The 72,089-nt window shown below is 51.8% G+C and overlaps 1 long non-coding RNA gene across 1 annotated transcript; it reads right to left on the reverse strand.

Annotated features, from left to right (window-relative positions):
• Nucleotides 1–16,913: 16,913 nt before the first annotated feature.
• On the reverse strand, nucleotides 16,914–55,890 carry LOC142257129 (uncharacterized). The gene is made up of 3 exons (XR_012727594.1): nucleotides 55,650–55,890; nucleotides 49,303–49,386; nucleotides 16,914–17,056 (listed from the first exon to the last, which is right to left on the reverse strand). It is a non-coding gene; the product is annotated as an uncharacterized LOC142257129 (long non-coding RNA).
• Nucleotides 55,891–72,089: the final 16,199 nt, after the last annotated feature.

Genomic DNA, 72,089 nt, shown 5'->3' on the forward strand with positions numbered 1-72,089 from the left:
GGGGTCACAGGAGCAGGGGCCACAGAGGAGCAGGAGGAGCAGAGACAACAGGAGCAGGGGCCACACAGGAGCGGGGGCCGCAGAGGAGCGGGGGCCGCAGAGGAGCAGGGGCCACACAGGAGCAGGGGCCACACAGGAGCAGGGGCCACACAGGAGCGGGGGTCACACAGGAGCAGGGGCCGCAGAGGAGCAGGGGCCGCAGAGGAGCGGGGGGCCACACAGGAGCGGGGGGCCACACAGGAGCGGGGGGCCACACAGGAGCGGGGGGCCACACAGGAGCAGGGGCCGCAGAGGAGCGGGGGCCGCAGAGGAGCGGGGGCCGCAGAGGAGCGGGGGCCACACAGGAGCGGGGGCCACACAGGAGCGGGGGTCACACAGGAGCGGGGGTCACACAGGAGCGTGGGTCACACAGGAGCAGGGGCCGCAGAGGAACAGGGGCCACACAGGAGCGGGGGGGCCACACAGGAGCGGGGGGCCACACAGGAGCGGGGGGCCACACAGGAGGAGGGGCCACACAGGAGCAGGGGTCACACAGGAGCAGGGGTCACACAGGAGGAGGGGTCACACAGGAGCAGGGGCCACACAGGAGGAGGGGTCACACAGGAGCGGGTGCCACACAGGAGGAGGGGTCACAGAGAAGCAGAGGCCACACAGGAGCGGGTGCCACACAGGAGGAGGGGCCACACAGGAGTGGGGGTCACAGAGAAGCAGGGGCCACACAGGAGCGGGGGCCACACAGGAGGAGGGGTCACACAGGAGCGGGTGCCACACAGGGGGAGGGGTCACACAGGAGTAGGGGTCACAGAGAAGCAGAGGCCACACAGGAGCAGGGGCCACACAGGAGCGGGTGCCACACAGGAGGAGGGGCAACACAGGAGTGGCGGTCACAGAGAAGCAGGGGCCACACAGGAGCGGGGGCCACACAGGAGCAGGGGCCACACAGGAGCGGGTGCCACACAGGAGGAGGGGCCACACAGGAGTGGCGGTCACAGAGAAGCAGGGGCCACACAGGAGCAGGGGTCACACAGGAGCAGGGGCCACACAGGAGGAGGGGTCACACAGGAGGAGGGGTCACAGAGAAGCAGAGGCCATACAGGAGGAGGGGCCACACAGGAGGAGGGGACACACAGGAGTAGGGGTCACAGAGAAGCAGAGGCCATACAGGAGGAGGGGCCACACAGGAGGAGGGGTCACACAGGAGGAGGGGACACACAGGAGCAGGGGTCACACAGGAGCAGGGGTCACACAGGAGGAGGGGTCACACAGGAGGAGGGGTCACACAGGAGGAGGGGTCACACAGGAGCAGGGGCCACACAGGAGGAGGGGACACACAGGAGCGGGGGCCACACAGGAGGAGGGGTCACACAAGAGCGGGGGCCACACAGGAGGAGGGGTCACACAGGAGCAGGGGTCACACAGGAGGAGGGGTCACACAGGAGGAGGGGTCACACAGGAGGAGGGGTCACACAGGAGGAGGGGTCACACAGGAGGAGGGGACACACAGGAGTAGGGGTCACAGAGAAGCAGAGGCCATACAGGAGGAGGGGCCACACAGGAGGAGGGGACACACAGGAGTAGGGGTCACAGAGAAGCAGAGGCCATACAGGAGGAGGGGTCACACAGGAGGAGGGGACACACAGGAGCGGGGGTCACAGAGAAGCAGAGGCCATACAGGAGGAGGGGCCACACAGGAGGAGGGGACACACAGGAGTAGGGGTCACAGAGAAGCAGAGGCCATACAGGAGGAGGGGTCACACAGGAGGAGGGGACACACAGGAGTAGGGGTCACAGAGAAGCAGAGGCCACACAGGAGCAGGGGCCACACAGGAGCGGGGGTCACAGAGAAGCAGAGGCCACACAGGAGCAGGGGCCACACAGGAGCGGGGGTCACAGAGAAGCAGAGGCCACACAGGAGCAGGGGCCACACAGGAGCGGGGGTCACACAGGAGCAGGGGCCACACAGGAGCGGGGGTCACACAGGAGCAGGGGCCACACAGGAGCGGGGGTCACAGAGAAGCAGAGGCCACACAGGAGCAGGGGCCACACAGGAGCGGGGGTCACACAGGAGTAGGGGTCACACAGGAGCAGGGGCCACACAGGAGCGGGGGTCACAGAGAAGCAGGGGCCACACAGGAGCAGGGGCCACACAGGAGCAGGGGCCACACAGGAGCAGGGGCCACACAGGAGCGGGGGTCACAGAGAAGCAGAGGCCACACAGGAGCAGGGGCCACACAGGAGCGGGGGTCACACAGGAGTAGGGGTCACACAGGAGCAGGGGCCACACAGGAGCGGGGGTCACAGAGAAGCAGGGGCCACACAGGAGCAGGGGCCACACAGGAGCAGGGGCCACACAGGAGCAGGGGCCACACAGGAGCAGGGGCCACACAGGAGCAGGGGCCACACAGGAGCAGGGGCCACACAGGAGGAGGGGTCACACAGGAGGAGGGGACACACAGGAGTAGGGGTCACAGAGAAGCAGAGGCCATACAGGAGGAGGGGCCACACAGGAGGAGGGGACACACAGGAGTAGGGGTCACAGAGAAGCAGAGGCCACACAGGAGCAGGGGCCACACAGGAGCGGGGGCCACACAGGAGCGGGGGCCACACAGGAGCGGGGGCCACACAGGAGCAGGGGTCACACAGGAGCAGGGGCCACACAGGAGCGGGGGCCACACAGGAGCGGGGGCCACACAGGAGCAGGGGTCACACAGGAGCGGGGGTCACACAGGAGCGGGGGTCACACAGGAGCGGGGGTCACACAGGAGCAGGGGTCACACAGGAGCAGGGGTCACACAGGAGCAGGGGCCACACAGGAGCGGGGGCCACACAGGAGCGGGGGTCACACAGGAGCGGGGGTCACACAGGAGCGGGGGTCACACAGGAGCGGGGGTCACACAGGAGCGGGGGTCACAGAAGGGCAGAAGTCAGCTACAGCTATGGTAAATGTGGTGCATTGCTGGCTTGTCCACCCTGGGTTCTCTGTCCCCGCCGCCGGCTGCACTCAGCTGTGAGTGGAGTCCTCATGTCTAGCAGTGATCTCAGTTTGTGACTACAATACCCAGCATGCCTCTGTGCTGACAGCCTCTCATTGTCCCCTAGAGGCTACCCCGGGTGCAGAGTCCGGGCAGGAGCGGCTGGATCAGGGCTTGGACGTTCTCTGGCCAGCAGCTAATATGACCCACAAGAAAGTGTCACTCATCTCTCCCTTTACTTTCTACCATTGTCTGTTTCTCTATTGTTCATCACCTTCGAGCGCCTTCTTCACTTTCCTTACTTTTTATTTCTTCTTTATTTTCGTTACTCGCTTCCTTTTATCTCTTTCCTTTATTTCACCTTCATTTCCTCTTTTCAATCTCTCGTCTGTTTCTTCCCTTACATCTTTTCTTCCTCGTTCCTCATATACATCCTCTTCCGGGGCAGACACCGACAGGTTGGGGCCCCTGTTCAAGAAATTGTGCCTGGGCCCCGCCTTGTAGCTGCAGATATATATGTATATACATATTGCCTGTGACGCAAAACCGACAGGGATGGGTACGCTCGCTAGCGAGATCGCAGCGTGTAAAGTACCCTTTACTCCCTGTCATGAGTCCTCCCCGTCATGAGTCCTCCCCCCACAATTTATTACAAGTCCCTGATTGCTTCATAATGAATTGTGAGGGGGGGATTACACACAACCAGGGACATATAATTTGTGGGGTGGTCGGACCCTATGAGGGCCTTGTACTGATGGAGTGGGGAGGAGGCTATGAGGCCATATAATGAATTGTGGGGTAGGGAGGAGGCTATGAGGCCATATAATGAATTGTGGGGTAGGGAGGAGGCTATGAGGAACTTATCCTCCCCCACCATCCAATTCATTTTAAAGGCAGCGTGTCCGGTCCCCTGTGCCCTCCAGCAGCATTCACATCTTTATGTCAGAATTCCCGGCCTGACCCGCCCTGTGTAATGTTATTCACTAAAATCAATGTTTAAATCAGAAAGCATTTATAAAGTGTGCTGTTTCTATGCTAATTAGGGCCTTGACTAGTCGATGGGGCGTTATTTGCCCAGACTAGTCTGCCCTATTTTCATGTTATCACACCCCTGCGGGCATAATAACATGATTTCCATGCTCCGATGTCATCGCTACCCCTGAAAATGTGCATGCGCGCGGCTGTGTTCACTCACATTGAGACGGGTGAGTTGAGTCGGCTGTGAGTGACTCATATTGAGTCGGCTGTGTTCACTCACATCTGAAGTCGGGTGTACACGTCCCGGCTTCAGAGAGGCACACTGAGCATGATTCGGAGCGCAGAAGCTGTTTCTCTGATCATGCGCAGTGCCCCTCTCTATAGCCGACTTCAGGTAAGATTCGCACAGCTGCGCGCATGCACAAGATTTCCAGGGGCAGCGGTGACGCCGGAGTGTGGAAATCATGTTATTATGCCTACAGGGGTGTGATAGCATGGAAAGATGGCCGACTAGGCTGTGAGAACAACGCCCCATCATATAGTCAAGGCTCTAAATAGCATAGAAACCGCACACTTTATCAATTATTTTTCTCTAATCATTAATTTTAGTGAATAACATTACACAGGGCGGGTGAGACCGCAAATTCTGACATACAGATGTGAATGCTGCTGGAGGGCAGAGGGGACCGGACAGGCTGTCTGTAAATTCACATTACCTCCCCTCCAACCTCCCCATTCCCCCCAGCATTCATCATAAGGCCCTGAAGCCCCTTTTCCATCCTCTTCTGATCTCAAACCTCGCCCTCCTTATTTTCACCGCCCCCTCATTATTGTCCTCACCTCCCCCTCCTTATTGTCCCATCCTCAGGCTTATAATCATCCCTCACCTTCTCCTCCTCAGGTTATTAATCCCCCCTCACCTCCATCTCCTTATTGTCCCCTCCTCAGGCTATTAGTCACCCCTCACCTCCCCCTTCTTATTGTCCCCTCCTCAGGCTATTAGTCACCCCTCACCTCCCCCTTTTTATTGTCCCCTCTTCAGGCTGCCACCCCTCACCTCCCCCCTCCTTATTGTCCCCTCTTCAGGTTATTAGTCATCCCTCACCTCCCCCTTCTGATTGGCCCATTTCAGGCTATTAAGCACCCCAAACCTCCCCCTCCTTATTGTCCTCTACTCAGACTATTAGTCACCCCCCACTTCCCCCCTTATTGTCCCCTCCTTAGGCTATTAGTCACCCCTCACCTCCCCCTTCTTATTGTCCCCTCCTCAGGCTATTAGTCACCCCTCACCTCCCCCTTTTTATTGTCCCCTCTTCAGGCTGTCACCCCTCATCTCCCCCTTCTTATTGTCCCCTCCCCAGGCTATTAGTCACCCCACGCCTCCCCCTTTTTATTGTCCCCTCTTCAGGCTGTCACCCCTCACCTCCCCCTCCTTATTGTCCCCTCTTCAGGTTATTAGTCATCCCTCACCTCCCCCTTCTTATTGGCCCATTTTAGGCTATTAGGCAGCCCAAACCTCCCCCTCCTTATTGTCCTCTACTCAGACTATTAGTCACCCCCCACTTCCCCCCTTATTGTCCTCACCTCCCCCTCCTTATTGTCCCCACCTTAGGCTATTAGTCATCCCTCACCTCCCCCTTTTTATTGTCCCCTCTGTAGGCTATCACCCCTCATCTACCCCTTCTTATTGTCCCCTCCTCAGGCTATTAGCCACCCCTCACCTCCCCCCTCCTTATTGTCCCCTCTTCAGGTTATTAGTCATCCCTCACCTCCCCCTTCTTATTGGCCCATTTCAGGCTATTAAGCACCCCAAACCTCCCCCTCCTTATTGTCCTCTACTCAGACTATTAGTCACCCCCCACTTCCCCCATTATTGTCCCCTCCTTAGGCTATTAGTCACCCCTCACCTCCCCCTTCTTATTGTCCCCTCCTCAGGCTATTAGTCACCCCTCACCTCCCCCTTTTTATTGTCCCCTCTTCAGGCTGTCACCCTTCACCTCCCCCTCCTTATTGTCCCCTCTTCAGGTTATTAGTCATCCCTCACCTCCCCCTTCTTATTGGCCCATTTTAGGCTATTAGGCAGCCCAAACCTCCCCCTCCTTATTGTCCTCTACTCAGACTATTAGTCACCCCCCACTTCCCCCATTATTGTCCCCTCCTTAGGCTATTAGTCACCCCTCATCTCCCCCTTCTTATTGTCCCCTCCCCAGGCTATTAGTCACCCCACGCCTCCCCCTTTTTATTGTCCCCTCTTCAGGCTGTCACCCCTCACCTCCCCCTCCTTATTGTCCCCTCTTCAGGTTATTAGTCATCCCTCACCTCCCCCTTCTTATTGGCCCATTTTAGGCTATTAGGCAGCCCAAACCTCCCCCTCCTTATTGTCCTCTACTCAGACTATTAGTCACCCCCCACTTCCCCCCTTATTGTCCTCACCTCCCCCTCCTTATTGTCCCCACCTTAGGCTATTAGTCACCCCTCACCTCCCCCTTCTTATTGTCCCCTCCTCAGGCTATTAGTCATCCCTCACCTCCCCCTTTTTATTGTCCCCTCTGTAGGCTATCACCCCTCATCTACCCCTTCTTATTGTCCCCTCCTCAGGCTATTAGCCACCCCTCACCTCCCCCCTCCTTATTGTCCCCTCTTCAGGTTATTAGTCATCCCTCACCTCCCCCTTCTTATTGGCCCATTTCAGGCTATTAAGCACCCCAAACCTCCCCCTCCTTATTGTCCTCTACTCAGACTATTAGTCACCCCCCACTTCCCCCATTATTGTCCCCTCCTTAGGCTATTAGTCACCCCTCACCTCCCCCTTCTTATTGTCCCCTCCTCAGGCTATTAGTCACCCCTCACCTCCCCCTTTTTATTGTCCCCTCTTCAGGCTGTCACCCTTCACCTCCCCCTCCTTATTGTCCCCTCTTCAGGTTATTAGTCATCCCTCACCTCCCCCTTCTTATTGGCCCATTTTAGGCTATTAGGCAGCCCAAACCTCCCCCTCCTTATTGTCCTCTACTCAGACTATTAGTCACCCCCCACTTCCCCCATTATTGTCCCCTCCTTAGGCTATTAGTCACCCCTCATCTCCCCCTTCTTATTGTCCCCTCCCCAGGCTATTAGTCACCCCACGCCTCCCCCTTTTTATTGTCCCCTCTTCAGGCTGTCACCCCTCACCTCCCCCTCCTTATTGTCCCCTCTTCAGGTTATTAGTCATCCCTCACCTCCCCCTTCTTATTGGCCCATTTTAGGCTATTAGGCAGCCCAAACCTCCCCCTCCTTATTGTCCTCTACTCAGACTATTAGTCACCCCCCACTTCCCCCCTTATTGTCCTCACCTCCCCCTCCTTATTGTCCCCACCTTAGGCTATTAGTCACCCCTCACCTCCCCCTTCTTATTGTCCCCTCCTCAGGCTATTAGTCATCCCTCACCTCCCCCTTTTTATTGTCCCCTCTGTAGGCTATCACCCCTCATCTACCCCTTCTTATTGTCCCCTCCTCAGGCTATTAGCCACCCCTCACCTCCCCCCTCCTTATTGTCCCCTCTTCAGGTTATTAGTCATCCCTCACCTCCCCCTTCTTATTGGCCCATTTCAGGCTATTAAGCACCCCAAACCTCCCCCTCCTTATTGTCCTCTACTCAGACTATTAGTCACCCCCCACTTCCCCCATTATTGTCCCCTCCTTAGGCTATTAGTCACCCCTCACCTCCCCCTTCTTATTGTCCCCTCCTCAGGCTATTAGTCACCCCTCACCTCCCCCTTCTTATTGTCCCCTCCCCAGGCTATTAGTCACCCCACGCCTCCCCCTTTTTATTGTCCCCTCTTCAGGCTGTCACCCCTCACCTCCCCCTCCTTATTGTCCCCTCTTCAGGTTATTAGTCATCTCTCACCTCCCCCTTCTTATTGGCCCATTTTAGGCTATTAGGCACCCCAAACCTCCCCCTCGTTATTGTCCTCTACTCAGACTATTAGTCACCCCCCACTTCCCCACTTATTGTCCTCACCTCCCCCTCCTTATTGTCCCCTCCTTAGGCTATTAGTCACCCCTCGCCTCCACTTAGTCCTGCTGTCTTTCCTTTCTCTACTTTCTTTCATTTTCTTTTCCTTCCTTCTCCCTTTCTTTTTTGCATCTTCTTTTATCCTCTAATTCCTTTCTTTATACTCCTCATTTCCTCCTTTTTGCTGCCTTCCCTGTTTAGTCCTGCCCTCATTCCTTTTTCATGGTTCTTTCCTACTTCTCTCCTACTTTTTCTTTCTCTACTTTCTTTTTCTTTATCTAACTTTGGTTTTTCTTTTTTCCCTCCTAAACTTTTTTCTTCTTTCCACCTCCGTTTCTCTTCCTTCGCAATGTCAGTCAGTAGGATTAGGCCAGGAGTTGGGAGGCAGAGGAGCAGTGCACTCCTGATCACCTACTATGATCTATTGTGTGCTACATACTGTGTGTCATCAGGGTTAAGGTAGGCTGGGAGAAAGAGGAGCAGAGTACACCTGATGACCTGTTATCTATTGTGTGCTCTTTTCTGTCAGTCATCAGGGTTAGGATTAGGCCTGGAGTTAGGAGGCAAAGGAGCAGTGTGCTCCTGATGATCTGCTAGAATCTATTGTGTGCTCTGCACTGTCAGTCATCAGGGTTAGGGTTAGGCCGGGAGGCAGAGGAGTAGTGCGCTCCTGATGATATGCTGGGATCTATTGTGTGCTCTGCACTGTCAGTCATCGGGGTTAAGGTTAGTCCGGGAGTCAGGAGGCAGAGGAGCAGTGTGCTCCTGATGATGTGCTGGGATCTATTGTGTGCTCTGCACTGTCAGTCATCGAGGTTAGGGTTAGTCTGGGAGTCAGAAGGCAGAGGAGCAGTGTGCTCCTGATGATATGCTGGGATCTATTGTGTGCTCTGCACTGTCAGTCATCGAGGTTAGGGTTAGTCTGGGAGTCAGAAGGCAGAGGAGCAGTGTGCTCCTGATGATATGCTGGGATCTATTGTGTGCTCTGCACTGTCAGTCATCGAGGTTAGGGTTAGTCTGGGAGTCAGGAGGCAGAGGAGCAGTGTGCTCCTGATGATGTGCTGGGATCTATTGTGTGCTCTGCACGGTCAGTCATCGGGGTTAAGGTTAGTCCGGGAGTCAGGAGGCAGAGGAGCAGTGTGCTCCTGATGATATGCTGGGATCTATTGTGTGCTCTGCACTGTCAGTCATCGAGGTTAGGGTTAGTCTGGGAGTCAGAAGGCAGAGGAGCAGTGTGCTCCTGATGATGTGCTGGGATCTATTGTGTGCTCTGCACTGTCAGTCATCGAGGTTAGGGTTAGTCTGGGAGTCAGAAGGCAGAGGAGCAGTGTGCTCCTGATGATATGCTGGGATCTATTGTGTGCTCTGCACTGTCAGTCATCGGGGTTAAGGTTAGTCTGGGAGTCAGGAGGCAGAGGAGCAGTGCGCTCCTGATGATGTGCTGGGATCTATTGTGTGCTCTGCACTGTCAGTGATCGAGGTTAGGGTTAGTCTGGGAGTCAGAAGGCAGAGGAGCAGTGTGCTCCTGATGATGTGCTGGGATCTATTGTGTGCTCTGCACTGTCAGTCATCGAGGTTAGGGTTAGTCTGGGAGTCAGAAGGCAGAGGAGCAGTGTGCTCCTGATGATGTGCTGGGATCTATTGTGTGCTCTGCACTGTCAGTCATCGAGGTTAGGGTTAGTCTGGGAGTCAGAAGGCAGAGGAGCAGTGTGCTCCTGATGATGTGCTGGGATCTATTGTGTGCTCTGCACTGTCAGTCATCGAGGTTAGGGTTAGTCTGGGAGTCAGAAGGCAGAGGAGCAGTGTGCTCCTGATGATATGCTGGGATCTATTGTGTGCTCTGCAATGTCAGTCATCGAGGTTAGGGTTAGTCTGGGAGTCAGAAGGCAGAGGAGCAGTGTGCTCCTGATGATGTGCTGGGATCTATTGTGTGCTCTGCACTGTCAGTCATCGGGGTTAAGGTTAGTCTGGGAGTCAGGAGGCAGAGGAGCAGTGCGCTCCTGATGATGTGCTGGGATCTATTGTGTGCTCTGCACTGTCAGTCATCGAGGTTAGGGTTAGTCTGGGAGTCAGGAGGCAGAAGAGCAGTGCGCTCCTGATGATATGCTGGGATCTATTGTGTGCTCTGCACTGTCAGCCATCAGGGTTAGGGTTAGGCCGGGAGGCAGAGGAGCAGTGCGCTCCTGATGATATGCTGGGATCTATTGTGTGCTCTGCACTGTCAGCCATCAGGGTTAGGGTTAGGCCGGGAGGCAGAGGAGCAGTGCGCTCCTGATGATATGCTGGGATCTATTGTGTGCTCTGCACTGTCAGTCATCAGGGTTAAGGTTAGTCCGGGAGGCAGAGGAGCAGTGCGCTCCTGATGATATGCTGGGATCTATTGTGTGCTCTGCACTGTCAGTCATCAGGGTTAGGGTTAGTCCGGGAGGCAGAGGAGCAGTGCGCTCCTGATGATATGCTGGGATCTATTGTGTGCTCTGCATGCAGCCTACATGTTCTTGGCAGCACGTCCTCGGCTTACAAGGGCAATATCCTACAGGCATAGAAGCATCCGATCACCAGAGTGTGGGCTCTTCTGACGGCAGATGGCGGCAGCTCTACAGGGTCACTGGTTGTTTGCTGATCCCGGTCTTCCTTCTGATCCCCGGGTCATCACTGCTGCTCGCGGGCTGTCATCCTGACTTGTTATGTTCTGCCTCCAGTTCTCTTTGGGGTATAAGTTGTGACTCTGGGGCAATTTTCCTTTAGCATCCACAACTCAGAAGACTGATCTGATTATGAACAATTCCAAAGAAAACATGGCGTCATTTCTACAAGAAGCAAATGCGGGAAGTGTTGATGTTCTCCATTAATGAACTGGAGCCAACATAATTAATATGTCCTTGAAGAAGATAATGTGGTGTCACTGCGTGTCTGGTCAGGTCCGAGCACTCAGTCCGTGGATGCGCTTCTCGGTGATATCATGGTGGGCTGGTCCCAGGAGCTTGCACTCTACACTCCCTGCCTGCAGATGGTGGCTCCTCTGCTGTCTGATGGTGTTGCTGCAGTAGTCTCTTTTGCTGTCCATGGTTCTGACAGTTTTTCCTACAGTCTGACTCGGGATAGTCGGAGTCATTGTTGGTTTGCTGGTGTCGGTGCTGTTGTGTCGTCCAGTGGTTGTCTCGTCAGCCTCTGACCACGACGATGGTCCCCGTATGGAGTGATCGTTTGTGATCTCCCCCTCTTTGTATATGAGGGCCGGTGGTGGCAGGGGCTCAGCCCTTGGACGTGTGCACGTTATTGGCTTTGCAGCTTGGGCACCATTGCTGTCGGCTCGGATGACGGATGACGGCCATGGACAAGAACACACGAGAAGAATCCGCACGTATCCGCCGCAGCTGCGCACAGCTCTGGCACACGAGCCTCTCTGACACTGGCATTTCTTCCAGGAGGGCATTCAGCAGCGGTCAGCAGCGGTCAGCAGCGGTCAGCTCTCGTGTTCTCAGCTCACCATCTCTGCGTCACTTCACCATGGCACTGCTAATGTCACCAGGGCTCCTCCAGATCCAGTGTCTGAGTGACCTTCAGCTATATACAGAGGGTGCCAACCTGTCTGCTGCCTGCCCTGACCTCCTACTCCTGCCTGCCCTGACCGCCTACTCCTGTCTGCTGCCTGCCCTGACCTCCTACTCCTGCCTGCCCTGACCTCCTACTCCTGCCTGCCCTCACCTCCTACTCCTGTCTGCCCTCACCTCCTCCTGTCTGCCCTCACCTCCTACTCCTGTCTGCCCTCACCTCCTACTCCTGTCTGCCCTCACCTCCTACTCCTGCCTGCCCTGACCGCCTACTCCTGTCTGCCCTGACCGCCTACTCCTGCCTGCCCTGACCTCCTACTCCTGTCTGCTGCCTGTCCTGACCTCCTACTCCTGCCTGCCCTCACCTCCTACTCCTGTCTGCCCTCACCTCCTACTCCTGCCTGCCCTGACCGCCTACTCCTGCCTGCCCTCACCTCCTACTCCTGCCTGCCCTCACCTCCTACTCCTGCCTGCCCTGACCTCCTACTCCTGCCTGCCCTCACCTCCTACTCCTGCCTGCCCTCACCTCCTACTCCTGCCTGCCCTCACCTCCTACTCCTGCCTGCCCTGACCGCCTACTCCTGTCTGCTGCCTGCCCTGACCTCCTACTCCTGTCTGCCCTCACCTCCTACTCCTGTCTGCCCTCACCTCCTACTCCTGCCTGCCCTCACCTCCTACTCCTGCCTGCTGCCTGCCCTGACCTCCTACTCCTGCCTGCCCTGACCGCCTACTCCTGTCTGCTGCCTGCCCTCACCTCCTACTCCTGCCTGCCCTGACCGCCTACTCCTGTCTGCTGCCTGCCCTGACCGCCTACTCCTGCCTGCCCTGACCTCCTACTCCTGTCTGCCCTCACCTCCTACTCCTGCCTGCCCTGACCGCCTACTCCTGTCTGCTGCCTGCCCTGACCTCCTACTCCTGCCTGCCCTGACCTCCTACTCCTGCCTGCCCTGACCTCCTACTCCTGCCTGCCCTGACCTCCTACTCCTGCCTGCCCTGACCTCCTACTCCTGCCTGCCCTCACCTCCTACTCCTGCCTGCCCTCACCTCCTACTCCTGCCTGCCCTGACCTCCTACTCCTGCCTGCCCTCACCTCCTACTCCTGCCTGCCCTCACCTCCTACTCCTGCCTGCCCTCACCTCCTACTCCTGCCTGCCCTCACCTTCTACTCCTGCCTGCCCTGACCGCCTACTCCTGTCTGCTGCCTGCCCTGACCTCCTACTCCTGTCTGCCCTCACCTCCTACTCCTGTCTGCCCTCACCTCCTACTCCTGCTTGCCCTGACCGCCTACTCCTGCCTGCCCTGACCGCCTACTCCTGTCTGCCCTCACCTCCTACTCCTGTCTGCCCTCACCTCCTACTCCTGCCTGCCCTGACCGCCTACTCCTGTCTGCCCTCACCTCCTACTCCTGTCTGCCCTCACCTCCTACTCCTGCCTGCCCTGACCTCCTACTCCTGTCTGCCCTCACCTCCTACTCCTGCCTGCCCTCACCTCCTACTCCTGCCTGCCCTGACCGCCTACTCCTGCCTGCCCTGACTGCCTACTACTGTCTGCCCTCACCTCCTACTCCTGTCTGCCCTCACCTCCTACTCCTGCCTGCCCTCACCTCCTACTCCTGCCTGCCCTCACCTCCTACTCCTGCCTGCCCTCACCTCCTACTCCTGCCTGCCCTCACCTCCTACTCCTGCCTGCCCTGACCGCCTACTCCTGTCTGCTGCCTGCCCTGACCTCCTACTCCTATCTGCCCTCACCTCCTACTCCTGCCTGCCCTGACCGCCTACTCCTGTCTGCTGCCTGCCCTGACCTCCTACTCCTGCCTGCCCTGACCGCCTACTCCTGTCTGCTGCCTGCCCTGACCGCCTACTCCTGTCTGCTGCCTGCCCTGACCTCCTACTCCTGTCTGCCCTCACCTCCTACTCCTGTCTGCCCTCACCTCCTACTCCTGCCTGCCCTCACCTCATACTCCTGCCTGCCCTCACCTCATACTCCTGCCTGCCCTGACCGCCTACTCCTGTCTGCTGTCTGCCCTGACCTCCTACTCCTGTCTGCCCTGACCTCCTACTCCTGTCTGCCCTCACCTCCTACTCCTGTCTGCCCTCACCTCCTACTCCTGCCTGCCCTGACCGCCTACTCCTGCCTGCCCTCACCTCCTACTCCTGCCTGCCCTCACCTCCTACTCCTGCCTGCCCTCACCTCCTACTCCTGCCTGCCCTCACCTCCTACTCCTGCCTGCCCTGACCTCCTACTCCTGCCTGCCCTGACCTCCTACTCCTGTCTGCTGCCTGCCCTGACCTCCTACTCCTGCCTGCCCTGACCTCCTACTCCTGTCTGCTGCCTGCCCTGACCTCCTACTCCTGCCTGCCCTCACCTCCTACTCCTGCCTGCCCTGACCGCCTACTCCTGCCTGCCCTCACCTCCTACTCCTGCCTGCCCTCACCTCCTACTCCTGCCTGCCCTCACCTCCTACTCCTGCCTGCCCTCACCTCCTACTCCTGCCTGCCCTGACCTCCTACTCCTGCCTGCCCTGACCTCCTACTCCTGTCTGCTGCCTGCCCTGACCTCCTACTCCTGCCTGCCCTGACCTCCTACTCCTGTCTGCTGCCTGTCCTGACCTCCTACTCCTGCCTGCCCTGACCTCCTACTCCTGTCTGCCCTCACCTCCTACTCCTGTCTGCCCTCACCTCCTACTCCTGCCTGCCCTGACCTCCTACTCCTGCCTGCCCTGACCTCCTACTCCTGTCTGCTGCCTGTCCTGACCTCCTACTCCTGTCTGCCCTCACCTCCTACTCCTGTCTGCCCTCACCTCCTACTCCTGTCTGCTGCCTGTCCTGACCTCCTACTCCTGCCTGCCCTCACCTCCTACTCCTGTCTGCTGCCTGTCCTGACCTCCTACTCCTGTCTGCCCTCACCTCCTACTCCTGTCTGCCCTCACCTCCTACTCCTGTCTGCCCTCACCTCCTACTCCTGTCTGCCCTCACCTCCTACTCCTGTCTGCCCTCACCTCCTACTCCTGTCTGCCCTGACGTCGTACTCCTGTCTGCCCTGACCTCCTACTCCTGTCTGCTGCCTGCCCTGACTTCGTACTCCTATCTGCTGCCTGCCCTGACTTCGTACTCCTATCTGCCCTGACGTCGTACTCCTGTCTGCTGCCTGCACTGACCTCGTACTCCTGTTTGCTGCCTGCCCTGACCTCCTACTCCTGTCTGCCCTGACTTCGTACTCCTATCTGCTGCCTGCCCTGACTTCGTACTCCTATCTGCCCTGACGTCGTACTCCTGTCTGCTGCCTGCACTGACCTCGTACTCCTGTTTGCTGCCTGCCCTGACTTCGTACTCCTATCTGCCCTGACGTCGTACTCCTGTCTGCTGCCTGCACTGACCTCGTACTCCTGTTTGCTGCCTGCCCTGACTTCGTACTCCTATCTGCCCTGACTTCGTACTCCTATCTGCCCTGACGTCGTACTCCTGTCTGCTGCCTGCACTGACCTCGTACTCCTGTTTGCTGCCTGCCCTGACTTCGTACTCCTATCTGCCCTGACGTCGTACTCCTATCTGCCCTGACTTCGTACTCCTATCTGCCCTGACGTCGTACTCCTGTCTGCTGCCTGCACTGACCTCGTACTCCTGTCTGCTGCCTGCCCTGACTTCGTACTCCTATCTGCCCTGACGTCGTACTCCTGTCTGCTGCCTGCACTGACCTCGTACTCCTGTTTGCTGCCTGCCCTGACTTCGTACTCCTATCTGCCCTGACCTCCTACTCCTGCCTGCCCTGACTTCGTACTCCTCTCTGCTGCCTGCCCTGACTTCGTACTCCTATCTGCCCTGACGTCGTACTCCTGTCTGCCCTGACCTCCTACTCCTGTCTGCTGCCTGCCCTGACCTCCTACTCCTGTCTGCCCTGACTTCGTACTCCTGTCTGCTGCCTGCCCTGACTTCGTACTCCTGTCTGCTGCCTGCCCTGACTTCGTACTCCTGTCTGCTGCCTGCCCTGACTTCGTACTCCTGTCTGCTGTCTGCCGTGACGTCGTACTCCTGTCTGCTGTCTGCCCTGACGTCGTACTCCTCCCTGCTGCCTGCCCTGACCTCGTATTTCTGCCTGCCCTGACGTCGTACTCCTGTCTGCTGCCTGCCCTGACCTCGTATTTCTGCCTGCCCTGACGTCGTACTCCTGTCTGCTGCCTGCCCTGACGTCGTACTCCTGTCTGCTGCCTGCCCTGACGTCGTACTCCTATCTGCTGCCTGCCCTGACCTCCTACTCCTGTCTGCCCTGACGTCGTACTCCTATCTGCCCTGACCTCCTACTCCTGTCTGCCCTGACGTCGTACTCCTCCCTGCTGCCTGCCCTGACCTCGTATTTCTGCCTGCCCTGACGTCGTACTCCTATCTGCTGCCTGCCCTGACCTCCTACTCCTATCTGCCCTGACCTCCTACTCCTGTCTGCCCTGACGTCGTACTCCTGTCTGCTGCCTGCCCTGACGTCGTACTCCTCCCTGCTGCCTGCCCTGACCTCGTATTTCTGCCTGCCCTGACGTCGTACTCCTATCTGCTGCCTGCCCTGACCTCCTACTCCTATCTGCCCTCACCTCCTACTCCTGTCTGCCCTGACGTCGTACTCCTCCCTGCTGCCTGCCCTGACCTCGTATTTCTGCCTGCCCTGACGTCGTACTCCTCCCTGCTGCCTGCCCTGACCTCGTATTTCTGCCTGCCCTGACGTCGTACTCCTGTCTGCTGCCTGCCCTGACGTCGTACTCCTGTCTGCTGCCTGCCCTGACTTCGTACTCCTGTCTGCCCTGACGTCGTACTCCTGTCTGCTGTCTGCCCTGACGTCGTACTCCTCCCTGCTGCCTGCCCTGACCTCGTATTTCTGCCTGCCCTGACGTCGTACTCCTCCCTGCTGCCTGCCCTGACCTCGTATTTCTGCCTGCCCTGACGTCGTACTCCTCCCTGCTGCCTGCCCTGACCTCGTATTTCTGCCTGCCCTGACGTCGTACTCCTATCTGCTGCCTGCCCTGACCTAGATCCCTAGAAACATTCCCAGTAGCCGCAGTAGTCTCCTCTCCTGGCGCCTCATTACAGGACCGGTTCTGCGCCTCTGCATGTGATGGAGCCGTCACCTGAGGAAGACGCAGGTTCCTTCATGTCCTCGGCATCCACAGCTCAAATGAAGATGTTTATCCTTAAATATCACTTGGAGGGGCCGGAGCAGCGCGGGGAGATCACCCTGACGCGGCCCCTATCTCCTGCCTTTCATTCGCGCTCCTCCCAGCGCGGCTCCGGGCTTCATATCTACTTTACATGGACAAATTATTCCAAAACCACAAACACAAGTGCAATAAACAGAAGGATACAAGGCGGCGGCGGCGGCGAGCGGAGACTAGATAAGAGGAAGAAAGACAATGCTGACAGTCCTCACCGGCTCCCGCTCCCTCCACTGCGCCAATTTATTCTGACATTTCCTTCTGGCATTTAACGTGTGTTTTTCTGTATTTTCTGCCCTCGCAAAGGTTTCCAGCGCTTCTATCGGCACCGACAGCCGCTTCACTGATTCCTTCTGGAGGCTTCACTCTTAGAAATAGGAAAGTAATGATGTAATGAGGCCGAAAAGATTGTAACATGTGATGTAAATGTGCGACCGAGGCCGCAGCTCAGATATCAGCGATCACCCCAATATTCTACAGGGGACGGACCGCCTCGCCCCTCCTCCCTATATCCCTCGTCCCTGCTCTCCCACATCCCTCGCCCCTCCCCCCACATCCCTCACCCCTGCTCTCCCACATCCCTCGTCCCCCACATCCCTCACCCCTCCTCCCCCACATCCTTTGCCCATTTTCCACCATATCCCTTGCCCCTCCTCCCCAGATCCCTCACCCCTCCTTCCTTTATCCCTCGCCCCTCCTCCCCAGATCCCTCGCCCCTCCTTCCTATATCCCTCGCCCCTCCTTCCTATATCCCTCGCCCCTCCTTCCTATATCCCTCGCCCCTCCTTCCTATATCCCTCGCCCCTCCTTCCTATATCCCTCGCCCCTCCTTCCTATATCCCTCACCCCTCCTCCCCAGATCCCTCGCCCCTCCTTCCTATATCCCTCGCCCCTCCTTCCTATATCCCTCACCCCTCCTCCCCCACATCCTTTGCCCATTTTCCACCATATCCCTTGCCCCTCCTCCCCAGATCCCTCACCCCTCCTTCCTTTATCCCTCGCCCCTCCTCCCTATATCCCTCGCCCCTCCTCCCCAGATCCCTCACCCCTCCTTCCTTTATCCCTCGCCCCTCCTCCCCTGATCCCTCGCCCCTCCTCCCCAGATCCCTCACCCCTCCTTCCTTTATCCCTCGCCCCTCCTCCCCGATCCCTCGCCCCTCCTTCCTATATCCCTCGCCCCTCCTCCCCAGATCCCTCACCCCTCCTCCCACACATCCCTTGCCCCTCCTCCCCAGATCCCTCGCCCCTCCTTCCTATATCCCTAGCCCCTCCTCCCCAGATCCCTCACCCCTCCTCCCACACATCCCTCAACCCTCCTCTCCCACATCCCTCGTCCCTGCTCTCCCACATCCCTCGTCCCCCACATCCCTCACCCCTCCTCCCCCACATCCTTTGCCCATTTTCCACCATATCCCTTGCCCCTCCTCCCCAGATCCCTCACCCCTCCTTCCTTTATCTCTCGCCCCTCCTCCCCTGATCCCTCGCCCCTCCTTCCTATATCCCTCGCCCCTCCTCCCGATCCCTCACCCCTCCTCCCACACATCCCTTGCCCCTCCTCCCCAGATCCCTCGCCACTCCTCCCACACATCCCTTGCCCCTCCTCCCCAGATCCCTCGCCCCTCCTTCCTATATCCCTAGCCCCTCCTCCCCAGATCCCTCAACCCTCCTCCCACACATCCCTCAACCCTCCTCTCCCAGATCCCTCGCCCCTCCTTCCTATATCCCTCGCCCCTCCTTCCTATATCCCTCGCCCCTCCTTCCTATATCCCTCACCCCTCCTTCCTATATCCCTCGCCCCTCTTCCCCAGATCCCTCGCCCCTCCTCGCCCAAATCCCTCGCTCCTCCACCCACACATCCCTCACCCCTCCTCCCACACATCCCTCGCCCCTGCTCTCCCACATCCCTCGTCCCTGCTCTCCCACATCCCTCGTCCCCCACATCCCTCACCCCTCCTCCCCCACATCCTTTGCCCATTTTCCACCATATCCCTTGCCCCTCCTCCCCAGAACCCTCACCCCTCCTTCCTTTATCCCTCGCCCCTCCTCCCCTGATCCCTCGCCCCTCCTCCCGATCCCTCACCCCTCCTCCCACACATCCCTTGCCCCTCCTCCCCAGATCCCTCGCCACTCCTTCCTATATCCCTAGCCCCTCCTCCCCAGATCCCTCACCCCTCCTCCCACACATCCCTCAACCCTCCTCTCCCAGATCCCTCACCCCTCCTTCCTATATCCCTCGCCCCTCCTCCCCAGATCCCTCGCCCCTCCTCCCCAGATCCCTCGCCCCTCCTTCCTATATCCCTCGCCCCTCCTTCCTATATCCCTCGCCCCTCCTTCCTATATCCCTCGCCCCTCTTCCCCAGATCCCTCGCCCCTCCTCACCCAAATCCCTCGCCCCTCCACCCACACATCCCTCGCCCCTCCTCCCACACATCCCTCGCCCCGCCTTCCTATATCCCTCGCCCCTCCTCCCCAGATCCCTCGCCTCTCCTCCCACACATCCCACACCCCTCCTCCCCCAGATCCCTCACCCCTCCTCCCCCAGATCCCTCGCCCCTCCTCCCCCAGATCCCTCGCCCCTCCTCCTACACATCCTTCACCCCTTCTCCCCCAGATCCCTCGCCTCTCCTTCCAATATCCCTCACCCCTCCTTCCACACAACCCTCACCCCACCTCGCCCAGATCCCTCACCCCTCCACCCACACATCCCTCACCCCTCCTCCCCCAGATCCCTCGCCCCTCCTCCCACACATCCCTCACCCCTCCTCCCACACATCCCTCACCCCTCCTCGACCCTCCTCCCACACATCCCTCACCCCTCCTCCCCCAGATCCCTCACCCCTCCTTCCTTTATCCCTCGCCCCTCCTCCCCAGATCCCTCGCCCCTCCTTCCTATATCCCTCGCCCCTCCTCCCCAGATCCCTCGCCCCTCCTTCCTATATCCCTTGCCCCACCTCCCCAGATCCCTCGCCCCTCCTCCCACACATCCCTTGCCCCTCCTTCCTATATCCCTCGCCCCTCCTTCCTATATCCCTCGCCCCTCCTTCCTATATCCCTCGCCCCTCTTCCCCAGATCCCTCGCCCCTCCTCGCCCAAATCCCTCGCCCCTCCACCCACACATCCCTCACCCCTCCTCCCACACATCCCTCGCCCCTCCTCCCACACATCCCTCGCCCCTCCTTCCTATATCCCTCGCCCCACCTCCCCAGATCCCTCGCCCCTCCTCTCACACATCCCTCACCCCTCCTCCCCCAGTTCCCTCGCCCCTCCACCCACACATCCCTCACCCCAGATCCCTCGCCCCTCCTCCCCCAGATCCCTCGCCCCTCCTCCCACACATCCCTCGCCCCTCCTCCCCCAGATCCCTCGCCCCTCCTCCCACACATCCCTCGCCCCTCCTCCCCCAGATCCCTCGCCCCTCCTCCCACACATCCCTCGCCCCTCCTCCCCCAGATCCCTCGCCCCTCCTCCCACACATCCCTCCCCCCTCCCCCCAGATCCCTTGCCCCTCCTCCCCCACATCCTTTGCCCCTTTTCCACCATATCCTTCACCAATGCTCTCCATATCCCTCACCCGCTTCTCCTATACGCATGCGGTATGGATGCGGTAGTGATGCTTTTTTTGCCAGCAGGTGTAAATTCGGTGCAGGAATATGTTGTAAAAGTTGCAGCAACAAATCTGCATCTCTTGGCAAAAAAATCCACAGTTTTCTGAAGGGAGATGCAGGTGTGTGAACTCTCCTGTGAGAGTTCATTGAGGTCACCTGGGGATAGGTCACCTGCGACCATAGGTGGAAGACCGTGGGAACCTCCAGCTCTGACCACAATTAACCTGAGTGATGTCAATGCTCATCGTGCCTCAGTCTCTGCCTAAACCTCACAGCGTTGGGGCATGTTTCATGATCGCACGCTGTGTCTTCAGTAATGTAGCAAAGCTGAAATCGTCATGGGACCTCATGTGGATTACGTCGGACCTACAGGGGTGTTTTGGAGTTAATAAAGTGGTAAAAGATGCGGGCGTCACACGGGACGATCTATCGTGCGATCGCACGAGCGATCGTACCCGCCCCCATCGTTTGTGCGTCACGGGTAATTAGTTGCCCGTGTTGTACAAAGTCGTTAACCCACCTTCACACGTACTTACCTCCCGGGCGACCTCGCTGTGGGCGGCAGACATACTCTTCCTGAAGGGGGAGGGACATTTGGCGTCAAAACGTCACACGGCAGCCGGCCAATAGAAGCAGAGGGGCGGAGATGAGCGGGACATAAACATCCTACCCACCTCCTTCCTTCCTCATTGCCGGCAGGACGCAAGTAAGCTGCAGTTCATCGCTCCCGGGGTGTCACACGGAGCGATGTGTGCTGCCTCGGGAACGATGAGCAACCGGACGGTCGATTTTTTGAAACTGAGCGATGTGTCAACGATGAACGAGGTGGTCAGTATTTCTGCTCGTTCACCGTCGCACGTAGCTGTCACACGCTACGATATCACTAACGATGCCGAATGTGCACCACTACCGACGTGACCCCGACGACATATCGCCCGATATATCGTACCGCGTGACGCCCGCAAGAGAGTGCTATGTTGTCTTTTATTTAAAGGGAACCAATCATCAGGATTTTTATATATACATCGCATCCTGATGATTGTTCCTTTAAAATAAAGGATTTTTTTGGTGTTTGTGTTTATTTCTTTTCATTTACAAATTAGTAATGGGGGTCTCAAACTCTCCTCATTACTAATTTAGGACTTAGTGGCAGGTGTGATTAACCCCTCATTAGCCCGATTGCCACTGCATTAGGGCAATCGGGAAGAGCCGGGTAAAGTGCTGGGATTCTCACATCTAATGGATGCGACAATTGAGGGGCCTACAGGTTGCTATTTTTAGGCTGGGGGGCTCCCAATAACCATGGGTCTCCCCAGCCTGAGAACATCAGCCCCCAGCTGTAGGGATTTACCATGGCTGGGTATTAAAACTGGGGGGAGGGACCGTATCTATTTAATAAATTTTAATAAAAGCTGCATGCAGTTCCTCTTATTTTGATACACGGCCAAGATAAGCGCATGGCTGGGGGCTACAGCCTGTAGCCGTATGCTTTATCTGTGCTGGGACCCTACACCATTTTTTTATTTATTTTTATACCTCGTTTAAATGCGCATAGCTTCTGTGATTGGAAATGTCAGAAATGCTGCCACTCTCGGTGAGGGCGCGTCTTACTGCAACAAATCACAGATGCCGGTGAGTGAGGAAAACAGTGCATATGCATGAGCCTAATGAGCGGCCCCGGAAGTGAATGGGCGGTCGCGGGAGCAGTTACCACCGCGCCAGAGCCGCAGTGTCATGATTCCTCATGGCTAGGGGGCGGAGCCTTCTCTCAGGCCTCACTTCCGGCCCCTGGATGCCTTAAAAGCTGACACTTCCAGTGAACCAGCGCCGGCTATAAGCTTAGCACTGCTTTGCCGGTGATTGCTGGTCCTGTGAGTGATATCCTGATCTGTCTGTTCCTGTGCCCCTGTGCCCTTGTCTGTGTTCTGTCCCCTGGTCGTCCCTCCTGTCCTGTGTCCCCCCTCCTATTCCCCACTCGGTTGCTTCCTCGGTACTGACCTTAGCCTGACTTTTACTTTGCTTCTGCTTGCTCCTCCGGTCTTGCTTCTGCCCGTACGGTGTCTGACCCAGCCTGTCTGACTATTCCTCACAAACCCTGCAGTTCTGCCTCTCAGCTGTGCTGATTAGGCAGTGCATGAGAACGCTGTGCATTTCCTTCCTGGTTCTCATTGCTCTGTGTAGTGTCATCGGCTGCAGAGCTCTGGCTCCCCCTGGTGGCAGCATTACACTCAGTAAGTAGAGCGCGTCTGCTCCTTTCCCCTATCCCTTCTACTACCATTTTTAATCACTTGATTTGGGTGCACATAGACTTTTATGGGGACCGGCGTCTGGCCAGATATTCGGGATCAATCCCAGGCCGGAGCCGGATTTTTTTTTTAAATTCAGTTAGGTCTGCCGGTCCCAGTTATCTGTGAGTCCACCCATCACTACTCGGGGACATCGTGTTACAAGAAGTGGAAGAATTGCCACCAGGAGACAGCACTGAGACAGGTGGACACTAGTGAGAGCTGTCATAACACATGCATCTCCCCGTCTGGTACCTGGCATGTCGTAGACTTATGGGCATCTTGCGTCTCCTGGGTATGTCACGGCCTCCTATGCATCTTGCGTCTCCTGGGTATGTCACGGCCTCCTATGCATCTTGCGTCTCCTGGGTATGTCACGGCCTCCTATGCATCTTGCGTCTCCTGGGTATGTCACGGCCTCCTATGCATCTTGCGTCTCCTGGGTATGTCACGGCCTCCTATGCATCTTGCGGCCCTTGGGTATGTCACGGCCTCCTATGCATCTTGCGTCTCCTGGGTATGTCATGGCCTCCTGCGCATCTTGCGGCCCTTGGGTATGTCACGGCCTCCTATGCATCTTGCGGCCCTTGGGTATGTCACGGCCTCCTGTGCATCTTGCGGCCCTTGGGTATGTCACGGCCTCCTGTGCATCTTGCGGCCCTTGGGTATGTCACGGCCTCCTGCGCATCTTGCGGCCCTTGGGTATGTCACGGCCTCCTGCGCATCTTGCGGCCCTTGGGTATGTCGTGGCCTCCTGCGCATCTTGCGGCCCTTGGGTTTGTCACGGTCTCCTGCGCATCTTGCGGACCTTGGGTATGTCACGGCCTCCTGCGCATCTTGCGGCCCTTGGGTATGTCACGGCCTCCTGCGCATCTTGCGGCCCTTGGGTATGTCATGGCCTCCTGCGCATCTTGCGGCCCTTGGGTATGTCATGGCCTCCTGCGCATCTTGCGGCCCTTGGGTATGTCATGGCCTCCTGCGCATCTTGCGGCCCTTGGGTATGTCATGGCCTCCTGCGCATCTTGCGGCCCTTGGGTATGTCATGGCCTCCTGCGCATCTTGCGGCCCTTGGGTATGTCATGGCCTCCTGCGCATCTTGCGGCCCTTGGGTATGTCATGGCCTCCTGTGCATCTCGCGGCCCTTGGGTATGTCACGGCCTCCTGCGCATCTTGCGGCCCTTGGGTATGTCATGGCCTCCTGTGCATCTTGCGGCCCTTGGGTATGTCATGGCCTCCTGTGCATCTTGCGGCCCTTGGGTATGTCATGGCCTCCTGCGCATCTTGCGGCCCTTGGGTATGTCATGGCCTCCTGCACATCTTGCGGCCCTTGGGTATGTCATGGCCTCCTGCGCATCTTGCGGCCCTTGGGTATGTCACGGCCTCCTGTGCATCTTGCGGCCCTTGGGTATGTCATGGCCTCCTGCGCATCTTGCGGCCCTTGGGTATGTCATGGCCTCCTGCACATCTTGCGGCCCTTGGGTATGTCATGGCCTCCTGCGCATCTTGCGGCCCTTGGGTATGTCATGGCCTCCTGCGCATCTTGCGGCCCTTGGGTATGTCATGGCCTCCTGCGCATCTTGCGGCCCTTGGGTATGTCACGGCCTCCTGCGCATCTTGCGGCCCTTGGGTATGTCATGGCCTCCTGTGCATCTCGCGGCCCTTGGGTATGTCGTGGCCTCCTGCGCTTGTCATGGCCTCCTGTGCATCTCGCAGCCTCCCTCACTGCTTTCTTTATTTTTGGCCTCTAGATTCTGACACGTTTCCCCCTCCAGTAGAGCGGCGACATTTTTCCCCTCTTAACAGATCACACAGGGTTAAATGAGACAAGTGCCATTTCATTAGCCTGTAATCATCCGGTTATGGCGCGGTGCAGACATTAACGAGCTGTATTAATGGCGGGATCAGTGCGCCGGCCTGTGCACCCGTGAACTGCTTTTCTGTTTATCCCCCATTAATAAGCTTTCAATAATCTGCCGCTATTTATGTGCCATAAATAAGCCGCGCCGCGCTCGCCACTCGCGTATTTCCAGCTGTCAGTGCGGCAGAGGGACTTTCCCCATCACCTTAAAGTGACACAATGATAATTAGCATAGAAGGAAGGGGGCAACACAAACTGCCGCCCCCAATTGTAAGAGGTCCCGGTGGGATCCGCTGATGGAGCGAGGTTCTCAGAGGTAATCACCAGTAATTAAAACTTGACTCCGCAGCCTGCGAGCCCCATGATTGCTGCGAGCTGTGGTGACGGCAGCAGAGGAAGCCTGCGCTACCCACAGCCCCCGAGCAACCACACGCAATCATGTCTCCACACACACTCACAACATTAGCAATCCATTACCCTGCAAAGCTAATGATCTGTACAACTCTGCCCCCATCACAAACCTCTGCCCCATCACTGCCCTCCCCAAACCTCTGCCCCATCACAAACCTCTGCCCCATCACAAACCTCTGCCCCATCACTGCCCTCCCCAAACCTTTGCCACATCACTGCCCTCCACAAACCTCTGCCCCATCACTGCCCTCCACAAACCTCTGCCCCATCACTGCCCTCCACAAACCTCTGCCCCATCACTGCCCTCCACAAACCTCTGCCCCATCACAAACCTCTGCCCCCATCACAAACCTCTGCCCCATCACTGCCCTCCCCAAACCTCTGCCCCATCACAGCCCTCCACAAACCTCTGCCCCATCACTGCCCTCCACAAACCTCTGCCCCATCACTGCCCTCCACAAACCTCTGCCCCATCACAAACCTCTGCCCCCATCACAAACCTCTGCCCCATCACTGCCCTCCCCAAACCTCTGCCCCATCACAGCCCTCCACAAACCTCTGCCCCATCACAGCCCTCCACAAACCTCTGCTCCATCACTGCCCTCCCCAAACCTCTGCCCCATCACAGCCCTCCACAAACCTCTGCCCCATCACTGCCCTCCCCAAACCTCTTCCCCATCACTGCCCTCCACAAACCTCTGCCCCATCACTGCCCTCCCCAAACCTCTGCCCCATCACTGCCCTCCCCAAACCTCTGCCCCATCACTGCCCTCCACAAACCTCTGCCCCATCACAGCCCTCCACAAACCTCTGCCCCATCACAGCCCTCCACAAACCTCTGCCCCATCACTGCCCTCCACAAACCTCTGCCCCATCACTGTCCTCCACAAACCTCTGCCCCATCACTGCCCTCCACAAACCTCTGCCCCATCACTGTCCTCCACAAACCTCTGCCCCATCACTGCCCTCCCCAAACCTCTGCCCCATCACTGCCCTCCCCAAACCTCTTCCCCATCACAGCCCTCCACAAACCTCTGCCCCATCACTGCCCTCCACAAACCTCTGCCCCATCACTGCCCTCCACAAACCTCTGCCCCATCACTGCCCTCCACAAACCTCTGCCCCATCACTGCCCTCCACAAACCTCTGCCCCATCACTGCCCTCCCCAAACCTCTGCCCCATCACTGCCCTCCACAAACCTCTGCCCCATCACTGCCCTCCACAAACCTCTGCCCCATCACAGCCCTCCCCAAACCTCTGCCCCATCACAGCCCTCCACAAACCTCTGCCCCATCACAGCCCTCCACAAACCTCTGCCCCATCACTGCCCTCCCCAAACCTCTGCCCCATCACAGCCCTCCCCAAACCTCTGCCCCATCACAGCCCTCCACAAACCTCTGCCGCATCACTGCCCTCCACAAACCTCTGCCCCATCACTGCCCTCCACAAACCTCTGCCCCATCACAGCCCTCCACAAACCTCTGCCCCATCACTGCCCTCCCCAAACCTCTGCCCCCATCACTGCCCTCCCCAAACCTCTGCCCCCATCACTGCCCTCCCCAAACCTCTGCCCCATCACTGCCCTCCCCAAACCTCTGCCCCATCACTGCCCTCCCCAAACCTCTGCCCCATCACTGCCCTCCACAAACCTCTGCCCCATCACTGCCCTCCACAAACCTCTGCCCCATCACTGCCCTCCACAAACCTCTGCCCCATCACAGCCCTCCCCAAACCTCTGCCCCATCACTGCCCTCCACAAACCTCTGCCCCATCACAAACCTCTGCCCCCATCACAAACCTCTGCCCCATCACTGCCCTCCACAAACCTCTGCCCCATCACAGCCCTCCCCAAACCTCTGCCCATCACTGCCCTCCCCAAACCTCTGCCCCATCACTGCCCTCCCCAAACCTCTGCCCCATCACTGCCCTCCCCAAACCTCTGCCCCATCACTGACCTCCCCAAACCTCTGCCCCATCACTGCCCTCCACAAACCTCTGCCCCATCACTGCCCTCCACAAACCTCTGCCCCATCACTGCCCTCCCCAAACCTCTGCCCCATCACTGTCCTCCACAAACCTCTGCCCCATCACAGCCCTCCACAAACCTCTGCCCCATCACAGCCCTCCACAAACCTCTGCCCCATCACTGCCCTCCACAAACCTCTGCCCCATCACTGCCCTCCACAAACCTCTGCCCCATCACTGCCCTCCACAAACCTCTGCCCCATCACTGCCCTCCACAAACCTCTGCCCCATCACTGCCCTCCACAAACCTCTGCCCCATCACTGCCCTCCACAAACCTCTGCCCCATCACTGCCCTCCACAAACCTCTGCCCCATCACTGCCCTCCACAAACCTCTGCCCCATCACTGCCCTCCACAAACCTCTGCCCGATCACAGCCCTCCACAAACCTCTGCCCCATCACTGCCCTCCCCAAACCTCTGCCCCATCACTGCCCTCCACAAACCTCTGCCCCATCACAAACCTCTGCCCCCATCACAAACCTCTGCCCCATCACTGCCCTCCACAAACCTCTGCCCCATCACAGCCCTCCCCAAACCTCTGCCCATCACTGCCCTCCCCAAACCTCTGCCCCATCACTGCCCTCCACAAACCTCTGCCCCATCACTGCCCTCCACAAACCTCTTCCCCATCACTGCCCTCCACAAATCTCTGCCCCATCACTGCCCTCCACAAACCTCTGCCCCATCACTGCCCTCCACAAACCTCTGCCCCATCACAGCCCTCCACAAACCTCTGCCCCATCACTGCCCTCCACAAACCTCTGCCCCATCACTGCCCTCCACAAACCTCTTCCCCATCACTGCCCTCCACAAACCTCTGCCCCATCACTGCCCTCCCCAAACCTCTGCCCCATCACTGCCCTCCACAAACCTCTGCCCCATCACTGCCCTTCACAAACCTCTGCCCCCATCACAGCCCTCCACAAACCTCTGCCCCATCACTGCCCTTCACAAACCTCTGCCCCATCACTGCCCTCCACAAACCTCTGCCCCATCACTGCCCTCCCCAAACCTCTGCCCCATCACTGCCCTCCACAAACCTCTGCCCCATCACTGCCCTCCACAAACCTCTGCCCCATCACTGCCCTCCCCAAACCTCTGCCCCATCACTGCCCTTCACAAACCTCTGCCCCATCACTGCCCTTCACAAACCTCTGCCCCATCACTGCCCTCCACAAACCTCTGCCCCATCACTGCCCTCCACAAACCTCTGCCCCATCACTGCCCTCCACAAACCTCTGCCCCCATCACAGCCCTCCCCAAACCTCTGCCCCCATCACAGCCCTCCCCAAACCTCTGCCCCATCACAGCCCTCCACAAACCTCTGCCCCATCACTGCCCTCCACAAACCTCTGCCCCATCACTGCCCTCCACAAACCTCTGCCCCATCACAGCCCTCCACAAACCTCTGCCCCATCACTGCCCTCCACAAACCTCTTCCCCCATCACTGCCCTCCACAAACCTCTGCCCCATCACAGCCCTCCACAAACCTCTGCCCCATCACTGCCCTCCACAAACCTCTGCCCCATCACAGCCCTCCACAAACCTCTGCCCCATCACTGCCCTCCACAAACCTCTGCCCCATCACAGCCCTCCACAAACCTCTGCCCCATCACAGCCCTCCACAAACCTCTGCCCCATCACAGCCCTCCACAAACCTCTGCCCCATCACAGCCCTCCACAAACCTCTGCCCAATTATTGCCCTCCACAAACCTCTGCCCCATCACTGCCCTCCCCAAACCTCTGCCCCATCACAGCCCTCCACAAACCTCTGCCCCATCACAGCCCTCCACAAACCTCTGCCCCATCACAGCCCTTCACAAACCTCTGCCCAATTATTGCCCTCCACAAACCTCTGCCCCATCACTGCCCTCCACAAACCTCTGCCCCATCACTGCCCTTCACAAACCTCTGCCCCCTCACTGCCCTCCACAAACCTCTGCCCCATCACAGCCCTCCACAAACCTCTGCCCCATCACAGCCCTCCACAAACCTCTGCCCCATCACAGCCCTCCACAAACCTCTGCCCCATCACAGCCCTCCACAAACCTCTGCCCCATCACAGCCCTCCACAAACCTCTGCCCCATCACAGCCCTCCACAAACCTCTGCCCCATCACAGCCCTCCATAAACCTCTGCCCCATCACAGCCCTCCACAAACCTCTGCCCCATCACAGCCCTCCACAAACCTCTGCCCCATCACAGCCCTCCACAAACCTCTGCCCCCTCACTGCCCTCCACAAACCTCTGCCCCATCACAGCCCTCCACAAACCTCTGCCCCATCACAGCCCTCCACAAACCTCTGCCCCATCACAGCCCTCCACAAACCTCTGCCCCATCACAGCCCTCCACAAATCTCTGCCCCATCACTGCCCTCCCCAAACCTCTGCCCCATCACTGCCCTCCACAAACCTCTGCCCCATGACTGCCCTCTCCAAACCTCTGCCCCCATCACTGCCCTCCCCAAACCTCTGCCCCCATCACTGCCCTCCCCAAACCTCTGCCCCATCACTGCCCTCCCCAAACCTCTGCCCCATCACTGCCCTTCACAAACCTCTGTCCAATTATTGCCCTCCACAAACCTCTTCCCCATCACTGCCCTCCACAAACCTCTGCCCCATCACAGCCCTCCCCAAACCTCTGCCCCATCACTGCCCTCCACAAACCTCTGCCTCCATCACTGCCCTCCCCAAACCTCTGCCCCATCACTGCCCTCCCCAAACCTCTGCCCCATCACTGCCCTCCACAAACCTCTGCCCCATCACAGCCCTCCACAAACCTCTGCCCCATCACTGCCCTCCACAAACCTCTGCCCCCATCACTGCCCTCCACAAACCTCTGCCCCATCACAGCCCTCCACAAACCTCTGCCCCATCACTGCCCTCCACAAACCTCTGCCCCATGACTGCCCTCTCCAAACCTCTGCCCCCATCACTGCCCTCCCCAAACCTCTGCCCCCATCACTGCCCTCCCCAAACCTCTGCCCCATCACTGCCCTCCACAAACCTCTGCCCCCATCACTGCCCTCCCCAAACCTCTGCCCCATCACTGCCCTTCACAAACCTCTGCCCCATCACAGCCCTCCACAAACCTCTGCCCCATGACTGCCCTCCCCAAACCTCTGCCCCCATCACTGCCCTCCCCAAACCTCTGCCCCCATCACTGCCCTCCACAAACCTCTGCCCCATCACAGCCCTCCACAAACCTCTGCCCCATGACTGCCCTCTCCAAACCTCTGCCCCCATCACTGCCCTCCCCAAACCTCTGCCCCCATCACTGCCCTCCCCAAACCTCTGCCCCATCACTGCCCTTCACAAACCTCTGCCCAATTATTGCCCTCCACAAACCTCTGCCCCATCACAGCCCTCCCCAAACCTCTGCCCCATCACTGCCCTCCACAAACCTCTGCCCCATCACTGCCCTCCCCAAACCTCTTCCCCATCACTGCCCTCCACAAACCTCTGCCCCATCACAGCCCTCCACAAACCTCTGCCCCATCACTGCCCTCCCCAAACCTCTGCCCCATCACAGCCCTCCACAAACCTCTGCCCCATCACAGCCCTCCACAAACCTCTGCCCCATCACAGCCCTCCACAAACCTCTGCCCCATCACTGCCCTCCCCAAACCTCTGCCCCATCACTGCCCTCCCCAAACCTCTGCCCCATCACTGCCCTCCCCAAACCTCTGCCCCATCACTGCCCTCCCCAAACCTCTGCCCCATCACTGCCCTCCACAAACCTCTGCCCCATCACTGCCCTCCCCAAACCTCTGCCCCCATCACAGCCCTCCACAAACCTCTGCCCCATCACTGCCCTTCATAAACCTCTGCCCAATTATTGCCCTCCACAAACCTCTGCCCCATCACAGCCCTCCCCAAACCTCTGCCCCCATCACAGCCCTCCACAAACCTCTGCCCCATCACTGCCCTTCACAAACCTCTGCCCAATTATTGCCCTCCACAAACCTCTGCCCCATCACAGCCCTCCCCAAACCTCTGCCCCATCACTGCCCTCCACAAACCTCTGCCCCATCACAGCCCTCCACAAACCTCTGCCCCATCACTGCCCTCCACAAACCTCTGCCCCATCACTGCCCTCCCCAAACCTCTGCCCCATCACAGCCCTCCACAAACCTCTGCCCCATCACAGCCCTCCACAAACCTCTGCCCCATCACAGCCCTCCACAAACCTCTGCCCCATCACTGCCCTCCCCAAACCTCTGCCCCATCACTGCCCTCCCCAAACCTCTTCCCCATCACTGCCCTCTACAAATCTCTGCCCCATCACTGCCCTCTACAAATCTCTGCCCCATCACAGCCCTCTACAAATCTCTGCCCCATCACAGCCCTCCACAAACCTCTGCCCCATCACAGCCCTCCACAAACCTCTGCCCCATCACTGCCCTCCACAAACCTCTGCCCCATCACAGCCCTCCACAAACCTCTGCCCCATCACAGCCCTCCACAAACCTCTGCCCCATCACTGCCCTCCCCAAACCTCTGCCCCATCACTGCCCTCCACAAACCTCTGCCCCATCACAGCCCTCCACAAACCTCTGCCCCATCACTGCCCTCCACAAACCTCTGCCCCATCACTGCCCTCCACAAACCTCTGCCCCATCACAGCCCTCCCCAAACCTCTGCCCCATCACTGCCCTCCCCAAACCTCTGCCCCATCACTGCCCTCCCCAAACCTCTGCCCCATCACTGCCCTCCCCAAACCTCTGCCCCATCACTGCCCTCCACAAACCTCTGCCCCATCACTGCCCTCCACAAACCTCTGCCCCATCACTGCCCTCCCCAAACCTCTGCCCCATCACTGCCCTCCCCAAACCTCTTCCCCATCACAGCCCTCCCCAAACCTCTGCCCCATCACAGCCCTCCACAAACCTCTGCCCCATCACTGCCCTCCCCAAACCTCTGCCCCATCACTGCCCTCCACAAACCTCTGCCCCCATCACTGCCCTCCACAAACCTCTGCCCCATCACTGCCCTCCCCAAACCTCTGCCCCCATCACAGCCCTCCACAAACCTCTGCCCCATCACTGCCCTTCACAAACCTCTGCCCAATTATTGCCCTCCACAAACCTCTGCCCCATCACTGCCCTCCACAAACCTCTGCCCCATCACTGCCCTTCACAAACCTCTGCCCAATTATTGCCCTCCACAAACCTCTGCCCCATCACTGCCCTCCACAAACCTCTGCCCCATCACTGCCCTCCACAAACCTCTGCCCCATCACTGCCCTCCACAAACCTCTGCCCCATCACTGCCCTCCACAAACCTCTGCCCCATCACAGCCCTCCACAAACCTCTGCCCCATCACTGCCCTCCCCAAACCTCTTCCCCATCACTGCCCTCCCCAAACCTCTGCCCCATCACTGCCCTCCCCAAACCTCTGCCCCATCACTGCCCTCCCCAAACCTCTGCCCCATCACTGCCCTCCCCAAACCTCTGCCCCCATCACTGCCCTCCCCAAACCTCTGCCCCATCACTGCCCTCCACAAACCTCTGCCCCATCACTGCCCTCCCCAAACCTCTGCCCCATCACAGCCCTCCCCAAACCTCTGCCCCATCACTGCCCTCCACAAACCTCTGCCCCATCACTGCCCTCCACAAACCTTTGCCCCATCACTGCCCTTCACAAACCTCTGCCCAATTATTGCCCTCCACAAACCTCTGCCCCATCACTGCCCTCCCCAAACCTCTGCCCCATCACAGCCCTCCACAAACCTCTGCCCCATCACAGCCCTCCCCAAACCTCTGCTCCATCACTGCCCTCCACAAACCTCTGCCCCATCACTGCCCTCCACAAACCTCTGCCCCATCACTGCCCTCCCCAAACCTCTTCCCCATCACTGCCCTCCACAAATCTCTGCCCCATCACTGCCCTCCCCAAACCTCTGCCCCATCACTGCCCTCTACAAATCTCTGCCCCATCACTGCCCTCCACAAACCTCTGCCCCATCACAGCCCTCCACAAACCTCTGCCCCATCACTGCCCTCCACAAACCTCTGCCCCATCACAGCCCTCCACAAACCTCTGCCCCATCACTGCCCTCCCCAAACCTCTGCCCCATCACTGCCCTCCACAAACCTCTGCCCCATCACTGCCCTCCACAAACCTCTGCCCCATCACTGCCCTCCCCAAACCTCTGCCCCATCACTGCCCTCCACAAACCTCTGCCCCATCACTGCCCTCCACAAACCTCTGCCCCATCACAGCCCTCCCCAAACCTCTGCCCCATCACTGCCCTCCACAAACCTCTGCCCCATCACAGCCCTCCACAAACCTCTGCCCCATCACTGCCCTCCACAAACCTCTGCCCCATCACTGCCCTCCACAAACCTCTGCCCCATCACAGCCCTCCACAAACCTCTGCCCCATCACTGCCCTCCACAAACCTCTGCCCCATCACTGCCCTCCACAAACCTCTGCCCCATCACTGCCCTCCACAAACCTCTGCCCCATCACAGCCCTCCACAAACCTCTGCCCCATCACTGCCCTCCACAAACCTCTGCCCCATCACTGCCCTCTACAAACCTCTGCCCCATCACAGCCCTCCCCAAACCTCTGCCCCATCACAGCCCTCCACAAACCTCTGCCCCATCACTGCCCTCCACAAACCTCTGCCCCATCACTGCCCTCCACAAACCTCTGCCCCATCACTGCCCTTCACAAACCTCTGCCCCATCACTGCCCTCCACAAACCTCTGCCCCATCACTGCCCTTCACAAACCTCTGCCCCATCACTGCCCTCCACAAACCTCTGCCCCATCACTGCCCTTCACAAACCTCTGCCCCATCACAGCCCTCCACAAACCTCTGCCCCATCACAGCCCTCCACAAACCTCTGCCCCATCACTGCCCTCCACAAACCTCTGCCCCATCACAGCCCTCCACAAACCTCTGCCCCATCACAGCCCTCCACAAACCTCTGCCCCCATCACTGCCCTTCACAAACCTCTGCCCCATCACTGCCCTCCACAAACCTCTGCCCCATCACTGCCCTCCACAAACCTCTGCCCCATCACAGCCCTCCCCAAACCTCTGCCCCATCACTGCCCTCCACAAACCTCTGCCCCATCACTGCCCTCCACAAACCTCTGCCCCATCACTGCCCTCCCCAAACCTCTGCCCCATCACAGCCCTCCCCAAACCTCTGCCCCATCACTGCCCTCCACAAACCTCTGCCCCATCACTGCCCTCTCCAAACCTCTGCCCCCATCACTGCCCTCCACAAACCTCTGCCCCATCACTGCCCTCCACAAACCTCTGCCCCATCACTGCCCTCCACAAACCTCTGCCCCCATCACAAACCTCTGCCCCATCACTGCCCTCCACAAACCTCTGCCCCATCACTGCCCTCCACAAACCTCTGCCCCCATCACAAACCTCTGCCCCATCACTGCCCTCCACAAACCTCTGCCCCATCACTGCCCTCTCCAAACCTCTGCCCCCATCACAAACCTCTGCCCCATCACTGCCCTCTCCAAACCTCTGCCCCCATCACAAACCTCTGCCCCATCACTGCCCTCCACAAACCTCTGCCCCATCACAGCCCTTCCCAAACCTCTGCCCATCACTGCCCTCCCCAAACCTCTGCCCCATCACTGCCCTCCACAAACCTCTGCCCCATCACTGCCCTCCACAAACCTCTTCCCCATCACTGCCCTCCACAAATCTCTGCCCCATCACTGCCCTCCACAAACCTCTGCCCCATCACTGCCCTCCACAAACCTCTGCCCCATCACTGCCCTCCACAAACCTCTGCCCCATCACTGCCCTCCACAAACCTCTGCCCCATCACTGCCCTCCCCAAACCTCTGCCCCATCACTGCCCTCCACAAACCTCTTCCCCATCACTGCCCTCCCCAAACCTCTGCCCCATCACTGCCCTCCACAAACCTCTGCCCCATCACTGCCCTCCACAAACCTCTGCCCCCATCACTGCCCTCCCCAAACCTCTGCCCCCATCACTGCCCTCCCCAAACCTCTGCCCCATCACAGCCCTCCCCAAACCTCTGCCCCATCACTGCCCTCCACAAACCTCTGCCCCATCACAGCCCTCCCCAAACCTCTGCCCCATCACTGCCCTCCCCAAACCTCTTCCCCATCACTGCCCTCCACAAACCTCTGCCCCATCACAGCCCTCCACAAACCTCTGCCCCATCACTGCCCTCCACAAACCTCTGCCCCATCACAGCCCTCCACAAACCTCTGCCCCATCACAGCCCTCCACAAACCTCTGCCCCATCACTGCCCTCCACAAACCTCTGCCCCATCACAGCCCTCCCCAAACCTCTACCCCATCACAGCCCTCCACAAACCTCTGCCCCATCACTGCCCTCCACAAACCTCTGCCCCATCACTGCCCTCCACAAACCTCTGCCCCATCACTGCCCTCCACAAACCTCTGCCCCATCACTGCCCTCCACAAACCTCTGCCCCCATCACAGCCCTCCCCAAACCTCTGCCCCCATCACAGCCCTCCCCAAACCTCTGCCCCCATCACAGCCCTCCCCAAACCTCTGCCCCATCACAGCCCTCCACAAACCTCTGCCCCATCACAGCCCTCCACAAACCTCTGCCCCATCACAGCCCTCCACAAACCTCTGCCCCATCACTGCCCTTCACAAACCTCTGCCCAATTATTGCCCTCCACAAACCTCTGCCCCATCACTGCCCTCCACAAACCTCTGCCCCATCACTGCCCTTCACAAACCTCTGCCCCCTCACTGCCCTCCCCAAACCTCTGCCCCATCACAGCCCTCCACAAACCTCTGCCCCATCACAGCCCTCCACAAACCTCTGCCCCATCACAGCCCTCCACAAACCTCTGCCCCATCACAGCCCTCCACAAACCTCTGCCCCATCACAGCCCTCCACAAACCTCTGCCCCATCACTGCCCTCCACAAACCTCTGCCCCATCACAGCCCTCCACAAACCTCTGCCCCCATCACAGCCCTCCACAAACCTCTGCCCCATCACAGCCTTCCACAAACCTCTGCCCCATCACAGCCCTCCACAAACCTCTGCCCCATCACTGCCCTACACAAACCTCTGCCCCATCACTGCCCTTCACAAACCTCTGCCCCCTCACTGCCCTCCCCAAACCTCTGCCCCATCACAGCCCTCCACAAACCTCTGCCCCATCACAGCCCTCCACAAACCTCTGCCCCATCACTGCCCTCCACAAACCTCTGCCCCATCACAGCCCTCCACAAACCTCTGCCCCATCACAGCCCTCCCCAAACCTCTGCCCCATCACTGCCCTCCACAAACCTCTGCCCCATCACTGCCCTCCACAAACCTCTGCCCCATCACTGCCCTCCACAAACCTCTGCCCCATCACAGCCCTCCACAAACCTCTGCCCCATCACAGCCCTCCACAAACCTCTGCCCCATCACTGCCCTCCACAAACCTCTGCCCCATCACTGCCCTCCACAAACCTCTGCCCCATCACTGCCCTCCACAAACCTCTGCCCCATCACAGCCCTCCCCAAACCTCTGCCCCATCACTGCCCTCCACAAACCTCTGCCCCATCACAGCCCTCCACAAACCTCTGCCCCATCACAGCCCTCCACAAACCTCTGCCCCATCACTGCCCTCCACAAACCTCTGCCCCATCACTGCCCTCCACAAACCTCTGCCCCATCACTGCCCTCCCCAAACCTCTGCCCCATCACTGCCCTCCCCAAACTTCTGCCCCCATCACTGCCCTCCCCAAACTTCTGCCCCCATCACTGCCCTCCCCAAACCTCTGCCCCCATCACTGCCCTCCACAAACCTCTGCCCCATCACTGCCCTCCCCAAACCTCTGCCCCTATCACAGCCCTCCCCAAACCTCTTCCCCATCACTGCCCTCCCCAAACCTCTGCCCCATCACAGCCCTCCACAAACCTCTGCCCCATCACAGCCCTCCACAAACCTCTGCCCCATCACTGCCCTCCCCAAACCTCTGCCCCATCACTGCCCTCCCCAAACCTCTGCCCCATCACTGCCCTCCCCAAACCTCTGCCCCATCACTGCCCTCCCCAAACTTCTGCCCCCATCACTGCCCTCCCCAAACCTCTGCCCCCATCACTGCCCTCCACAAACCTCTGCCCCATCACTGCCCTCCACAAACCTCTGCCCTCCACAAACCTCTGCCCCATCACAGCCCTCCACAAACCTCTGCCCCATCACAGCCCTCCACAAACCTCTGCCCCATCACAGCCCTCCACAAACCTCTGCCCCATCACAGCCCTCCACAAACCTCTGCCCCATCACAGCCCTCCACAAACCTCTGCCCCATCACAGCCCTCCACAAACCTCTGCCCCATCACTGCCCTTCACAAACCTCTGCCCAATTATTGCCCTCCACAAACCTCTGCCCCATCACTGCCCTCCACAAACCTCTGCCCCATCACAGCCCTCCACAAACCTCTGCCCCATCACAGCCCTCCACAAACCTCTGCCCCATCACAGCCCTCCACAAACCTCTGCCCCATCACAGCCCTCCACAAACCTCTGCCCCATCACTGCCCTCCACAAACCTCTGCCCCATCACTGCCCTCCACAAACCTCTGCCCCATCACTGCCCTCCACAAACCTCTGCCCCATCACTGCCCTCCACAAACCTCTGCCCCATCACAGCCCTCCACAAACCTCTGCCCCATCACAGCCCTCCACAAACCTCTGCCCCATCACAGCCCTCCACAAATCTCTGCCCCATCACTGCCCTCCACAAACCTCTGCCCCATCACTGCCCTTCACAAACCTCTGCCCAATTATTTCCCTCCACAAACCTCTGCCCCCATCACTGCCCTCCCCAAACCTCTGCCCCATCACAGCCCTCCACAAACCTCTGCCCCCATCACTGCCCTCTCCAAACCTCTGCCCCCATCACTGCCCTCCCCAAACCTCTGCCCCCATCACTGCCCTCCACAAACCTCTGCCCCATCACTGCCCTCCCCAAACCTCTGCCCCATCACTGCCCTCCCCAAACCTCTGCCCCCATCACTGCCCTCCACAAACCTCTGCCCCATCACAGCCCTCCACAAACCTCTGCCCCATCACTGCCCTCCCCAAACCTCTGCCCCATCACTGCCCTCCATAAACCTCTGCCCCCATCACAGCCCTCCACAAACCTCTGCCCCATCACTGCCCTCCACAAACCTCTGCCCCATCACAGCCCTCCCCAAACCTCTGCCCCATCACTGCCCTCCCCAAACCTCTGCCCCATCACTGCCCTTCACAAACCTCTGCCCAATTATTGCCCTCCACAAACCTCTGCCCCATCACTGCCCTCCCCAAACCTCTGCCCCATCACTGCCCTCCACAAACCTCTGCCCCATCACTGCCCTCCCCAAACCTCTGCCCCCATCACAGCCCTCCACAAACCTCTGCCCCATCACTGCCCTCCATAAACCTCTGCCCCCATCACAGCCCTCCACAAACCTCTGCCCCATCACTGCCCTCCACAAACCTCTGCCGCATCACTGCCCTCCACAAACCTCTGCCCCATCACTGCCCTCCACAAACCTCTGCCCCATCACTGCCCTCCACAAACCTCTGCCCCATCACTGCCCTCCACAAACCTCTGCCCCCATCACAGCCCTCCCCAAACCTCTGCCCCATCACAGCCCTCCCCAAACCTCTGCCCCATCACTGCCCTCCACAAACCTCTGCCCCATCACTGCCCTCCACAAACCTCTGCCCCATCACAGCCCTCCACAAACCTCTGCCCCATGACTGCCCTCCACAAACCTCTGCCCCATCACAGCCCTCCACAAACCTCTGCCCCATCACAGCCCTCCCCAAACCTCTGCCCCATCACTGCCCTCCCCAAACCTCTGCCCCATCACTGCCCTCCCCAAACCTCTGCCCCATCACTGCCCTCCCCAAACCTCTGCCCCATCACTGCCCTCCACAAACCTCTGCCCCATCACAGCCCTCCACAAACCTCTGCCCCATCACTGCCCTCCCCAAACCTCTGCCCCATCACAGCCCTCCCCAAACCTCTGCCCCATCACAGCCCTCCACAAACCTCTGCCCCATCACTGCCCTCCACAAACCTCTGCCCCATCACTGCCCTCCACAAACCTCTGCCCCATCACTGCCCTCCACAAACCTCTGCCCCATCACTGCCCTCCACAAACCTCTGCCCCCATCACTGCCCTCCACAAACCTCTGCCCCATCACTGCCCTCAACAAACCTCTGCCCCATCACTGCCCTCCACAAACCTCTGCCCCATCACTGCCCTCCACAAACCTCTGCCCCATCACTGCCCTCCCCAAACCTCTGCCCCATCACTGCCCTCCACAAACCTCTGCCCCATCACTGCCCTCCCCAAACCTCTGCCCCATCACAGCCCTCCCCAAACCTCTGCCCCATCACTGCCCTCCCCAAACCTCTGCCCCATCACTGCCCTCCACAAACCTCTGCCCCATCACTGCCCTCCACAAACCTCTGCCCCATCACTGCCCTCCACAAACCTCTGCCCCATCACTGCCCTCCACAAACCTCTGCCCCATCACAGCCCTCCCCAAACCTCTGCCCCATCACAGCCCTCCCCAAACCTCTGCCCCATCACTGCCCTCCCCAAACCTCTGCCCCCATCACTGCCCTCCACAAACCTCTGCCCCATCACTGCCCTCCACAAACCTCTGCCCCATCACTGCCCTCCACAAACCTCTGCCCCATCACAGCCCTCCACAAACCTCTGCCCCATCACAGCCCTCCCCAAACCTCTGCCCCATCACTGCCCTCCATAAACCTCTGCCCCATCACTGCCCTCCCCAAACCTCTGCCCCATCACTGCCCTCCACAAACCTCTGCCCCCATCACAGCCCTCCACAAACCTCTTCCCCATCACTGCCCTCCACAAACCTCTGCCCCATCACTGCCCTCCACAAACCTCTGCCCCATCACTGCCCTTCACAAACCTCTGCCCCATCACAGCCCTTCACAAACCTCTGCCCCATCACTGCCCTCCACAAACCTCTGCCCCATCACTGCCCTCCCCAAACCTCTGCCCCCATCACAGCCCTCCCCAAACCTCTGCCCCATCACTGCCCTCCACAAACCTCTGCCCCATCACTGCCCTCCACAAACCTCTGCCCCATCACTGCCCTCCCCAAACCTCTGCCCCATCACTGCCCTCCACAAACCTCTGCCCCATCACTGCCCTCCACAAACCTCTGCCCCATCACTGCCCTCCACAAACCTCTGCCCCATCACTGCCCTCCACAAACCTCTGCCCCATCACTGCCCTCCCCAAACCTCTGCCCCATCACTGCCCTCCACAAACCTCTGCCCCCATCACAGCCCTCCACAAACCTCTTCCCCATCACTGCCCTCCACAAACCTCTGCCCCATCACTGCCCTCCACAAACCTCTGCCCCATCACTGCCCTTCACAAACCTCTGCCCCATCACAGCCCTTCACAAACCTCTGCCCCATCACTGCCCTCCACAAACCTCTGCCCCATCACTGCCCTCCCCAAACCTCTGCCCCCATCACAGCCCTCCCCAAACCTCTGCCCCATCACTGCCCTCCACAAACCTCTGCCCCATCACTGCCCTCCACAAACCTCTGCCCCATCACTGCCCTCCCCAAACCTCTGCCCCATCACTGCCCTCCACAAACCTCTGCCCCATCACTGCCCTCCACAAACCTCTGCCCCATCACTGCCCTCCCCAAACCTCTGCCCCCATCACTGCCCTCCCCAAACCTCTGCCCCATCACTGCCCTCCACAAACCTCTGCCCCATCACAGCCCTCCACAAACCTCTGCCCCATCACTGCCCTCCACAAACCTCTGCCCCATCACAGCCCTCCACAAACCTCTGCCCCATCACTGCCCTCCACAAACCTCTGCCCCATCACAGCCCTTCACAAACCTCTGCCCCATCACTGCCCTCCACAAACCTCTGCCCCATCACAGCCCTCCACAAACCTCTGCCCCATCACTGCCCTCCACAAACCTCTGCCCCATCACTGCCCTCCACAAACCTCTGCCCCATCACTGCCCTCCACAAACCTCTGCCCCCATCACAGCCCTCCACAAACCTCTGCCCCATCACTGCCCTCCACAAACCTCTGCCCCATCACTGCCCTCCACAAACCTCTGCCCCCATCACAGCCCTCCACAAACCTCTGCCCCATCACTGCCCTCCACAAACCTCTGCCCCATCACTGCCCTCCACAAACCTCTGCCCCATCACTGCCCTCCACAAACCTCTGCCCCATCACTGCCCTCCACAAACCTCTGCCCCCATCACTGCCCTCCACAAACCTCTGCCCCATCACTGCCCTCCACAAACCTCTGCCCCATCACTGCCCTCCACAAACCTCTGCCCCATCACTGCCCTCCACAAACCTCTGCCCCATCACAGCCCTCCACAAACCTCTGCCCCATCACTGCCCTCCCCAAACCTCTGCCCCATCACTGCCCTCCACAAACCTCTGCCCCATCACTGCCCTCCCCAAACCTCTGCCCCATCACAGCCCTCCACAAACCTCTGCCCCATCACTGCCCTCCACAAACCTCTGCCCCATCACTGCCCTCCCCAAACCTCTGCCCCATCACTGCCCTCCACAAACCTCTGCCCCATCTTCACCCTGCACCTCATCCTAATATTATGATATTTATTTCTACATAACAGCTGTGTCTCTGAGCACTAAACATAGTCTTCATAGACAGCGGAGGGAAAAACCTGCAGATGTGTCTGTATAGAGAGCGGAGGGAAAAACTGCAGATGTGTTTGTATAGAGAGCGGAGGAGGGAGAAACCTGCAGATGTGTCTGTATAGAGAGCGGAGAGGAAAACCTGCAGATGTGTCTGTATAGAGAGCGGAGAGGAAAACCTGCAGATGTGTCTGTATAGAGAGCGGAGGGACAAACCTGCAGATGTGTCTATAGAGAGCGGAGGGAAAAACCTGCAGATGTGTCTATAGAGAGCGGAGGGAAAAACCTGCAGATGTGTCTATAGAGAGCGGAGAGGAAAACTTGCAGACGTGTCTATAGAGAGCGGAGAGGAAAACTTGCAGACGTGTCTATAGAGAGCGGAGGGAAAAACCTGCAGATGTGTCTTTATAGAGAGCGGAGGGAAAAACGTGCATGTGTCTGTATAGAGAGCGGAGGGAAAAACCTGCAGATGTGTCTATATAGAGAGCGGAGGGAAAAACCTGTTGAGCCTCCTCACCTCGCCCATCTCTCTAAGCACTGAACGCCTTGTTCTTCTGTGTCTTGCTCAGTGGTGATGTTCAGCCTCCTCACCTCACCCGTCTCTCTAAGCACTGAACGCCTTGTTCTTCTGTGTCTTGCTCAGTGGTGATCTTCAGCCTCCTCACCTCACCCGTCTCTCTAAGCACTGAACGCTTTGTTCTTCTGTGTCTTGCTCAGTGGTGATGTTCAGCCTCCTCACCTCGCCCGTCTCTCTAAGCACTGAACACCTTGTTTTTCTGTGTCTTGCTCAGTGGTGATGTTCAGCCTCCTCACCTCGCCCGTCTCTCTAAGCACTGAACACCTTGTTCTTCTGTGTCTTGCTCAGTGGTGATGTTCAGCGTCCTCACCTCGCCCATCTCTCTAAGCACTGAACACCTTGTTCTTCTGTGTCTTGCTCAGTGGTGATGTTCAGCCTCCTCACCTCACCCGTCTCTCTAAGCACTGAACACCTTGTTCTTCTGTGTCTTGCTCAGTGGTGATGTTCAGCCTCCTCACCTCGCCCATCTCTCTAAGCACTGAACACCTTGTTCTTCTGTGTCTTGCTCAGTGGTGATGTTCAGCCTCCTCACCTCACCCGTCTCTCTAAGCACTGAACACCTTGTTCTTCTGTGTCTTGCTCAGTGGTGATGTTCAGCCTCCTCACCTCGCCCATCTCTCTAAGCACTGAACACCTTTTTCTTCTGTGTCTTGCTCAGTGGTGATGTTCAGCCTCCTCACCTCACCCGTCTCTCTAAGCACTGAACGCTTTGTTCTTCTGTGTCTTGCTCAGTGGTGATGTTCAGCCTCCTCACCTCACCCGTCTCTCTAAGCACTGAACGCCTTGTTCTTCTGTGTCTTGCTCAGTGGTGATGTTCAGCCTCCTCACCTCACCCGTCTCTCTAAGCACTGAACGCTTTGTTCTTCTGTGTCTTGCTCAGTGGTGATGTTCAGCCTACTCACCTCGCCCGTCTCTCTAAGCACTGAACACCTTGTTCTTCTGTGTCTTGCTCAGTGGTGATGTTCAGCCTCCTCACCTCGCCCGTCTCTCTAAGCACTGAACGTATTTTTCTTCTGTGTCTTGCTCAGTGGTGATCTTCAGCCTCCTCACCTCGCCCGTCTCTCTAAGCACTGAACACCTTGTTCTTCTGTGTCTTGCTCAGTGGTGATGTTCAGCCTCCTCACCTCGCCCGTCTCTCTAAGCACTGAACGCTTTGTTCTTCTGTGTCTTGCTCAGTGGTGATGTTCAGCCTCCTCACCTCACCCGTCTCTCTAAGCACTTCTTCTGTGTCTTGCTCAGTGGTGATGTTCAGCCTCCTCACCTCGCCCGTCTCTCTAAGCACTGAACGCTTTGTTCTTCTGTGTCTTGCTCAGTGGTGATGTTCAGCCTACTCACCTCGCCCGTCTCTCTAAGCACTGAACACCTTGTTCTTCTGTGTCTTGCTCAGTGGTGATGTTCAGCCTCCTCACCTCGCCCGTCTCTCTAAGCACTGAACGTATTTTTCTTCTGTGTCTTGCTCAGTGGTGATCTTCAGCCTCCTCACCTCGCCCGTCTCTCTAAGCACTGAACGCTTTGTTCTTCTGTGTCTTGCTCAGTGGTGATGTTCAGCCTCCTCACCTCACCCGTCTCTCTAAGCACTACTTCTGTGTCTTGCTCAGTGGTGATGTTCAGCCTCCTCACCTCACCCGTCTCTCTAAGCACTTCTTCTGTGTCTTGCTCAGTGGTGATGTTCAGCGTCCTCACCTCGCCCGTCTCTCTAAGCACTGAACGCCTTGTTCTTCTGTGTCTTGCTCAGTGGTGATGTTCAGCCTCCTCACCTCACCCGTCTCTCTAAGCACTTCTTCTGTGTCTTGCTCAGTGGTGATGTTCAGCGTCCTCACCTCGCCCGTCTCTCTAAGCACTGAACGCCTTGTTCTTCTGTGTCTTGCTCAGTGGTGATGTTCAGCGTCCTCACCTCGCCCGTCTCTCTAAGCACTGAACGCCTTGTTCTTCTGTGTCTTGCTCAGTGGTGATGTTCAGCCTCCTCACCTCGCCCGTCTCTCTAAGCACTGAACACCTTTTTCTTCTGTGTCTTGCTCAGTGGTGATGTTCAGCCTCCTCACCTCACCCGTCTCTCTAAGCACTGAACGCTTTGTTCTTCTGTGTCTTGCTCAGTGGTGATGTTCAGCCTACTCACCTCGCCCGTCTCTCTAAGCACTGAACACCTTGTTCTTCTGTGTCTTGCTCAGTGGTGATGTTCAGCCTCCTCACCTCGCCCGTCTCTCTAAGCACTGAACGCATTTTTCTTCTGTGTCTTGCTCAGTGGTGATCTTCAGCCTCCTCACCTCGCCCGTCTCTCTAAGCACTGAACACCTTGTTCTTCTGTGTCTTGCTCAGTGGTGATGTTCAGCCTCCTCACCTCGCCCGTCTCTCTAAGCACTGAACACTTTTTTCTTCTGTGTCTTGCTCAGTGGTGATGTTCAGCCTCCTCACCTCACCCGTCTCTCTAAGCACTGAACGCTTTGTTCTTCTGTGTCTTGCTCAGTGGTGATGTTCAGCCTCCTCACCTCACCCGTCTCTCTAAGCACTTCTTCTGTGTCTTGCTCAGTGGTGATGTTCAGCCTCCTCACCTCGCCCGTCTCTCTAAGCACTGAACGCTTTGTTCTTCTGTGTCTTGCTCAGTGGTGATGTTCAGCCTCCTCACCTCACCCGTCTCTCTAAGCACTTCTTCTGTGTCTTGCTCAGTGGTGATGTTCAGCCTCCTCACCTCGCCCGTCTCTCTAAGCACTGAACACCTTTTTCTTCTGTGTCTTGCTCAGTGGTGATGTTCAGCCTCCTCACCTCACCCGTCTCTCTAAGCACTTCTTCTGTGTCTTGCTCAGTGGTGATGTTCAGCCTACTCACCTCGCCCGTCTCTCTAAGCACTGAACACCTTTTTCTTCTGTGTCTTGCTCAGTGGTGATGTTCAGCCTCCTCACCTCACCCGTCTCTCTAAGCACTGAACGCTTTGTTCTTCTGTGTCTTGCTCAGTGGTGATGTTCAGCGTCCTCACCTCGCCCGTCTCTCTAAGCACTGAACGCCTTGTTCTTCTGTGTCTTGCTCAGTGGTGATCTTCAGCCTCCTCACCTCGCCCGTCTCTCTAAGCACTGAACACCTTGTTCTTCTGTGTCTTGCTCAGTGGTGATGTTCAGCGTCCTCACCTCGCCCGTCTCTCTAAGCACTGAACGCCTTTTTCTTCTGTGTCTTGCTCAGTGGTGATGTTCAGCCTCCTCACCTCACCCGTCTCTCTAAGCACTGAACGCCTTGTTCTTCTGTGTCTTGCTCAGTGGTGATCTTCAGCCTCCTCACCTCACCCGTCTCTCTAAGCACTGAACGCTTTGTTCTTCTGTGTCTTGCTCAGTGGTGATGTTCAGCCTCCTCACCTCACCCGTCTCTCTAAGCACTGAACGCTTTGTTCTTCTGTGTCTTGCTCAGTGGTGATCTTCAGCCTCCTCGCCTCACCCGTCTCTCTAAGCACTGAACGCTTTGTTCTTCTGTGTCTTGCTCAGTGGTGATCTTCAGCCTCCTCACCTCACCCGTCTCTCTAAGCACTGAACGCTTTGTTCTTCTGTGTCTTGCTCAGTGGTGATGTTCAGCCTCCTCACCTCACCCGTCTCTCTAAGCACTGAACGCCTTGTTCTTCTGTGTCTTGCTCAGTGGTGATGTTCAGCCTCCTCACCTCGCCCGTCTCTCTAAGCACTGAACGCCTTGTTCTTCTGTGTCTTGCTCAGTGGTGATGTTCAGCCTCCTCACCTCGCCCGTCTCTCTAAGCACTGAACACCTTTTTCTTCTGTGTCTTGCTCAGTGGTGATGTTCAGCCTCCTCACCTCACCCGTCTCTCTAAGCACTTCTTCTGTGTCTTGCTCAGTGGTGATGTTCAGCCTCCTCACCTCGCCCGTCTCTCTAAGCACTGAACACCTTTTTCTTCTGTGTCTTGCTCAGTGGTGATGTTCAGCCTCCTCACCTCGCCCGTCTCTCTAAGCACTGAACACCTTTTTCTTCTGTGTCTTGCTCAGTGGTGATGTTCAGCCTCCTCACCTCACCCGTCTCTCTAAGCACTGAACGCCTTGTTCTTCTGTGTCTTGCTCAGTGGTGATGTTCAGCCTCCTCACCTCACCCGTCTCTCTAAGCACTTCTTCTGTGTCTTGCTCAGTGGTGATGTTCAGCCTCCTCACCTCGCCCGTCTCTCTAAGCACTGAACACCTTGTTCTTCTGTGTCTTGCTCAGTGGTGATGTTCAGCCTCCTCACCTCGCCCGTCTCTCTAAGCACTTCTTCTGTGTCTTGCTCAGTGGTGATGTTCAGCCTCCTCACCTCGCCCGTCTCTCTAAGCACTGAACACCTTGTTCTTCTGTGTCTTGCTCAGTGGTGATGTTCAGCCTCCTCACCTCGCCCGTCTCTCTAAGCACTGAACACCTTTTTCTTCTGTGTCTTGCTCAGTGGTGATGTTCAGCCTCCTCACCTCGCCCGTCTCTCTAAGCACTGAACACCTTTTTCTTCTGTGTCTTGCTCAGTGGTGATGTTCAGCCTCCTCACCTCGCCCGTCTCTCTAAGCACTGAACACCTTGTTCTTCTGTGTCTTGCTCAGTGGTGATGTTCAGCCTCCTCACCTCACCCGTCTCTCTAAGCACTTCTTCTGTGTCTTGCTTGCTTCTTCACACTTTCAGTATTTGGTCAAGACAAAAGTTTTGTCGCCTTGCCATATAATGCCCCCAATCCTAGTTTACATCCTCACCTGTGCTCACTAAATGATGGGTTAATTATTGGGTGTGTATAAAAAGAAGCCCAGCACCCCAGACCTTCACTAGAACTGCAACCTGACAACATGCCAAAAATCCACCCTGCGACCAAAGCCTTGATTATCAAGAGGCTGAAGACCAGATCCACTGCAGAGGTGGCTGCACCTTTAATGTGTCTCAGCGTGAAGTACAAAGAATTAAAAATAGATTTGAAGAGACTGGAGATGTTTTTGACAAGCCCAGGACCGGCAGACCCCACAAGACAACTACTCAGGAGGAACGTTTGTTGGTTAGAAAATCCAGAGCCAGCCCCTCTATCACTGCAGCAGAGCTCCAACAGGCCTGGTCACCTCAAGTCCCTGTGTCACCTAGAACAGTTTGTAGGATTCTGTCTGGAAATGGCCTCCATGGTGGAATCAGTGCCCAGAAGCCAGCACTAAACAAAAGGCAAATAAAAAACCGTGTGGCATTTGCCAAGTCCCGCAGCTGCTAAACAGATGGACGCTGGAAAAGTGGCAGAAGGTGGATTTCTCTGATGAATCTTCAGTTGAATTACACCACAGCTGCCGCAAATACTGCAGGAGACCAACTGGATCCTGTATGGATCCAGAAAACAGGTAAGCTTGGTGGTGGAAAGATCCTGGTCTGGGGTTACATTCAGTATGGGGGTGTACGAAACATTTGCAAGATGGAAGGCAATATCAATAGCCTAAAATATCAAGAAGTATTAGCTCCCTCTTACATTCCCAATCATAAAAAGGGGTGAAATTCTGCAGCGGGATGGTCTCTATCTCATACATCATCTCTACAACAAAGGTCCTCCTGGCAAAGAAGATCAAGGAGCTCAAGGACCGGCCAGCCCAGTCACCAGACATGAGCATCATTGAGCATGTTTGGGGTAGGATGAGAGAGGAAGCTTGGAAGACAAAACCTAAGAATCTAGATGACCTCTGGGAGGCGTGTAAGATGCATTCTCTGCTATTCCTCATGACTTCATCAATACATTGTATGAATCATTGTTGAGCCGCATGGATGAGTCCTTCTAGCTCATGAAAGTCACACAAAATATTATATATGGCTCTAATAGTACCACAACCTTATTCACCAATGTTATGCCACATATCTGTGTATTAGAAGTTCATTATTTGTGTGAATTTCACATTACTTTCTGTGGGCGACAAAACTTATGTCTTGCCAAAATCTGACCTTTCTGTGTTCATTAAATGATCAATATTTCAGCTTTACAGCAACTTTATTTTCATAACCTTACTCAAATATGGGAGGGTTTCAGCTTTCAAAAGAGTAATTTATGAAACCAGTGGATGAATTTAAAGTCAGGTTATCAGTTTTTATTTACATAACATGGATAAGCGACAGAACTTCTGTCAGGGAGAGTATTACATCAGTATTTGTAGCCAAATCCAGGAGTGGGTGATAAATACAGAAGTAGTGCCTGTGTTTCTATTCTACTTTTCCTCTGATTTTACCGCTCCTGATTTTGGCTACAAATACTGCTGTAAAATACTGACCAAATGCTCAACATGTGCACTTGGCCTTAGAATAGGCGATTCCTTGTTTTCAGTGGAGAACCTCTGTAAGTGCATATGTGCTGCAGTGTAATAGTCACAGGACAGGGAGGGGTTAAATGTTCAAGAATTTAATCTCTATTGGAAATAATCTTCCTTTATTGATAGAGACAAAAAGTGACCTCCATACACAACACAATCCACTATACCAAGACCAATAATACTACATACGAGGGAGAAATACCACCAAACCATGACCAGACAACATATTACCACCACATAGTGACCGAATATAACCATATACAAGGGAAAAAAATACTGCCACACTGTGACCAGATAACATATTATGACCACACAGTGACTGAATACAATCACATACAAGGGAGAAATACAGCTACACGTGATCAGACCAAATAGTGACAGAATAATACCACATACATGGAGAAATACTGCAACACTATGACCAGACCACATATTACCACCACACAGTGACCAAATACAACCACATACAAGGGAGACATACCTCCACATCGTGACCAAACAACATATTACGTCCAAACAGTGACCAAATACAACCACATACAAGGGAGAAATACCACCACACGTGACCAGACCACAGTGACCAAATAATACCACATACAAGGGAGAAATACCACCATACCATGACCAGATCACATATTACCACCACATGGTGACTGAAAACACCCACATACAAGGGTCAAATACCAACACCCCATGACCAGACCACATAGTAACCAAATACTACAATAATGATCATGAATAAAAACCACAATACTAATAAAGCTAGTATTACCATCAGTGCCATTATACACAGGAGCTCTGTATATAGTGTCAGTGTACAGGCAATACAGTGATCATCGGTGACATTATAGATAGGAGCTCTGTATATAGTGTATAGTGTGTGTGTACATGTAATACACTGTCTTACCAGTGACATCTCTAGTTGAAATTATTCATCTTCGCTTTCCATCTGGCGCTGACCGCCATCACTTCTTTGTGCCATGACGCGACTCTGCAGAAAATAACACACGGTCACCTATAGCCGATCACTCCCATTCCACACTTTTTCCCCAATTTCTACCCTATGTCACACTTTTATTCCACCATGGAAGACAAAATCCTCAAAATTAAATTATATTACAGCAGTAATAATGTCCCCTAATTTGCCCCTACAGTAATTATCTCCACCATTTGCCATCATAAACCAATAATGTATGTTCCTCGTTCTGGCCCCATATAGTAATTATGTCTCCCATCCTGGCCGCCTTTATTTAATAATGTCTCCCACCCTGGCCCCCTTTATTTAATAATGTCTCCCACCCTGGCCCCCTTTATTTAATAATGTCTCCCACCCTGGCCCCCTTTATTTAATAATGTCTCCCACCCTGGCCCCCTTTATTTAATAATGTCTCCCACCCTGGACCCCTTTATTTAATAATGTCTCCCACCCTGGACCCCTTTATTTAATAATGTCTCCCACCCTGGCCCCCTTTATTTAATAATGTCTCCCACCCTGGACCCCTTTATTTAATAATGTCTCCCACCCTGGCCCCCTTTATTTAATAATGTCTCCCACCCTGGTCCCCTTTATTTAATAATGTCTCCCATCCTGGTCCCCTTTATTTAATAATGTCTCCCACCCTGACCCCTTTATTTAATAATGTCTCCCATCCTGGACCCCTTTATTTAATAATGTCTCCCTTCCTGGACCCCTTTATTTAATAATGTCTCCCATCCTGGTCCCCTTTATTTAATAATGTCTCCCATCCTGGACCCCTTTATTTAATAATGTATCCCATCCTGGCCCCTTTATTTAATAATGTCTCCCATCCTGGTCCCCTTTATTTAATAATGTCTCCCATCCTGGCCCCCTTTATTTAATAATGTCTCCCATCCTGGTCCCCTTTATTTAATGTCTCCCATCCTGGCCCCCTTTATTTAATAATGTCTCCCATCCTGGCCCCCTTTATTTAATAATGTTTCCCATCCTGGTCCCCTTTATTTAATGTCTCCCATCCTGGCCCCCTTTATTTAATGTCTCCCATCCTGGCCCCCTTTATTTAATAATGTCTCCCATCCTGGCCCCCTTTATTTAATAATGTCTCCCACCCTGGTCCCCTTTATTTAATAATGTCTCCCATCCTGGTCCCCTTTATTTAATAATGTCTCCCACCCTGACCCCTTTATTTAATAATGTCTCCCATCCTGGACCCCTTTATTTAATAATGTCTCCCTTCCTGGACCCCTTTATTTAATAATGTCTCCCATCCTGGTCCCCTTTATTTAATAATGTCTCCCATCCTGGACCCCTTTATTTAATAATGTATCCCATCCTGGCCCCTTTATTTAATAATGTCTCCCATCCTGGTCCCCTTTATTTAATAATGTCTCCCATCCTGGCCCCCTTTATTTAATAATGTCTCCCATCCTGGTCCCCTTTATTTAATGTCTCCCATCCTGGCCCCCTTTATTTAATAATGTCTCCCATCCTGGCCCCTTTATTTAATAATGTCTCCCATCCTGGCCCCCTTTATTTAATAATGTCTCCCATCCTGGTCCCCTTTATTTAATAATGTTTCCCATCCTGGCCCCCTTTATTTAATGTCTCCCATCCTGACCCCTTTATTTAATAATGTCTCCCTTCCTGGTCCCCTTTATTTAATAATGTCTCCCATCCTGGACCCCTTTATTTAATAATGTTTCCCATCCTGACCCCTTTATTTAATAATGTTTCCCATCCTGGTCCCCTTTATTTAATAATGTCTCCCATCCTGGCCCCCTTTATTTAATAATGTCTCCCATCCTGGACCCCTTTATTTAATAATGTCTCCCATCCTGGCCCCTTTATTTAATAATGTCTCCCATCCTGGTCCCCTTTATTTAATAATGTCTCCCATCCTGGCCCCCTTTATTTAATAATGTCTCCCATCCTGGTCCCCTTTATTTAATAATGTCTCCCATCCTGGCCCCCTTTATTTAATGTCTCCCATCCTGGCCCCCTTTATTTAATAATGTCTCCCATCCTGGCCCCCTTTATTTAATAATGTCTCCCATCCTGGTCCCCTTTATTTAATAATGTCTCCCATCCTGGCCCCCTTTATTTAATGTCTCCCATCCTGGCCCCCTTTATTTAATAATGTCTCCCATCCTGGTCCCCTTTATTTAATAATGTCTCCCATCCTGGCCCCCTTTATTTAATGTCTCCCATCCTGGCCCCCTTTATTTAATAATGTCTCCCATCCTGGCCCCCTTTATTTAATGTCTCCCATCCTGACCCCTTTATTTAATAATGTCTCCCTTCCTGGTCCCCTTTATTTAATGTCTCCCATCCTGACCCCTTTATTTAATAATGTCTCCCATCCTGGACCCCTTTATTTAATGTCTCCCACCCTGGACCCCTTTATTTAATAATGTCTCCCATCCTGGCCCCCTTTATTTAATGTCTCCCATCCTGACCCCTTTATTTAATAATGTCTCCCTTCCTGGTCCCCTTTATTTAATAATGTCTCCCATCCTGACCCCTTTATTTAATAATGTTTCCCTTCCTGGACCCCTTTATTTAATAATGTCTCCCATCCTGACCCCTTTATTTAATAATGTCTCCCATCCTGACCCCTTTATTTAATAATGTTTCCCTTCCTGACCCCTTTATTTAATAATGTCTCCCTTCCTGGTCCCCTTTATTTAATAATGTTTCCCATCCTGGACCCCTTTATTTAATAATGTCTCCCTTCCTGGCCCCCTTTATTTAATAATGTCTCCCATCCTGGTCCCCTTTATTTAATAATGTCTCCCATCCTGGACCCCTTTATTTAATAATGTCTCCCATCCTGGACCCCTTTATTTAATAATGTTTCCCATCCTGACCCCTTTATTTAATAATGTTTCCCTTCCTGACCCCTTTATTTAATAATGTCTCCCTTCCTGGCCCCCTTTATTTAATAATGTCTCCCATCCTGGACCCCTTTATTTAATAATGTCTCCCATCCTGGCCCCCTTTATTTAATAATGTCTCCCATCCTGGTCCCCTTTATTTAATAATGTCTCCCATCCTGACCCCTTTATTTAATAATGTCTCCCATCCTGACCCCTTTATTTAATAATGTCTCCCATCCTGGACCCCTGTATTTAATAATGTGTCATGTCTTCTCCTGGAGTCCGCTCCAGTGACTTTTGCTCTGATCACCAGGCGGCGCCGTGTTCCCACCATGAATAGTGCTGGTGATGAGAGAGGAGTCGGTGCCCATGGCTCTGCGGAGCACAGGCTCCGCTCATCCACTAGGCTGGGTTTCCCTGAAACCTGCAGTACCACTGGCTGACTGTAGGTGGCGTGTCTTCCAGCTGAAGTTACCACACCCTTCTTATTCCCCCTTCTGTCACGTGACCACTGCCAGAGATAGTCCTGTACTCCTGGTTCCTGTGCGCTGACCTTTGCTTGTTTCCTGACTACCCTCCTGCCTGTCGTTTTGTACCTTGCTGCCAGTCCCGGATTTGACCTCTGCTTTGTCTCCTCACTACGCCCTTGCCTGCTGATTCGGTTCCTGTTTAGCATCTCCTGGTTTGACCCTGCCTGAAGACCACGGACTGCAGCCTGCCAGAGGTAGTGATCTCTGGGGCTCTGTGTAATTCCAAATCCCTGTACAGGGGTTAAAGGGTTGCAGAGTTCTTGGGGTCTTTCTTTGTGAGCGACTTTTCTCTAGACTCCCCTTACAGCCAGTCTGAGTCAGTGGCTCCAGGCAGGCATTACATAATGGTGGAGCCGCCCGGGTCCCTGGCACTGCCGCCCGGGGGTTCTGGCACTGTCGCTGGTGGAGCCGCCCGGGTCCCTGGCACTGCCGCCCGGGGGTTCTGGCACTGTCGCTGGTGGAGCCGCCCGGGTCCCTGGCACTGCCGCCCGGGGGTTCTGGCACTGTCGCTGGTGGAGCCGCCCGGGTCCCTGGCACTGCCGCCCGGGGGTTCTGGCACTGTCGCTGGTGGAGCCGCCCGGGGGTTGTGGCACTGTCGCTGGTGGAGCCGCCCGGGGGTTCTGGCACTGTCGCTGGTGGAGCCGCCCGGGGGTTCTGGCACTGTCGCTGGTGGAGCCGCCCGGGGGTTCTGGCACTGTCGCTGGTGGAGCCGCCCAGGGGTTCTGGCACTGTCGCTGGTGGAGCCGCCCGGGGGTTCTGGCACTGTCGCTGGTGGAGCCGCCCGGGGGTTCTGGCACTGTCGCTGGTGGAGCCGCCCGGGGGTTCTGGCACTGTCGCTGGTGGAGCCGCCCGGGGCCCCTGTTACGGTTGCTTCGAGTACTGGAGACTAAGTCCAGATTTCTTGCTACTGCACATGTGCGAGCGCTGGAGACTAAGTCCAGATTTCTTGCTACTGCACATGTGCGAGCGCTGGAGACTAAGTCCAGATTTCTTGCTACTGCACATGTGCGAGCGCTGGAGACTAAGTCCAGATTTCTTGCTACTGCACATGTGCGAGCGCTGGAGACTAAGTCCAGATTTCTTGCTACTGCACATGTGCGAGCGCTGGAGACTAAGTCCAGATTTCTTGCTACTGCACATGTGCGAGCGCCGGAGACTAAGTCCTATCTTGGAGCCATTGCACATGTGCGGGTGACATCGCTGACACGAGGTCACATGTCTCTGACACCTTCTATGCCGATTGGTCGCTGGTCATGTGCTTGTGACGCCTTGCTCGGTGATAGGCCAGCATGACGTCACTCCTGTCGTTCTGGCAGCGGATTGGCTCTGGTGTCCTCCATCTTGGATGAGGCACAGAGTCTATATAAGACCCTGACACACGCCGCATGGCGCTCAGTCCTCTTGGTTCATGCATATGAGTAGACGCTCTGTGCGCGTTCCTCTAGGCATTCCTCTGTCTATGCTAGGTGAGCGCTACCGGCAGGGTAGCGTTCTTATACCTTACAGCTTCGGCTGCTGTCCGTATCCTTACCTCTTAGGGGAGCGGACATAGGCAGGTGCCTGAGGCACATGGTCTGGCTGGGCCTTGTGATTCTACTCGTAGGTGGACGTTGCCGCTAGGGTAACGTTCCTTATACTGCGTCTGGCAGTTGTTCGTATCCTCGCACACTAGGGGAGCGAACAGAGGTAGGAGCTTTGTGCGGCTTACGCTGCTGTTCGTCTCTTTTGCACCACTAGAAGAGCGGACCTAGGTAGGTGCCATTTCGCACACATTGCCTTTGTCTCTGTGATTATTAACAGAGATCATTCCACACACCCTCCAAGTAAGGGAGGAATTGCTTTACTTACTTATTATATTCTTCTGTGAGTTAACAGAGGTATTGCACTCTGCCATAGTCTGCAGCAAAGTCTTTGCACGGTGGACCCTGACTGTCTGATACTCCTTTCAGTTATTATCAGCCAGCCCCCCGTAACAGCCCCCTGCCCTAGGCCAGCCCGCGGTTACAAGCCTGGAGCCCCATGTGAAGCATGGGGGTCCACTAAGGATCCCTCGGCCCAGTCCGACCCTGAGTATACTACACAGGAGGGGTGTACTCACTTATCCTCAGTATACTACACAGGAGGGGTGCACTCACTTATCCTCAGTATACTACACAGGAGGGGTGTACTCACTTATCCTCACTATACTACACAGGAGGGGTGTACTCACTTATCCTCAGTATACTACACAGGAGGGGTGTACTCACTTATCCTCACTATACTACACAGGAGGGGTGTACTCACTTATCCTCACTATACTACACAGGAGGGGTGTACTCACTTATCCTCACTATACTACACAGGAGGGGTGTACTCACTTATCCTCAGTATACTACACAGGAGGGGTGTACTCACTTATCCTCAGTATACTACACAGGAGGGGTGTACTCACTTATCCTCACTATACTACACAGGAGGGGTGTACTCACTTATCCTCACTATACTACACAGGAGGGGTGTACTCACTTATCCTCAGTATACTACACAGGACGGGTGTACTCACTTATCCTCAGTATACTACACAGGACGGGTGTACTCACTTATCCTCACTATACTACACAGGAGGGGTGTACTCACTTATCCTCACTATACTACACAGGACGGGTGTACTCACTTATCCTCACTATACTACACAGGAGGGGTGTACTCACTTATCCTCAGTATACTACACAGGACGGGTGTACTCACTTATCCTCAGTATACTACACAGGACGGGTGTACTCACTAATACTCTATAAAATACAGGAGGGGTGTACTCACTTATCCTCTATAAAATACAGGAGGGGTGTACTCACTTATCCTCTATAAAATACAGGAGGGGTGTACTCACTTATCCCTGACGCTCTGTATATCTGGACTTGCACATATAGACGCGGAGCTGGTACCGCTGTGTGTGTACAGAGCACCTCTCCTCCGCGCCGCTGCCTCCTCCGCTCCCTTCCACACACAGTGCAGGCTCCAGGTGAGCGGGAGGCGGCACTGGGAATGGGACGGGTGGAGGCGGAGCCAGGTGGAAAACGGGACAGCGGGAGGCGGAGTTTACACGGTGTGGGCGGGTCTGGTGGCTGGTAGGCGGGGTGTGGGCGGGTCCGGCAGCTGCGGGTGGGCGGGTCTGGCGGCTGGTGGGCGGGGTGTGGGCGGGTCCGGCAGCTGCGGGTGGGCGGGTCTGGCGGCTGGTGGGCGGGGTGTGGGCGGGTCCGGCAGCTGGTGGGCGGGGTGTGGGCGAGTCCGGCAGCTGCGGGTGGGCGGGTCTGGCGGCTGGTGGGCGGGGTGAGGGCGGGTCCGGCGGCTGCGGGTGGGCGGGTCCGTCGTCCGGTGGGCGGGGCGGCGGCTGCGGGCGGCGGTGGAGCGGAGCAGCAGCCTCAGTCGCGCACGCTCCCGCTCCGGAGACATGTAGCGGGGGAGGCTCGGGCCCCTGTCGCTGTCCGCTGCGCTGTGTCTGATCGGGCGGGGGGGAGGATGCTGGGGGTCGTCGCCCCCTGGAGGTGGCTGCTCGCCCTGTGTCTCAGGCTGCTGTTTCTTGTGCCCGCAGGAGTGCCGGTGCGGAGCGGGGACGCCGGCTTCCCCAAAGCCATGGACAACGTGACGGTGCGACAGGGGGACAGCGCCATCCTCAGGTAAGACTCACCTGTGCCATATACAGGGGGTATATATGTATACAGTGTGTAATGTGTGATATACAGGGGGTATATATGTATACAGTGTGTAATGTGTGATATACAGGGGGTATATATGTATACAGTGTGTAATGTGCCATATACAGGGGGTATATATGTATACAGTGTGTAATGTGTGATATACAGGGGGTATATATGTATACAGTGTGTAATGTGTGATATACAGGAGGTATATATGTATACAGTGTGTAATGTGTGATATACAGGGGGTATATATGTATACAGTGTGTAATGTGTGATATACAGGGGGTATATATGTATACAGTGTGTAATGTGTGATATACAGGGGGTATATATGTATACAGTGTGTAATGTGTGATATACAGGGGGTATATATGTATACAGTGTGTAATGTGTGATATACAGGGGGTATATATGTATACAGTGTGTAATGTGCTATATACAGGGAGTATATATGTATACAGTGTGTAATGTGTGATATACAGGGGGTATATATGTATACAGTGTGTAATGTGCTATATACAGGGAGTATATATGTATACAGTGTGTAATGTGCTATATACAGGGGGTATATATGTATACAGTGTGTAATGTGCGATATACAGGGGGTATATATGTATACAGTGTGTAATGTGCGATATACAGGAGGTATATATGTATACAGTGTGTAATGTGCGATATACAGGGGGTATATATGTATACAGTGTGTAATGTGTGATATACAGGGGGTATATATGTATACAGTGTGTAATGTGCGATATACAGGGGGTATATATGTATACAGTGTGTAATGTGTGATATACAGGGGGTATATATGTATACAGTGTGTAATGTGTGATATACAGGGGGTATATATGTATACAGTGTGTAATGTGTGATATACAGGAGGTATATATGTATACAGTGTGTAATTTGTGATATACAGGGGGTATATATGTATACAGTGTGTAATGTGCGATATACAGGAGGTATATATGTATACAGTGTGTAATGTGCGATATACAGGGGGTATATATGTATACAGTGTGTAATGTGTGATATACAGGGGGTATATATGTATACAGTGTGTAATGTGCGATATACAGGGGGTATATATGTATACAGTGTGTAATTTGTGATATACAGGAGGTATATATGTATACAGTGTGTAATGTGTGATATACAGGGGGTATATATGTATACAGTGTGTAATGTGTGATATACAGGAGGTATATATGTATACAGTGTGTAATGTGTGATATACAGGGGGTATATATGTATACAGTGTGTAATGTGTGATATACAGGGGGTATATATGTATACAGTGTGTAATGTGTGATATACAGGGGGTATATATGTATACAGTGTGTAATGTGTGATATACAGGGGGTATATATGTATACAGTGTGTAATGTGTGATATACAGGGGGTATATATGTATACAGTGTGTAATGTGTGATATACAGGAGGTATATATGTATACAGTGTGTAATGTGCTATATACAGGGGGTATATATGTATACAGTGTGTAATGTGTGATATACAGGGGGTATATATGTATACAGTGTGTAATGTGTGATATACAGGGGGTATATATGTATACAGTGTGTAATGTGCTATATACAGGGGGTATATATGTATACAGTGTGTAATGTGTGATATACAGGAGGTATATATGTATACAGTGTGTAATGTGCTATATACAGGGGGTATATATGTATACAGTGTGTGATATACAGGGGGTATATATGTATACAGTGTGTAATGTGCTATATACAGGGGGTATATATGTATACAGTGTGTAATGTGTGATATACAGGGGGTATATATGTTTACAGTGTGTAATGTGTGATATACAGGGGGTATATATGTATACAGTGTGTAATGTGTGATATACAGGGGGTATATATGTATACAGTGTGTAATGTGTGATATACAGGGGGTATATATGTATACAGTGTGTAATGTGTGATATACAGGGGGTATATATGTATACAGTGTGTAATGTGTGATATACAGGGGGTATATATGTATACAGTGTGTAATGTGTGATATACAGGGGGTATATATGTATACAGTGTGTAATGTGTGATATACAGGGGGTATATATGTATACAGTGTGTAATGTGTGATATACAGGGGGTATATATGTATACAGTGTGTAATGTGTGATATACAGGAGGTATATATGTATACAGTGTGTAATGTGTGATATACAGGAGGTATATATGTATACAGTGTGTAATGTGCTATATACAGGGGGTATATATGTATACAGTGTGTAATGTGTGATATACAGGGGGTATATATGTATACAGTGTGTAATGTGCTATATACAGGGGGTATATATGTATACAGTGTGTAATGTGTGATATACAGGGGGTATATATGTATACAGTGTGTAATGTGCTATATACAGGGGGTATATATGTATACAGTGTGTAATGTGTGATATACAGGGGGTATATATGTATACAGTGTGTAATGTGTGATATACAGGGAGTATATATGTATACAGTGTGTAATGTGCTATATACAGGGGGTATATATGTATACAGTGTGTAATGTGTGATATACAGGGGGTATATATGTATACAGTGTGTAATGTGTGATATACAGGGGGTATATATGTATACAGTGTGTAATGTGCTATATACAGGGGGTATATATGTATACAGTGTGTAATGTGCCATATACAGGGGGTATATATGTATACAGTGTGTAATGTGCCATATACAGGGGGTATATATGTATACAGTGTGTAATGTGTGATATACAGGGGGTATATATGTATACAGTGTGTAATGTGTGATATACAGGGGGTATATATGTATACAGTGTGTAATGTGCTATATACAGGGGGTATATATGTATACAGTGTGTAATGTGCCATATACAGGGGGTATATATGTATACAGTGTGATATACAGGGGGTATATATGTATACAGTGTGTAATGTGTGATATACAGGAGGTATATATGTATACAGTGTGTAATGTGCTATATACAGGGGGTATATATGTATACAGTGTGTAATGTGTGATATACAGGGGGTATATATGTATACAGTGTGTAATGTGCTATATACAGGGGGTATATATGTATACAGTGTGTAATGTGTGATATACAGGGGGTATATATGTATACAGTGTGTAATGTGCTATATACAGGGGGTATATATGTATACAGTGTGTAATGTGTGATATACAGGGGGTATATATGTATACAGTGTGTAATGTGCTATATACAGGGGGTATATATGTATACAGTGTGTAATGTGTGATATACAGGGGGTATATATGTATAGTGTGTAATGTGTGATATACAGGGGGTATATATGTTTACAGTGTGTAATGTGTGATATACAGGGGGTATATATGTATACAGTGTGTAATGTGTGATATACAGGGGGTATATATGTATAGTGTGTAATGTGTGATATACAGGGGGTATATATGTTTACAGTGTGTAATGTGTGATATACAGGGGGTATATATGTATACAGTGTGTAATGTGTGATATACAGGAGGTATATATGTATACAGTGTGTAATGTGCTATATACAGGGGGTATATATGTATACAGTGTGTAATGTGTGATATACAGGGGGTATATATGTATACAGTGTGTAATGTGCTATATACAGGGGGTATATATGTATACAGTGTGTAATGTGTGATATACAGGGGGTATATATGTATACAGTGTGTAATGTGCTATATACAGGGGGTATATATGTATACAGTGTGTAATGTGTGATATACAGGGGGTATATATGTATACAGTGTGTAATGTGCTATATACAGGGGGTATATATGTATACAGTGTGTAATGTGTGATATACAGGGGGTATATATGTTTACAGTGTGTAATGTGTGATATACAGGGGGTATATATGTATACAGTGTGTAATGTGTGATATACAGGGGGTATATATGTATACAGTGTGTAATGTGTGATATACAGGAGGTATATATGTATACAGTGTGTAATGTGCTATATACAGGGGGTATATATGTATACAGTGTGATATACAGGGGGTATATATGTATACAGTGTGTAATGTGCTATATACAGGGGGTATATATGTATACAGTGTGTAATGTGTGATATACAGGAGGTATATATGTATACAGTGTGTAATGTGCTATATACAGGGGGTATATATGTATACAGTGTGTAATGTGTGATATACAGGGGGTATATATGTATACAGTGTGTAATGTGCTATATACAGGGGGTATATATGTATACAGTGTGTAATGTGTGATATACAGGGGGTATATATGTATACAGTGTGTAATGTGCTATATACAGGGGGTATATATGTATACAGTGTGTAATGTGCTATATACAGGGGGTATATATGTATACAGTGTGTAATGTGTGATATACAGGGGGTATATATGTATACAGTGTGTAATGTGCTATATACAGGGGGTATATATGTATACAGTGTGTAATGTGTGATATACAGGGGGTATATATGTATACAGTGTGTAATGTGTGATATACAGGGAGTATATATGTATACAGTGTGTAATGTGTGATATACAGGAGGTATATATGTATACAGTGTGTAATGTGTGATATACAGGAGGTATATATGTATACAGTGTGTAATGTGTGATATACAGGGGGTATATATGTATACAGTGTGTAATGTGTGATATACAGGGGGTATATATGTATACAGTGTGTAATGTGTGATATACAGGGGGTATATATGTATACAGTGTGTAATGTGTGATATACAGGGGGTATATATGTATACAGTGTGTAATGTGTGATATACAGGGGGTATATATGTATACAGTGTGTAATGTGTGATATACAGGGGGTATATATGTATACAGTGTGATATACAGGGGGTATATATGTATACAGTGTGATATACAGGGGGTATATATGTATACAGTGTGTAATGTGTGATATACAGGGGGTATATATGTATACAGTGTGTAATGTGTGATATACAGGGGGTATATATGTATACAGTGTGTAATGTGTGATATACAGGGGGTATATATGTATACAGTGTGATATACAGGGGGTATATATGTATACAGTGTGATATACAGGGGGTATATATGTATACAGTGTGTAATGTGTGATATACAGGGGGTATATATGTATACAGTGTGTAATGTGTGATATACAGGGGGTATATATGTATACAGTGTGATATACAGGGGGTATATATGTATACAGTGTGATATACAGGGGGTATATATGTATACAGTGTGTAATGTGTGATATACAGGGGGTATATATGTATACAGTGTGTAATGTGCTATATACAGGGGGTATATATGTATACAGTGTGTAATGTGCTATATACAGGGGGTATATATGTATACAGTGTGTAATGTGTGATATACAGGGGGTATATATGTATACAGTGTGTAATGTGCCATATACAGGGGGTATATATGTATACAGTGTGTAATGTGTGATATACAGGAGGTATATATGTATACAGTGTGTAATGTGCTATATACAGGGGGTATATATGTATACAGTGTGTAATGTGCTATATACAGGGGGTATATATGTATACAGTGTGTAATGTGCTATATACAGGGGGGTATATATGTATACAGTGTGTAATGTGTGATATACAGGGGGTATATATGTATACAGTGTGTAATGTGTGATATACAGGGGGTATATATGTATACAGTGTGTAATGTGCGATATACAGGGGGTATATATGTATACAGTGTGTAATGTGTGATATACAGGAGGTATATATGTATACAGTGTGTAATGTGCTATATACAGGGAGTATATATGTATACAGTGTGTAATGTGTGATATACAGGGGGTATATATGTATACAGTGTGTAATGTGTGATATACAGGAGGTATATATGTATACAGTGTAATGTGTGATATACAGGGGTATATATGTATACAGTGTGTAATGTGCTATATACAGGGGGTATATATGTATACAGTGTGTAATGTGTGATATACAGGAGGTATATAGGTATACAGTGTGTAATGTGTGATATACAGGAGGTATATATGTATACAGTGTGTAATGTGTGATATACAGGGGGTATATATGTATACAGTGTGTAATGTGCTATATACAGGGAGTATATATGTATACAGTGTGTAATGTGCTATATACAGGGGGTATATATGTATACAGTGTGTAATGTGTGATATACAGGAGGTATATATGTATACAGTGTGTAATGTGTGATATACAGGGGGTATATATGTATACAGTGTGTAATGTGTGATATACAGGGGGTATATATGTATACAGTGTGTAATGTGTGATATACAGGGGGTATATATGTATACAGTGTGTAATGTGTGATATACAGGAGGTATATCTGTATACAGTGTGTAATGTGTGATATACAGGAGGTATATATGTATACAGTGTAATGTGTGATATACAGGGGTATATATGTATACAGTGTGTAATGTGCTATATACAGGGGGTATATATGTATACAGTGTGTAATGTGTGATATACAGGGGGTATATATGTATACAGTGTGTAATGTGTGATATACAGGGGGTATATATGTATACAGTGTGTAATGTGTGATATACAGGGGGTATATATGTATACAGTGTGTAATGTGTGATATACAGGGGGTATATATGTATACAGTGTAATGTGTGATATACAGGAGGTATATATGTATACAGTGTAATGTGTGATATACAGGAGGTATATATGTATACAGTGTAATGTGTGATATACAGGGGGTATATATGTATACAGTGTGTAATGTGTGATATACAGGGGGTATATATGTATACAGTGTAATGTGTGATATACAGGGGTATATATGTATACAGTGTGTAATGTGTGATATACAGGAGGTATATATGTATACAGTGTGTAATGTGTGATATACAGGGGGTATATATGTATACAGTGTGTAATGTGCTATATACAGGGAGTATATATGTATACAGTGTGTAATGTGCTATATACAGGGGGTATATATGTATACAGTGTGTAATGTGTGATATACAGGAGGTATATATGTATACAGTGTGTAATGTGTGATATACAGGGGGTATATATGTATACAGTGTGTAATGTGTGATATACAGGGGGTATATATGTATACAGTGTGTAATGTGTGATATACAGGGGGGTATATATGTATACAGTGTGTAATGTGCTATATACAGGGAGTATATATGTATACAGTGTGTAATGTGCGATATACAGGGAGTATATATGTATACAGTGTGTAATGTGCGATATACAGGGGGTATATATGTATACAGTGTGTAATGTGTGATATACAGGGGGGTATATATGTATACAGTGTGTAATGTGCTATATACAGGGAGTATATATGTATACAGTGTGTAATGTGCTATATACAGGGGGTATATATGTATACAGTGTGTAATGTGTGATATACAGGAGGTATATATGTATACAGTGTGTAATGTGTGATATACAGGGGGTATATATGTATACAGTGTGTAATGTGTGATATACAGGGGGTATATATGTATACAGTGTGTAATGTGTGATATACAGGGGGTATATATGTATACAGTGTGTAATGTGTGATATACAGGAGGTATATATGTATACAGTGTGTAATGTGTGATATACAGGAGGTATATATGTATACAGTGTAATGTGTGATATACAGGGGTATATATGTATACAGTGTGTAATGTGCTATATACAGGGGGTATATATGTATACAGTGTGTAATGTGTGATATACAGGAGGTATATAGGTATAGTGTGTAATGTGTGATATACAGGAGGTATATAGGTATACAGTGTGTAATGTGTGATATACAGGAGGTATATAGGTATACAGTGTGTAATGTGTGATATACAGGAGGTATATATGTATACAGTGTGTAATGTGTGATATACAGGGGGTATATATGTATACAGTGTGTAATGTGCTATATACAGGGAGTATATATGTATACAGTGTGTAATGTGCTATATACAGGGGGTATATATGTATACAGTGTGTAATGTGTGATATACAGGAGGTATATATGTATACAGTGTGTAATGTGTGATATACAGGGGGTATATATGTATACAGTGTGTAATGTGCTATATACAGGGAGTATATATGTATACAGTGTGTAATGTGCTATATACAGGGGGTATATATGTATACAGTGTGTAATGTGTGATATACAGGAGGTATATATGTATACAGTGTGTAATGTGTGATATACAGGGGGTATATATGTATACAGTGTGTAATGTGTGATATACAGGAGGTATATATGTATACAGTGTGTAATGTGTGATATACAGGGGGTATATATGTATACAGTGTGTAATGTGTGATATACAGGGGGTATATATGTATACAGTGTGTAATGTGCTATATACAGGAGGTATATATGTATACAGTGTGTAATGTGCGATATACAGGGGGTATATATGTATACAGTGTGTAATGTGTGATATACAGGGGGTATATATGTATACAGTGTGTAATGTGTGATATACAGGGGGTATATATGTATACAGTGTGTAATGTGCTATATACAGGGGGTATATATGTATACAGTGTGTAATGTGTGATATACAGGAGGTATATATGTATACAGTGTGTAATGTGTGATATACAGGGGGTATATATGTATACAGTGTGTAATGTGTGATATACAGGGGGGTATATATGTATACAGTGTGTAATGTGTGATATACAGGGAGTATATATGTATACAGTGTGTAATGTGCTATATACAGGGGGTATATATGTATACAGTGTGTAATGTGTGATATACAGGAGGTATATATGTATACAGTGTGTAATGTGTGATATACAGGGGGTATATATGTATACAGTGTGTAATGTGTGATATACAGGAGGTATATATGTATACAGTGTGTAATGTGTGATATACAGGGGGTATATATGTATACAGTGTGTAATGTGATATACAGGGGGTATATATGTATACAGTGTGTAATGTGTGATATACAGGGGGTATATATGTATACAGTGTGTAATGTGTGATATACAGGGGGTATATATGTATACAGTGTGTAATGTGCTATATACAGGGGGTATATGTATACAGTGTGTAATGTGTGATATACAGGGGGTATATATGTATACAGTGTGTAATGTGTGATATACAGGGGGTATATATGTATACAGTGTGTAATGTGTGACATACAGGGGGTATATATGTATACAGTGTGTAATGTGCTATATACAGGGGGTATATATGTATACAGTGTGTAATGTGTGATATACAGGGAGTATATATGTATACAGTGTGTAATGTGTGATATACAGGGGGTATATATGTATACAGTGTGTAATGTGTGATATACAGGGAGTATATATGTATACAGTGTGTAATGTGTGATATACAGGGGGTATATATGTATACAGTGTGTAATGTGTGATATACAGGGGGTATATATGTATACAGTGTGTAATGTGTGATATACAGGGAGTATATATGTATACAGTGTGTAATGTGTGATATACAGGGGGTATATATGTATACAGTGTGTAATGTGTGATATACAGGAGGTATATATGTATACAGTGTGTAATGTGTGATATACAGGGGGTATATATGTATACAGTGTGTAATGTGTGATATACAGGGGGTATATAAGTATACAGTGTGTAATGTGTGATATACAGGAGGTATATATGTATACAGTGTGTAATGTGCTATATACAGGGGGTATATATGTATACAGTGTGTAATGTGTGATATATAGGGGGTATATATGTATACAGTGTGTAATGTGCTATATACAGGGGGTATATATGTATACAGTGTGTAATGTGTGATATACAGGGGGTATATATGTATACAGTGTGTAATGTGTGATATACAGGGGGTATATATGTAAACAGTGTGTAATGTGTGATATACAGGGGGTATATATGTATACAGTGTGATATACAGGGGGTATATATGTATACAGTGTGTAATGTGTGACATACAGGGGGTATATATGTATACAGTGTGTAATGTGTGATATACAGGGGGTATATATGTATACAGTGTGTAATGTGCTATATACAGGGGGTATATATGTATACAGTGTGTAATGTGTGATATACAGGGGGTATATATGTATACAGTGTGTAATGTGTCATATACAGGGGGTATATATGTATACAGTGTGTAATGTGTGATATACAGGGGGTATATATGTATACAGTGTGTAATGTGTGATATACAGGGGGTATATATGTATACAGTGTGTAATGTGTGATATACAGGAGGTATATATGTATACAGTGTGTAATGTGCTATATACAGGGAGTATATATGTATACAGTGTGTAATGTGTGATATACAGGGGGTATATATGTATACAGTGTGTAATGTGTGATATACAGGAGGTATATATGTATACAGTGTGTAATGTGTGATATACAGGGGGTATATATGTATACAGTGTATAATGTGCTATATACAGGGGGGTATATATGTATACAGTGTGTAATGTGCTATATACAGGGGGTATATATGTATATAGTGTGTAATGTGTGATATACAGGGGGTATATATGTATACAGTGTGTAATGTGCTATATACAGGGGGTATATATGTATACAGTGTATAATGTGCTATATACAGGGGGGTATATATGTATACAGTGTGTAATGTGCTATATACAGGGGGTATATATGTATATAGTGTGTAATGTGTGATATACAGGGGGTATATATGTATATAGTGTGTAATGTGTGATATACAGGGGGTATATATGTATACTGTGTGTAATGTGTGATATACAGGGGGTATATATGTATACTGTGTGTAATGTGTGATATACAGGGGGTATATATGTATACAGTGTGTAATGTGCTATATACAGGGGGTATATATGTATACAGTGTGTAATGTGCTATATACAGGGGGTATATATGTATACAGTGTGTAATGTGTGATATACAGGAGGTATATATGTATACAATGTGTAATGTGTGATATACAGGGGGTATATATGTATACAGTGTGTAATGTGTGATATACAGGAGGTATATATGTATACAGTGTGTAATGTGTGATATATAGGGTGTATATATGTATACAGTGTGTAATATACAGGGGGTATATATGTATACAGTGTGTTATATACAGGGGGTATATATGTATACAGTGTGTAATGTGCCATATACAGGGGGTATATATGTATACAGTGTGTAATATACAGGGGGTATATATGTATACAGTGTGTAATGTGTGATATACAGGGGGTATATATGTATACAGTGTGTAATGTGCTATATACAGGGGGTATATATGTATACAGTGTGTAATGTGTGATATACAGGGGGTATATATGTATACAGTGTGTAATGTGTGATATACAGGGGGTATATATGTATACAGTGTGTAATGTGCTATATACAGGGGGTATATATGTATACAGTGTGTAATGTGTGATATACAGGGGGTATATATGTATACAGTGTGTAATGTGTGATATACAGGGGGTATATATGTATACAGTGTGTAATGTGCTATATACAGGGAGTATATATGTATACAGTGTGTAATGTGTGATATACAGGGGGTATATATGTATACAGTGTGTAATGTGTGATATACAGGGGGTATATATGTATACAGTGTGTAATGTGCTATATACAGGGGGTATATATGTATACAGTGTGTAATGTGTGATATACAGGGGGTATATATGTATACAGTGTGTAATGTGTGATATACAGGGGGTATATATGTATACAGTGTGTAATGTGTGATATACAGGGGGTATATATGTATACAGTGTGTAATGTGTGATATACAGGAGGTATATATGTATACAGTGTGTAATGTGCTATATACAGGGGGTATATATGTATACAGTGTGTAATGTGCTATATACAGGGAGTATATATGTATACAGTGTGTAATGTGCTATATACAGGGGGTATATATGTATACAGTGTGTAATGTGTGATATACAGGGGGTATATATGTATACAGTGTGTAATGTGTGATATACAGGGGGTATATATGTATACAGTGTGTAATGTGTGATATACAGGGGGTATATATGTATACAGTGTGTAATGTGTGATATACAGGGGGTATATATGTATACAGTGTGTAATGTGTGATATACAGGGGGTATATATGTATACTGTGTGTAATGTGCTATATACAGGGAGTATATATGTATACAGTGTGTAATGTGTGATATACAGGGGGTATATATGTATACAGTGTGTAATGTGTGATATACAGGGGGGTATATATGTATACAGTGTGTAATGTGTGATATACAGGAGGTATATATGTATACAGTGTGTAATGTGCGATATACAGGGGGTATATATGTATACAGTGTGTAATGTGTGATATACAGGGGGTATATATGTATACAGTGTGTAATGTGTGATATACAGGGGGTATATATGTATACAGTGTGTAATGTGTGATATACAGGAGGTATATATGTATACAGTGTGTAATGTGCGATATACAGGGGGTATATATCTATACAGTGTGTAATGTGTGATATACAGGGGGTATATATGTATACAGTGTGTAATGTGTGATATACAGGAGGTATATATGTATACAGTGTGTAATGTGCGATATACAGGGGGTATATATGTATACAGTGTGTAATGTGTGATATACAGGGGGTATATATGTATACACTGTGTAATGTGCGATATACAGGGGGTATATATGTATACAGTGTGTAATGTGCTATATACAGGGGGTATATATGTATACAGTGTGTAATGTGCTATATACAGGGGGTATATATGTATACAGTGTGTAATGTGCTATATACAGGGGGTATATATGTATACAGTGTGTAATGTGCTATATACAGGGGGTATATATGTATACAGTGTGTAATGTGTGATATACAGGGGGTATATATGTATACAGTGTGTAATGTGCTATATACAGGGAGTATATATGTATACAGTGTGTAATGTGTGATATACAGGGGGTATATATGTATACAGTGTGTAATGTGCTATATACAGGGAGTATATATGTATACAGTGTGTAATGTGTGATATACAGGGGGTATATATGTATACAGTGTGTAATGTGCTATATACAGGGAGTATATATGTATACAGTGTGTAATGTGTGATATACAGGGGGTATATATGTATACAGTGTGTAATGTGTGATATACAGGGGGTATATATGTATACAGTGTGTAATGTGCTATATACAGGGGGTATATATGTATACAGTGTGTAATGTGTGATATACAGGGGGTATATATGTATACAGTGTGTAATGTGTGATATACAGGGGGTATATATGTATACAGTGTGTAATGTGTGATATACAGGGGGTATATATGTATACAGTGTGTAATGTGCTATATACAGGGAGTATATATGTATACAGTGTGTAATGTGCTATATACAGGGGGTATATATGTATACAGTGTGTAATGTGTGATATACAGGGGGTATATATGTATACAGTGTGTAATGTGTGATATACAGGGGGTATATATGTATACAGTGTGTAATGTGCTATATACAGGGGGTATATATGTATACAGTGTGTAATGTGTGATATACAGGGGGTATATATGTATACAGTGTGTAATGTGTGATATACAGGAGGTATATATGTATACAGTGTGTAATGTGTGATATACAGGGGGTATATATGTATACAGTGTGTAATGTGTGATATACAGGGGGTATATATGTATACAGTGTGTAATGTGCTATATACAGGGAGTATATATGTATACAGTGTGTAATGTGTGATATACAGGGGGGTATATATGTATACAGTGTGTAATGTGTGATATACAGGGGGGTATATATGTATACAGTGTGTAATGTGCTATATACAGGGGGTATATATGTATACAGTGTGTAATGTGTGATATACAGGGGGTATATATGTATACAGTGTGTAATGTGTGATATACAGGAGGTATATATGTATACAGTGTGTAATGTGTGATATACAGGAGGTATATATGTATACAGTGTGTAATGTGTGATATACAGGGGGTATATATGTATACAGTGTGTAATGTGTGATATACAGGGGGTATATATGTATACAGTGTGTAATGTGTGATATACAGGGGGTATATATGTATACAGTGTGTAATGTGTGATATACAGGGGGTATATATGTATACAGTGTGTAATGTGTGATATACAGGAGGTATATATGTATACAGTGTGTAATGTGTGATATACAGGGGGTATATATGTATACAGTGTGTAATGTGCGATATACAGGGGGTATATATGTATACAGTGTGTAATGTGTGATATACAGGGGGTATATATGTATACAGTGTGTAATGTGTGATATACAGGGGGTATATATGTATACACTGTGTAATGTGCGATATACAGGGGGTATATATGTATACAGTGTGTAATGTGCGATATACAGGGGGTATATATGTATACAGTGTGTAATGTGCTATATACAGGGGGTATATATGTATACAGTGTGTAATGTGTGATATACAGGGGGTATATATGTATACAGTGTGTAATGTGTGATATACAGGGGGTATATATGTATACAGTGTGTAATGTGCTATATACAGGGGGTATATATGTATACAGTGTGTAATGTGTGATATACAGGGGTTATATATGTATAGAGTGTGTAATGTGTGATATACAGGGGGTATATATGTATACAGTGTGTAATATACAGGGGGTATATATGTATACAGTGTGTAATGTGCCATATACAGGGGGTATATATGTATACAGTGTGTAATGTGCCATATACAGGGGGTATATATGTATACAGTGTGTAATGTGTGATATACAGGAGGTATATATGTATACAGTGTGTAATGTGCGATATACAGGGGGTATATATGTATACAGTGTGTAATGTGCTATATACAGGGGGTATATATGTATACAGTGTGTAATGTGTGATATACAGGGGTTATATATGTATACAGTGTGTAATGTGTGATATACAGGGGGTATATATGTATACAGTGTGTAATGTGCTATATACAGGGGGTATATATGTATACAGTGTGTAATGTGTGATATACAGGGGTTATATATGTATACAGTGTGTAATGTGTGATATACAGGGGGTATATATGTATACAGTGTGTAATATACAGGGGGTATATATGTATACAGTGTGTAATGTGCCATATACAGGGGGTATATATGTATACAGTGTGTAATGTGCTATATACAGGGGGTATATATGTATACAGTGTGTAATGTGTGATATACAGGGGGTATATATGTATACAGTGTGTAATGTGTGATATACAGGGGGTATATATGTATACAGTGTGTAATGTGTGATATACAGGGGGTATATATGTATAGTGTGTAATGTGCGATATACAGGGGGTATATATGTATACAGTGTGTAATGTGCGATATACAGGGAGTATATATGTATACAGTGTGTAATGTGTGATATACAGGGGGTATATATGTATACAGTGTGTAATGTGTGATATACAGGGGGTATATATGTATACACTGTGTAATGTGCGATATACAGGGGGTATATATGTATACAGTGTGTAATGTGCGATATACAGGGGGTATATATGTATACAGTCCGTTGTTGTTGTTAGAGAGATGGTATATATGTATACAGTGTGTAATGTGTGATATACAGGGGGTATATATGTATACAGTGTGTAATGTGTGATATACAGGAGGTATATAT

The sequence above is a fragment of the Anomaloglossus baeobatrachus genome, chromosome 11, assembly GCF_048569485.1.
Source record: "Anomaloglossus baeobatrachus isolate aAnoBae1 chromosome 11, aAnoBae1.hap1, whole genome shotgun sequence".
Taxonomy (NCBI): domain Eukaryota; kingdom Metazoa; phylum Chordata; class Amphibia; order Anura; family Aromobatidae; genus Anomaloglossus; species Anomaloglossus baeobatrachus.